The sequence below is a fragment of the Cannabis sativa genome, chromosome X (assembly GCF_029168945.1).
Source record: "Cannabis sativa cultivar Pink pepper isolate KNU-18-1 chromosome X, ASM2916894v1, whole genome shotgun sequence".
Lineage (NCBI taxonomy): Eukaryota > Viridiplantae > Streptophyta > Magnoliopsida > Rosales > Cannabaceae > Cannabis > Cannabis sativa.
Genome location: NC_083610.1, coordinates 49,026,283 through 49,098,371, shown reverse-complemented (window position 1 = coordinate 49,098,371; position 72,089 = coordinate 49,026,283). Strand labels below are relative to the sequence as shown.

The 72,089-nt window shown below is 38.1% G+C and overlaps 1 protein-coding gene across 1 annotated transcript; it reads left to right on the top strand.

The window, feature by feature from the left end:
• Positions 1-55,411: 55,411 nt before the first annotated feature.
• On the top strand, positions 55,412-59,301 carry LOC115697154 (WAT1-related protein At4g08300). Its single transcript, XM_030624063.2, has 6 exons — positions 55,412-55,804; positions 56,049-56,111; positions 57,672-57,788; positions 57,999-58,410; positions 58,550-58,701; positions 58,830-59,301. The coding sequence occupies exons 1-6, from the start codon at positions 55,572-55,574 to the stop codon at positions 59,044-59,046; spliced, it is 1,194 nt and encodes a 397-aa protein (XP_030479923.1). The 5' UTR covers positions 55,412-55,571; the 3' UTR covers positions 59,047-59,301.
• The last annotated feature ends 12,788 nt before the right edge of the window (positions 59,302-72,089 follow it).

Below are 72,089 nucleotides of genomic sequence, written 5' to 3'. Positions count from 1 at the left end.
CCGGAAGACCGGTTGCCCAACCGGAATTCCGGTTACGGGAAAAATACGAACCCCCATCCGGAATTCCGGGTGCTCAACCGGAATTCCGGTTCCTCGCAGGCAGCAACCAAAAATTCACATATCTTGACCAATTCGAACCCAATTGATCCCAAACTTTCCAGACCTGCTCTATAGGTCCCAAATGACCATTCCAAGGCCTCAAACCTACCCAGAAACCTCACAAGCAAATTTCACCATTGAAGACCAAGCTTTGAGTTCAAGAACTCAAACTTGGTTAAACCCACTAGCATGCACCCTAGCCTAGTTAATTCTACTTAACTAAGCATTAAAACACCTCTGCAAACTAACAATAACAACCAGCAATAACACAGAAACTAAACATAGCATTTTCTCACAAAAATCATCAATTTTCACATATAATTTAAAAGCTTGAACAATCTAGCTACTCATGCTTCACACAACTCATTTAACATCAAAAATCATGCTTTGAATCCATAAATTAACAACAAAATCACGAAGAAGAACATTTCACAATCACATGCATTTCATCCATTTTCATCATTTTTCTTGAATAAAACACAAAGGGAAATAAAAGGAATCAAACCTAGACTTGAATTACACTTAGAGGAGGAGAAAATCACAAGCTTTGAAGAGGAAAATCTCTGCCCTAGCAGCCCAACACCAAACCGAAAAGAGGGAGGAAGAGAGAGCTTTGAGTGATTTTTTTCTAATTTCTTTAAAATGACTAAGTGTTGAAATTTGAGAAAAGGGAAATATAAATCACATAAATCATCTATTTCAGCCAAATAAACACTTAATTAATTATTTATTTTCCATTTCATAAAGTCATAAAAGACAAAATACTAATGGGGCAAAAAGACCATTTTGCCCCTCTACCATAAAATCACTAAAATCATACTAAAGGGGTATTTTTGGGACATTCTAAATTCCCGGCCATTCCCGACATTCCCAATGTCTAAAACCCGTCCCCAAAATACTAACATACTAAGTTGTGATTTCTACTGAGCCAAACGCCGAGTTCCAAAATACCAGACACCGGAAATGCGAAATATAAAAACTGCTGATGACATAATTATGCATATCTGAATTCCATAAATAAAAATGATAAATTATTTAAATAACTATAAATAATTTCCTGATTAATCATAAATAACTGCTAATTTCCAAATTAACTAAGCGGGCTTTACAACTATTCCCCCCTTAAAAGGATTTCGTCCCCGAAATCTCACCTGAATAACTCTGGATATTGAGCTCGCATATCTGACTCAAGCTCCCAGGTGGCTTCTTCCACCTTACTGTTTCTCCAGAGAACCTTGACCAACGCTATGGTCTTATTCCGAAGGACTTTATCCTTTCTATCCAGGATCCGCACCGTCGTTCCTCATAAGACATATCTGACTGAAGCTGAAGGCTCTCATAACTGAGTATATGAGAGGGGTCTGAAACGAATTTTCTCAACATTGAGACATGAAATACGTTGTGCAATCGCCGATAAAGCCGGAGGCAATGCTAACCGATATGCCACTTGACCTATCTTCTCGAGAATCTCGAAAGGTCCTGTAAATCTAGGGCATAACTTGCCTCTTTTCCCGAAACGTTTGATCCCCTTCATCGGAGATACTCGCAAAAACACATGGTCCCCTACTCGGAACTCAACATCCCTACGTTTCGGATCTGCGTAACTCTTCTGTCTGCTCTGGGAGGCAAGCATTCTAGCTTTAATTTTCTCTATTGCCTCATTGGTCCGCCGAACCGACTACGGACCTAGGTATTTCCTCTCCCCTGTCTCATCCCAGTGGATAGGGGATCTACATTTCCTACCGTACAACGGTTCGTAGGGTGCCATCCCTATCGTACTGCGGTAGCTGTTGTTGTACGAGAACTCCACTAACGGTAGGTATTTACTCCATGAACCCTCAAAGTCCATAACACAGGCTCTCAGCATATCCTCCAATAACTGAATTGTCCTTTCGGACTGACCATCTGTCTGAGGATGGAATGCCGTACCGAATTTTAGCTTCGTACCCATTGCCCGTTGCAAACTACGCCAAAATTTGGAGGTGAATTTCGGATCCTCGTCCGAAACTATAGACTTCGGTACCCCGTGAAGTCTCACTATCTCCACGACATATAACTACGCCAACCGATCCACCGTAAACGTTGTTCTAACCGGCGAGAAAATGAGCGATTTCGTAAATCGATCCACCACTACCCGGATGGAGTCATACATACCCGTGGTCCTAGGTAACCCGACCACAAAATCCATCGTAATATCCTCCCATTTCCACTGCGGTAGGGTTAGAGGCTGCAACAACCCCGCTGGTCTACGATGTTCAGCCTTGATCCGGCGACACGTGAGGCATCTCGAAACGAATTCTACCAAATTCTTCTTCATACCGCTCCACCAGAAGTACGGTTTCAAATCTTGGTACATCTTGGTGGTGCCGGGATGTAGAGAATATGGAGTAGAATGAGCCTCCTCAAAGATCTCGTTCCTCAAGTCCACACTTTGTTCGGGACACAAACCACGGCTTTATATAAAAGCACTCCACTAGCCGACACCGAAAAGTCCTTGGCTTGACCGGCCAATACCTCATCTCGGATCTTCACTAACTCCGGATCGACGTGCCGAGCAACCTTTATTCTTTCTAACGGATCGGATTGCGGCGTTAAGTTGTGAAGCCGACCTACCACAAACTCAATGCCGGATCTAACCATATCCTCCGCTGGGCGAGGTGAGATGCGAACCATGCTAGATACTTGCCGGGACCCTTTACGCTCGGGGCATCGGCCACTACATTGGCTTTCCGGGATGGTAAAGGATCTCACAATCATAGTCCTTCACTAATTCCAACCAACGCCTTTGTCTCATGTTCAAATCTTTTACGAGTAAAGAAATACTTGAGACTTTTATGGTCGGTATAGATCTCGCACTTCTCACCATACAAGTAATGCCGCCAAATCTTCAGTGCAAAAACCACTGCGGCCAATTCTAAATCATGAGTCGGGTATCGCTGTTCATAATCCTTTAACTGACGGGAGGCATAAGCGATAACCCGATCGGCTTGCATCAATACGCACCCCAAACCCCGTTTGGATGCGTCATGATAGAACCACGAACTTCTCCTCGTCCGAAGGCAAAGCTAGTACCGGAGCAGTAATCAATCTGTTTCAGCTCTTGAAAACTAGCTTCGCATTTATCTGACCAGATAAATCGCTGATTCTTCTTTGTAAGCTCGGTTAGGGGCATTGAAATTTTGGAGAACCCCTCCACGAACCTACGGTAGTACCCAGCTAATCCCAAGAAGCTTCTGATCTCGATCCTTGTCTTCGGTCTCGGCCAATCACGACGGAGTCGATCTTCCCGGGATCCACCTTGATCCCGGCCTTACCCACAATGTGTCCTAAGAAGGACACACGAGACAACCGTAACTCACATTTCTTGAACTTGGCGTAGAGTCTATGTTCTCGAAGTCGTTGCAGTACCATCTGAAGATGTAACTCATGCTCCTCTTCTGACTGAGAGTACACGAGGATGTCGTCGATAAACACAATCACACAGATATCGAGGAAATCCTTGAATACTCTATTCATCAGGTCCATGAATGCTGCAGGAGCGTTGGTTAGTCCGAATGACATAACCAGGAACTCGTAGTGTCCATACCTAGTGCGGAAAGCCGTCTTTGGAATGTCCTCCTCTCGGATTCTCAACTGATGATAACCCGAACGGAGATCAATCTTAGAAAAGACCGTCTTCCCCTGAAGCTGATCGAACAAGTCATCGATCCTAGGTAATGGATATTTATTCTTCACCGTCGCCTTGTTCAACTCTGTAGTCGATGCACATCCTCATAGATCCATCCTTCTTCTTCACGAACAAAACCGGGGCTCCCCAGGGTGACACACTGGGCCGAATGAACCCTATGTCAAGCAACCCTTGGAGCTGAATCTTCAATTCCTTAAGTTCAGCTGGAGCCATCCTATACGGGGCTTTAGAAACCGGATCCACCCCTGGTGCCAAGTCAATCACAAAGTCAATCTCCCGATGAGGTGGTAACCCTGGAAGTTCTTCGGGAAAAACGTCCAAAAATTCCCGAACCACACTGATGTCCTCTGGCCGAATGGTGTCTGGCCGAGTGGTGTCCACCACCACGGCCAGAAACCCTAAGCACCCACCGTGCAATAATTCTCTCGCTGACATAGCCGAGATCACCGGGATCCGAGATCCCTGAACCGAACCCACAAATACGAACGGTTCTTCACTTTCCGGTTGGAAGACCACCATCTTCCTCTTACAGTCAATGCTCGCCGAATATTTAGATAGGAAATCCATTCCTAAAATAATATCAAATTCGACTAAGCTCATCTCTATCAGATCAGCGTTCAACTCTCTACCATCTATCCTGATCGGCATAGACCTAATCCACCTATTGGAGATAACCAATTCTCCGCCCGGTAACAGGGTTCCAAACCCTGACTCATATCTATCAAAGAGTCTACCCAACTTACTAAAGACTCTGGCCGCCACATAAGAACGTGTAGCCCCAGAATCAAACAGCACTGAATAAAGCGAGTCGTTAATAAGAATCTGACCTGTAACAACTGATGGGCTGGCATCTGCATCAGCCTGCGTGATCGCGAATACCCTGGCTGGAGTGGGTATCGCTGGAGCTCTCGGTGCTTCGGCCGAGCGGGGACATTCCCTCTTGAAGTGCCGGGCATGCCACAATGAAAGCATCCCCGCCCCTTGCACTCTCCCCGATGGTGCCTCTTGCAGCTAGGGCACTCTGGATAGGAGAAGCGATTCTCGTTACCGCCAGGATGACTCCTCCGTTCGGTTCCCCGGAACCTCTTGTTCGACTCGAGCCGCCGGAGCGTGGGTGCCCTCTTCCTGCGATCAACGGCCGAACCACTACTCCCCGCTAAATCACGATGCGGGAGGGGTAGGAGCTCCGCCACCAACCGAGATGCGGCCGAATCGACATACATCCTTTGCGCCCTCGGCTCGCGGTGCCTTCTCCACCATCCGAGCGTAGGTGGTGCGTCGTCGGTGGTAATCATCGGGTCATGCACGATCTTGGGATTCAACCCGTCCGGATACTTCTCCTTTCGCCGAAGTCGGTTGGCACAATTCCCGAGGCTAACCTCGCCAGCCGGTCAACCGAGTAGTATACTCGGTGACGCTCATGGTCTCCCGCTGGGTCAGGTGAACGAACTCTTTCCTCTTGGCGCTTCTAACCGCCTCATTGTAGTACTTCGCGTTGAAGAGTTCTTGGAACCTCTCCCAAGTCATGGTGGTGACGTCATGGATCTGAGACACCATGTCCCACCATACCAGGGCGTCCTCTGGAACCGAAATGTGGCGCACACCACTCTATCGTTGCGGTGACACCCATAAAATTCAAGATTACGGTGATCACCTTAAGCCACCGCTCGGCTTTCGACACATCCGGACCTCCCGGGAATACGGAGGTGCTTGCTTCCGAACCTCTCATACAACGGTTCCAATCTATGGGCCGCCACTACCATCTCGGCACAGGCGGCGAGGGCGGGTGCCACCGGAACTGCGGCACGAGGCTGCGGGAGCACCCCGCTGTCTCAACCTACGAATCTCGAGGTCTTGCTCTTCGATCCCGGCTTGCATCTCCGCAAACCGTAACTCCCGCCTTGGGGCTCCCCGATCGGCCGGGGGAGCTGGGCAGCCCGTGGCGGGTTCTCATCACCCCGACCACGAGCCCCGCCTCGGGGACCTCTACCTCGGCCCCCAGCAGGTGGGGAAACCGAGCTCCCTCTCCCCGATTCGACCCCACCGAGTTGCCTCGACTCTGGTAGTCCGCCTGGCGTCCATCTAGTTAGAACCGCCTGCGAAACCAAGAGTTGGCATATCAGGTCGTATTCAAGGCGAGCTTACTAATGCCGCTTAATTTGGAAATTAGAAATGAAACATGCGCCTATTCTACTATCAGGCTACTAACATGCTTCCTAACAGGCTTTTCTTTTTCATAACTGAATAAAATAAACTACTAAAGCAATAAAGGCTTACTGAACCGTGAACCGAGCTAGCTGCTGATGATGATTGTACATGTCGTGACGATCTTCGGAAGACAACACAGCGGCTACGATACCAAGTTGTAACACCCTAACTAATTTAGGCGTATTACGTGATTTTTAAACGTCTTTGTGCAGCTCGTTGCTAATCAACGAGGTTTATGGGAAAACGTGATTAATTAAAATTTTGCTTTTTCATTAAACTTATAAACCATTTTAACAAAAAGTCTCGGGATCCCGATTTATAAAAATATTTACAAACGTTTTTACTATTCAACTTTTACATCAAAATAAGGTCATCTAACGACCGTTACAAAAATCTCAGCCACTGTCGTCCCGAGGATCGTACGCTCCAGGCCTAACCGCCCCGACATGTACAATCCCATAAGCTCGCTCACGGTCCATCAGCAACTGCCTTGCCTTTACCTACACATGAACGTAAACTGTGAGTCGACAGACTCAGTAAGAAAAGCATACTAATATCATACATAAAACTGACTGCCGTGTCCAACACGATACTGAGTCCCGCTACTGCCATGTCCAACATGGTACTGAGCACTACTGCCATGTCCAACATGGTACTGAGTTTTGAACGTTCAGGGGACGGTACTATTGACAAGTATCCTCCTGATCGGTCGAACCGGTCATACTCCGCCTGTGGTCATACTCCGGCTCGTACCGACGGGATAGGTCAATAGCACCGAACCACCAACCGGTGTCGGCTGATCGGTCGAACCGGTCATACTCCGCCGCCGGTCATACTCCACCGTACCGACGTGACAGGGTTGGGTGGTTCGAAGCCTAAATACATATCTAATGTAAACTAACAGGCTTCCTACATGCACGCTAAACATGTAATCTACATATGCATACTGTTATACTAATCTTACCTGGATTCCGATTTCAGGTGTGCCGGTCAACCTGACTGGAACTGAAGCTGAATGGCGGATTACTGGCTCCTAAACCATAAAAATCACAACGCTATAAGTGACACGCTAAATCACTTCCCGGGGACTAAAACTCGAAACTAAAAGTTTTCCTATCGATAAAAAGCATGTCAATACCCCTAAAAACCCAAAAACGAGGAAAACTAGGGTTCTGAAAAATCCCCAACCGGAAGACCGGTTGCCCAACCGGAATTCCGGTTCTGGAAAAATCTGAACCCCCATCCGGAATTCCGGATGCTCAACCGGAATTCCGGTTCCTCGCAGGCAGCAACCAAAAATTCACATATCTTGACCAATTCGAACCCAATTGATCCCAAACTTTCCAGACCTGCTCTATAGGTCCCAAATGACCATTCCAAGGCCTCAAACCTACCCAGAAACCTCACAAGCAAATTTCACCATTGAAGACCAAGCTTTGAGTTCAAGAACTCAAACTTGGTTAAACCCACTAGCATGCACCCTAGCCTAGTTAATTCTACTTAACTAAGCATTAAAACACCTCTGCAAACTAACAATAACAACCAGCAATAACACAGAAACTAAACATAGCATTTTCTCACAAAAATCATCAATTTTCACATATAATTTAAAAGCTTGAACAATCTAGCTACTCATGCTTCACACAACTCATTTAACATCAAAAATCATGCTTTGAATCCATAAATTAACAACAAAATCACAGCAGCAAGAACATTTCACAATCACATGCATTTCATCCATTTTCATCATTTTTCTTGAATAAAACACAAAGGGAAATAAAAGGAATCAAACCTAGACTTGAATTACACTTAGAGGAGGAGAAAATCACAAGCTTTGAAGAGGAAAATCTCTGCCCTAGCAGCCCAACACCAAACCGAAAAGAGGGAGGAAGAGAGAGCTTTGAGTGATTTTTTTCTAATTTCTTTAAAATGACTAAGTGTTGAAATTTGAGAAAAGGGAAATATAAATCACATAAATCATCTATTTCAGCCAAATAAACACTTAATTAATTATTTATTTTCCATTTCATAAAGTCATAAAAGACAAAATACTAATGGGGCAAAAAGACCATTTTGCCCCTCTACCATAAAATCACTAAAATCATACTAAAGGGGTATTTTTGGGACATTCTAAATTCCCGGCCATTCCCGACATTCCCAATGTCTAAAACCCGTCCCCAAAATACTAACATACTAAGTTGTGATTTCTACTGAGCCAAACGCCGAGTTCCAAAATACCGGACACCGGAAATGCGAAATATAAAAACTGCTGATGACATAATTATGCATATCTGAATTCCATAAATAAAAATGATAAATTATTTAAATAGCTATAAATAATTTCCTGATTAATCATAAATAACTGCTAATTTCCAAATTAACTAAGCGGGCTTTACAGGTGGATATGAGTTTTTCGTTGTATTCTTAAAACGATAACTCTAGATTATACCTTTTAGCAAAGAAATTTGAAATGTTTGAAAAATTTCATTAATTTCTAGCAATAGTTAAAACCATTAAGGTAAGTGGTTAAAGATCTTGCGAACTGATAGGGGTGGAGAAATAGTTAGTAGATATGCAGTTCAAAGATTATTAAATTGATTTTTGAATTATATCCAAACTTACCTCCCCAAAAATTTCGAGTTGCATGTTGATGATTAGTTAGTAGTCGTTGCCTAATTCCTTCTATGGTGATACAATTTCAGAATGATGTAATGGTTGTATACTTAATGTAAATCATTACTAGATTCATGGATGACCTAATCAAAATCTTAAGAAAACCTAGAACCATTAACCATGGTTTGTTAGCTATTCTAAGTGATTAGGGGTGGACCATCCCATTGTCAATAGATAAGAAAGTGTTTGTTCAAACAAATACTACTTTTCTAAGATAATGACTAAGTCTGAAAACAAGTAGCGAATAAAGGAGATATTTAATTCTTGATTCCAAAAGTGTTCTATCATCTTATATAACATATGATGATCCCACTGCCTCTGTTGTCTTGTCACAACCGAAGAGATCAATACCATTTAGTTTTCTTAGACATAATTCACGGTGCCTTGTCGTAGTGGGAGAATTTCTAGGAACTCACCTTCTTATGACTTGGGAGACACTAGTGATTAAAATCCATTGTGAGTTTAAACAAGTAATGGATTGTCAAGATAAGAAACTAAGAAGAAAGCCAATAGAACTATGGTTTAATCCATTCACATGGAGTAACCTAAAGTTTTCTATTACAAGGACATAAAAGGAAATTTTAGTTAATAAGTCTATTCAATGGACTTAACAAACTTCCTGTTCCTAGTATTATAGGTTTGAGTTTATCTAAACATATGGCTTGTGGTATACCTGGTAATTACTTACTCTAATGCAAGCAACTTATTTTAGTAAGATGCTGAAGCATTTTCTTTCTAATGGCAATCTATAGAAGCTTCACAACTTCTTAGGTATAGATTTTATTTATCTAAGGAAAAGTCTTAACTATTCCAGAAAAGATAAAGCCATGAAAGAATTTCTTATATCAACAGTGAGAGGTCTTAGATATGCTTTTGTATGCCTTAGACCAGACACCTGCTGTTGAGTGGGAGTAATGAGTAGGTATCAGATTAATCCAGGAGAAGAACATTGGAAGACAATCAAGTAAATCCTAAGATTAAGAAGAGGAACTATATGTTAGTCTATAAGAGTGTGTTTAAAACTCTTAGACTACACCACATCAGATTTCGAAATTTGCCTATGTGCTAGTAAATATTTCTGATAAGATGGTGGTTACTCTGGGGGTGGAATAGTGATTTTGGAGAAGTCTAAAAACCTATCTGAAGTCTCTAGGTCTACCAGAGAGGGACTGAATGTTAAGGTTGCAGGAAAGGTACTTATTCAGTCTAAGGAAAGTTCTATACATTTTTGGCATCATTCCAAATTGCCTTAAACTACTAGTGTTAATTTCCTGATTAACCAAAAGTAGTTGCCAAAGATATAGAATCCAGTATCCCAAGAGAGTAGACATATAGAGAGGAATTTCACATTATCAATGATTTTGTGATTAAAGGAAGAGTAATAGTGGAGAAAAGGTTGTGGTTAATTCAACCTTTCAGATCCTATTACGAGGAGTTTACTACTACTACACTTGATTTGTATATCAAGGTGTTGAGATTATTTGAAACGCACTTTTTATTTTATATTAGTGCAAGTGGGAGTTTGTTGGGTTTTATGCCCTAAATAAAACTCATTTCAATATAATCAGATTTACTTATTAATATAGATCAGAAATAACATTTAATGTTGCATGGTTCACATGATTTATTTCATGATTATATGTACATAATGTATAAATTCATTTGAAACCCTTTTCACATACTTGATCCTGTTTATTGTGCCGTCAACACATTGGAAAGTAAACATGACTATGTGAATAAAGTTTCCTAGATTTATCAGACATAGGGTTTTACTGATATGATAATCTACAACAAGAGTTTACTTGTATTTGGAGAAATACTATGTTCTTTCCAGAACATTGGTTAAAGTAAAGCTCAGGTTGGATGCATGGAGTATGCATCGGAAGGGACCGATATTGAACTTTGACTTAGACTTAATTAAACTTACCGTAAAATCTATTCAAGTCAATATCGCCAAGTTGATCCTAGATCAAATGATCTTAATCCTGTTATGATTAGGCTCAATCTTGAAAGGCTATTCGTGTTCCTTGAATTGTTAGTTAAGCCTACTTTTAGGTCAGGGTGATACGTACTTTTTGGGAACACAGTAGTGCAATTGAGTGGGAGCGCTAGCATAAACATGGAATCTATAGCTTCTATCTGGCGAATAGTAAGCAAAGGATGATCTCCTTCGAGCTTGATCAAACGAAAATAAATGGTGGAGATCTCATTTCACATAAGCTGAAATATCATTTATACGGGGTCAAGTGTTTTAAGGATAAAATACATAGTAGGGTGTTACGGTAATTTAATCCCTTTACTGTGTAGATCATTCATATAGAGGATAATTGATCACATTAGAATTATAACAATGGATAACTAATGATGTGTCTATATGGTGGAACATATAGAGCATTCTATATACTGAGAGTGCAATTCTAAGTTCTATGCGTGGATTCAACGAAGAATTAATAAGTTAGTGAATTTTAGTACTAAATTCTTGATCTACTTATTGGAAGCTCGGTTATATAGACCCATGGTCCCCCCACTAGTTGAGATAATATTGCTTGTAAGACTCTTATAATTGGTTTTCATTAATCAATTATAATTCTCAAATTAGACTATGTCTATTTGTGAAATTTTCACTAAATAAGGGCGAAATTGTAAAGAAAGAGTTTATAGGGGCATATTTGTTAATTATGATACTTTGTATGGTTCAATTAATAAATATGATAAATGACAATATTATTTAATAATTATTTATAGTTATTAAATAGTTAGAATTGGCATTTAAATGGTTGAATTAGGAAATTGGCATTTTTGAGAAAATCAGATACAAAAGGTGTTAAAATTGCAAAATTGCAAAAAGCAAGGCCCAATCCACTAAGTGTAGGGCCAGCCACTTTTGTAGGAATTTAAACTGATTTTTTCATTATTTTAATACCAAATAATTCAAACCTAACCCTAGTGGAATGCTATAAATAGATAGTGAAGGCTTCAGGAAAATTACACTTAAATTTTCTATTTTTCCTTCAGAGAAAAACCTGAGCCTTTCTCTCTCCCTATCTTTAGCTGCCACTTCTTCTTTCTCTTCCTTTGAATTTCGAACTACCTTAGTGTATGAGTAGTGCCCACACACATCAAGTGATACCTCAATCATAGTGAGGAAGATCGTGAAGAAAGACATTCAGCAAAAGGAGTTTAAGCATCAAAGATTCAGAGAAAGAGATCCAGGTTCAGATATTGATAATGCTCTGCTACAGAAAGGAATCAAGGGCTAGATATCTGAACGGAAGGAGTCATTTAATTCCGCTGCACCCAATGTAAGGTTTCTTAAACTTTATATGTGTTTAATTTATCGTTTTAGAAAGTTCTTATTTAGGATGTTAATAAACATACTTGTGAGTAGATCTAAGATCCTGGTAAAATAATTTCCAACATTTCTGCTAAACAAGTGTACAATAAGTTGAAAATAGAATCTCCAAGTTGTTGTGGCTCTTTCTACTACAGAAGTACAATACATAGCTTGTACATAAGCTATCAAAGAAGCCTTGTGGCTCAAATGTATAACAAGGGAACTAGGGATCGATCAACAGACTGTTTGCATCCATTGTGACAGTCAAAGTGCTTTACATCTGAGTAAGAATCAAGTCTTTCATGAGAGAACAAAGCACATTGATGTTAGATTACACTTTATTCCAGATGTTCTATCTAGTGGCAAGGTTCAAATCATCAAAGTTAGAACAGAAGAGAATGCTGCAGACATGCTTACTAAGTCACTACCTGCAGAAAAATTTGAACATTGTCTCAACATCTTAAAAATCTCAAATTCTTAGTCTTAACTTGGTACACATTATCAGTTTAAGGTGGAGAATTGTTAGATTATATGGACTGAAATGTGTATTCAGATTATTATGTGTAACCTTTTGTGTTTCAAGTTGTAAGTGTGACTGCCATAACTGCCATCTCGACAGTTATGACAGTTGGTACCCCTTAGTGATTAGTTAGCTATAAATGCCATTTGGCTCTATTTTTTGATGTAGAGAACCAAGTGTAATTATCAGCTTGTAAACACATTCCTAAATCAATAAAATAGTATTTTTCAGAGCTCAAGTTTGTGTGGTTGTGTCTTTGGTTCTGTGGGATACTTTCGTGTGTGTTTTTTGGAGATCCTTCGATGTGTGTGTGTATGCAGATGATCATAGGTGTTTCTCAACATCATGTAATAAGCTCCTATAAATAGTGGTACAAATTCACTATTTAGGGACACGAGATTTGATTAAGATGAACACTCAAGAGAGAATTATGCAGAGATTAATTGTAAGAGCTTTCGAGAGAGAATACTTTATTCTTGTTTCTCAAGTCAATACAACAAAAAGAGGAGTAGGCTGTTACAATTCTCACAGGGCCAAACCTCTAGAAATTTTGGTGTTTTCTTTACTTGTTGTTTTTGCTTTCTATTATTTATTTTATCTAATAGCTTTATCTTTACTCACTGTCGTTGGCTAGATGCGAGGTCAACAATGTGCACCTTAATTTCATCTGAGAAAATTATCGTAAGCGGACCAGAATAATCATATGGTTTAGGATTTGTTTACTTAAGTAGATTGCCACATAAAGTACATTGTCATAGAATGAATATATCGTAATCCATGGAAGATAATACTCGACATATAATAAGGACCTGGCTATGATTCATATGTTTATTATGTAATGATGAATGCTAGGTTTAAGAGATAAATCTAAATGCTGACCAAGTGGGAGAATTTTAGAATATTTTCTATTTTAAAAATAAAATCAATGAATTAATTTAAGATAAATGAATATTTTATATTCTTTGAATTTGGACACAATTAATTGGTTGATATTCAATATATGAGGAGTGCTACCGTCAACCTCCTGTTACAACCTCTTAGTCAACCTCTACGGTCGAAAGCATATGTCGGAATATTTTTTTTCAAACTTTTTTACGGGGATGTTCGTTATGCTTACAACATCATCCCCGTAAATTTTTGAAATTTTTTGAATAGTATACAGTGTTGAAAATACGTTTGAAGTTTTTCGAACGCGTGTGGTAAACTGGAATATCAGGAACTCTATTTTCGGTATTGTAAACTATTCAAAAAATTTCAAAAATTTACAGGGATGATACTGTAACTATAACGAATACTGCTGTGAAAAAAAAAAAATTGAAAAAAAATATTTCTACATGTGATTTCAGACGTAGAGTTTGATTAAGAGGTAGTAATAGGCGGTTGTAATTAGCACTCTTCTCAATATATATATATAGTTTGATTTCCTAATTTAATTCTCAAAATATTTTAACAATTAATTATGACGAAAACGTTGATAGAAGGTCTCACCTATATAAATATAGGGTCTCGATCTTCGAGCTCACTACTCATTCTGTAAAGTAAATCCATCTAAAGAGAGTAGAGAGAGTTTGAAAGTCCAGTTACTCACACTAATCAGTCTAAAACTTGTGTTAGATTGCAGCTCAAAAAAATCAATGGTTGAAGATATTTCGATCATTTAATTATATCGTGTATATATTTATTTGTTCTATATTTTCATATACAATTATATATGTTTCATATTTTCATTCACGTTTTAAAAAATGACCTATTACAAAAATAAATAAATAAAAAATAATAATATTCTGCGAACTTTTTTTTTTCCAGAGCATCGTATGCATATTGTTCTGGATATATTTGATCATAATTGATTTGTCCCATACATATGGATTTGTATAAATCCAATGGTATACATTAATTTACGTGAAACGGTAGACGGACATATGATTTCATATAGGCCATCATATACATAAAATATATAAACTAAAGCTTTTCTTATTTTAGAAATAAGAATAAGACTTTATGTAAGTGGTGTAATAAAGTAACAGAAGTAATTCAATGAATTATTTATTAGTAGTACTACTAGTAATGTTTTTTATTTATTATTATATTTAATTTTTATTTATGAATTATATTAATTGTAATAAGCCATATACAGTATTTTGAATAATTCAGTTTATATATAGTTTTGATTTATATTATATGCTTTTAACCTACTAGCCTTGTTTTGTTGTGTCTTTCTTGTGTACCGCATTTTAAGGTGGGATTCCACCAACCATATATATTATTTGTTGGAATCCAAATACGAAAGCACCAACTTCATTTTCTTTAGCTTTGTCCCCCCAAACACCAATGCCTTTTTATTATAATTTTTATTCTTTTTTAACTTAGCGATAAGTTCACAAGTATATATGATGAGTACATAATATGACACTCTTCTTTATAAATATCATAAACTCTCAATGTTGTACATGTATTCTATATAAAATGTAATTATTTGTGTAACGATATTTTTTAATTTTTTAAGTTAACTTTAATAGAATATAATATTACTTAACATAATATTTTTTATTAATTTTATAATATTATTACATATATTTAAAAATAAAAATAATGTAAATATTTTATATAAAGAAATTTTAATTTAAAATATTTAAAATATATTGTAAATATTTTTAACTACATTTTTAATTTTGTTTGTTTAACTTTAAATTAAGATAAAGGATAATTCTGCTCGATTTGGTACACAACGGTTCACCACGATATCTCACTTGGATTTTATTAATGTAGCCGCTAGCTAAAAAAAATCTTCAAGGATCAAAATCTCAAACTCCATTTCAAAAATTTTTTTAAAAAAAAAACTACATTACCTAATTAAAAAAAATTAAACAGACACATATTACACCTAACATTACCTAATTAAATATAATTAAAAAAAACTAATTATACATATATTACGGTAGCGTTTGGTAACATTTTTTTAATCAGTTTTCAATTTTTAAAATTGAAAAAGAGAAAATATTTGTCAAAAACATGTTCTGTAAAACTGTTTTCACTTTTAAATTTTTTAATTGAGAATCAAAGTTTTAAAAACAAAAAAAAAATCATTTTCAATATTTTTTAAATAGATTTTTTTTCTTAATCAATGTTTTCGACTCCGACCAGACCCAGATTCGAATTCCCCTCCCACGGCCCTGACACTGAACCTGGCTTCTGACCTAAATTCGAATCCAACCCCAGACCCCGGCCTCTGTCCCGAACTTGAATCCGACCTCGGACCTAGACCTGACTTAAATAAAATCAAAAAATAAAAATGAAAATAAATTTTTTGTTTTAGTTTTTAAAATTAAAAAATAAAAGTGATTACTGAACACATTTTGTTTTGCAAAAACAAAAATTTTACTTTCATTATGTAATTAAAAAATTAAAAAATAAAAATATTAGGACTTACACGTACCATCAATTAGCACTTATATAATTTTATATATATACACTGCAACTTAGTAATCACTAACGCCTGTACTTACGCCCAATACGTCGCCAGAAAAATCGCATCACCTAATCAGGTGAGCCCGTACCTACACTCAGTACTCAACATATATCACTCACGTCCGTACTTACGCCCAGTATGTCGCCAGGAAAATTGCATCACCTAATCAGGTGAGCCCGTATATCAAATGCATAATATTATCACATTACCAATACTCATCAAATCAACATTTTCATTATATAACGGTATTAACTATATCTCAATATTAATCAATTCATTGCAATACTAATTGTATTACATACAACATACTATGTAGTACAATATACATTTCTTACCTTTAATCCAGGTTAATACATGCCGGCCAACCCAAGTGGAAAACTATCCCCGATAATCTCGGCCCTTAAGCTTTCACTCTTCAAGGATTTGCTATCCTTCTACTACCAGAGCTTAGATCGCTAAGTTTTGGGTTGAAAATCAAAGAAAGTAGATATACGAGAGAAGGTTTTGTCAAAGGAGGGAGAATGAGGGTTCATTCGTTCGTTCCTTCGTTCTTTTACTGTTATATTATATATAAAACTTAATATATATATATATAATCAAACTTAAACGAAACTGAAAAGGTTTCATTTATACATATATAATAATAATATAATATAATATTAGTAATGTTGACTTCACTTTTAGCCAACGAAAGTGAGTCTAATTTTATAAGCGACAAGTAGTTAAACAGAATTGAAATATAGTAAAGAAATTTAAAGACACAGAAATTTTATAGAGGTTCAGCCTGGAGCAGTTCGGTAATAGCCTAATCCTTGTTATTTGTATTGACTTAAGAACAAGGAGAAAGATTCTTTTTCTTAGAGCACTTACAACAGTATCTCTGAATATAAATTTTTAGACAAAATCTTTTGACCAAAATGTTTTCGACCCTTTGCCCAGTGAATATGCATCACTATTTATAGGGCTATGAGCTTGGAGAGGAAGTATTTCCCTTCTTGTTACAATTGATATAAGCAGAAAGATTGCATAGTAAATACAGAATACACTGATCATGGGATTCGGACAGCTTGCCATATCTCTATAATCTGATCCCAAAGTTATAGGGATTTCCTTGATGACTCATGATGCGAAAGGTGAATTCGCTAAGTGTTAACGTTCTGTGCAAATTGCCCACTGCTCGGTTTAAAGGACTTCGTCTGAGCGAATGCACGAAGTGTCCTATTCGGCTCGTGCCTTGCGAGCAGATACCTGAAGTCGATTCCACGTGTCACCATCGAGTGATGCCACGTCAAAGTGCAGAAATTGGGATAACATTTGCCCTCCAAGTCTGTACGGGACTTCCGAAGTTGCATGTAGACTTCATCCGAGCTGTCTTTGGGTTTGAATGGGTGACACGTGTCAAGAGCGTCTGTTCGCGATTCGATGTGAGGCTGACTGGGCATCCCTTCAGTTTTTGGCTAAAATGCTCTGACGCAATTAATATTATCAAAATCTGATTTTCTCTCACCATGTCTTACGGTTACACTTGATTACTTTTGATTTCCCATATTCAATGTTGGGGGGAACCGAGGCGTCTGAGGTTTTTTGAAATGATTACCCTTTTTCGTTGTTTGCCTATAAATACCAGTGAGCATTTGTTCACAAACTCATTTTCACCAACCTTCTTTACTAAGTAAGTTCAGAGCGAAAAGAGAGGTTTTAGCTTCAAGTTTGCAGAATTGTTTTCACAAAAACTACTCGTTTAGCTTGGCGTAACTTGAATTCAGACATTTGATCCTTGAGTAAGTTCTCGATTTCTTTTACGTTTACTTTGCACATTTATTTTCTGAATGTAACTTTAACTTTGTTGTAGAAGATATGTAGGAAACCCTCAGTTTTGAAACTCTGCGATTTTCCTTTGTAACGATCCGTGCGACTTCATCGTTCATAATGCTTGATTTTTGAACTGCATAATGATTGTCTTTCATCTTGCTTATTGTAAGCTTCATAAATTTTTTTGCCCTAACTCACGAAAATTTTAAACTTCCGAGTTTTTAATTTTCGTCGAATATTTTTATTCTTTAATTTGTTGAGTACTCCTGGTCGGCATATTTGCCTGTTTAATGTTCGATATCCCGACCAAACACTCATCTTGTGTATTGTCTTTTGTAAATGAACCCAGGTGAGTTTTGGGGAAGCGAACACCAAATCGACCAGGATCTGCTTCAACTCTTGCACGAAAATCATCCTCGTCTTCGTTCTAGTCCACCCTCTTCGAGCGACGGACATTTTAGCTTAAATCTCTCGTCCAGCCATAAGATGATGGCTCGTACAAAAAAGACAATGCATAGAATCGACACATCTGACCCTCAAGCAGCCCGGCATGCCACCTTACCCAGTGCCGAACAACATCCATCGATCTAGGAGGAGCAGGATCATGAAGGGGATGCTGAGGTCCAGGAGATTGAGGAACGAGACCATGTTCGTCCTTGCAGTCCTTCTGAGGAAGAGGAAGAGGAGGAGGTTGCACCCCCAAACTTTGGGGGATATAATGTGGCTGGGGAGCCAATGGATGCGGATGGTGACATCTTGGTTGAGGGCGTGGACTATGCCAGTGAGGAACTTACTGCCGCAGTACCTCACAGAAGGCAAGTTTCTTTGGGTGCCAGGTGGGTAAGCCCTCCATCCAAGGTTAACGAGGCACGCTTAAGGGATCTCGACCAGGATGGTTATTTGGGTGAGTTTGACTGTTATATTCCCGCCTATACCAATCGAGCTACAATGTAAAGACCGCCTATGAATAGTACTTTTTATTATTAATTATTTAAGGTTTATGTATTAATAATTATGGAATGCATATTTTAGAAATATATTTTATATATCATATATGTTTTTATGCTATTTTATATTTAATTACCTAATTTCTGTGATTGTGTTCGGAAGCGGTGGAAAGTGACGTTGGGCATAGAGAGTCGCATTTTATAATTTAGATTAGTATCGGGGTATTATTGTTAAATAGTAGAGGCGTTAGAATTTTCGGGGATTAGTATTTGACCATTTTGCCCTTGAGTTGTTTATTTATTTATTATTATTTGGGGGGCAAGGAGGTCTTTTAGTAAGACTTTTCCTTTGTCTTTAGTGGCTAAGTTTTGGCTGAGAATGGATTTTACTAAGCAATTTTATTAAAAAAAAAGAAAAAAGAAGAAAAAGGAAGCAAATGAGAGGTTGCTTAAGTTTGAAGGAAAAACAAAGGAAAATAGTTTTTTTTTCTCTTTCTCTCTCTTTCGATTCTTTTGGGCTGTAATTGGGGGTGAGAATTTGTGTTGAATCAAGGGAATTCTAGTGGTATTGAAGCTTTGTTCAAGGTAATCTTTTTCTCTATCTTCTACTTGAAGTTGTTGTAGTTAAATTAGGTTTTGATGTGAATTTTGGGAAATTGGTGGCTGTTTGATTTGGGAATTGTTTAGATTAGTTTCTGGTGTTAATTAGAGGTTGTTACCCTGGTTATAAGCTAAGCTAAGTGAGTATTTTAATGTTTGAATTGAATTTAAAGTTGTGAGTTCAAATTGGAGCTTTAATGGTGAATTGGGATTTTGTTTGATTTGTTGAGTTTTGTTGGTTGGGTTTGGTTTGGAATAATGTATGCAGGTATTCTGGAGGTTTTTAGAAGATTTGGGGTTGTTTTGAATTAAGGGGAAAGATTTTTGGGTTCCCAGCTCAGAACCGGAATTCCGGTTCCTGGGGCCTGTTGCAACCTGGCCGACCGGTTGGTCCCAGGAACCGGACTTCCGGTTGGGAACCGGCCTGCCGGTTGGGGCTTTTTCCCGAGCCCTAGTTTTTCCCGTTTTTAAGTAATTTAGAGTATTGGCATCCTATTTATCGATAGGGTTAAGCTTAGTTTCTATTTTAAACCCCGATAAGTGTTTTAGCGAGTCTCTCATCGGTTTTTGAACATTATGGTTTAGGGCCCTGTTAAACGTCGAGCTGCACTTCCACTCAGGCTGACCGGCACACTTGAGCACGGAACGAGGTAAGATAGCGTAAGAATATATATATATATATGAATGTTTATGCTTGTTTAAATGTTAATATAACTACGGTGTTACCAACACGAGTACCCTGGGTACGTCGTGTTCGTGGTACAACACTTAGTAATTCTCGGGAGTACAGTTAGGGCTCTACCAACACAAGTACAGAGTTGGTACTTTAGTGCATTTGGTATAGTAGTCGTACTACCCTTAAGAACGTTCTTAATCATTTGGTGAGCTTCGTTGTTAAGCTCAGGGCAGCTTGATCATAAAGCTGGCAGCGTACTACTTTTATATTTCTTGCATATCTTACTGAGTCTGTTGACTCATCAGTTTGCTACCTTGTGTAGGTAAAGGAAAGTCAAAGCTGGAGGAACAGTGAGGTGGAACTCGGCATGATTGTACATATTGCGGCAGTGCAACCTGGAGGGTTTCGGTTTATAAATATTTTGGAGTCTGTATTTTTAAGATGCGTGTCCGCAAAACTTTTAAAAAAAAAATAATATATATGTAATAGTAAAGTACTTTTAACCTAAATTTTGATACTCGGGATCCCGATCCAGATGGTTATTAATATATAAATTATTAAAGTTAATTTCCGAGTTTATTATTATTAAAATACGGGCGTTACAGTTTGGTATCAGAGCCACTGGGTTGTCCACTGAAGACCGTCAAGATATGTACAATCAAGGCCAGTGTCGAGTTCAACTCACGGTTCCGTAAGCTTTATTTCTTTTTGCAAACTGTTTGTTTAAAGATATGTTGAGTTATATGAGTAATTGAGATGCTTTAATCTTAATTGCGATCTTGAAAGTATTTCGACCACTGTCTGACCTACGTGCCTTGTGGGTTCGCAGGCTAAGTCTTAAATAATGGACGACCAGCGAAACGTTAGAAGGCAGGGTGAATTGGTTGAGACCGGAGGTGGTCGGGGTGGTAGAAATCCCCAAAACCCCCGTGGGCGCGGTAGAGGCCGCGGTCGAGTCCCGAGAGGTGGACAGGAGAATCCACCTCAGGCCCCTGTTGATTGGGAGCAAAGGTTTGCTGAGATGCAAACTAGAATTGAGCAACAAGAAGAAGAGATCCGGCGACTCAGGCAACGGGATGTCCCTGTTGAGCCTCCCCTGCAACCGGCTGTTGCAGCTCTCGCAGCTGCGGTGCCAGCTGAGCAACATGTTGTTGGTAACCGCATGGAGCCTTTATATGAGAGGTTCAGAAAGCAAGCGCCTCCAGTATTTCTGGGAGGCCCTGATGTTTTAAAGGCGGAGCAGTGGTTGACCGTTATTGAGAAAATATTGAATTTTATGGGAGTAGCTGGAAATGATAGGGTGGCGTGTGCCACGTTCCAATTTCAAGAGGATGCTCTGATCTGGTGGGAAATGGTATCCCTCACCAGAGATGTAACTAGAATGACCTGGGAGGAGTTCCGAGAATTGTTTAATGCCAAGTATTACAACGAGGCGGTCCGCAGTGCAAAGCGGAAGGAATTTATTGAGTTGGTACAAGGTGAGAGTATGTCAGTGACCGAGTATACCACCAAGTTTGATCGCTTGGCTAAGCTAGCCTCCGGAATTGTACCAACAGACTTCAGTAAGAAAGAAAAGTATTTGGCTGGGCTGAATGCCAAAATCAGACATGACCTGGTTATTACAACGAGTGATACAACGACTTATGCAGAAATGGTTGATAAGGCTCTTCGAGCAGAAGGGGCAGTTGAATTTTTACAAGAAACCCGAGAGTCTTCTGGTGTTGGTGGGATTACTACTCTCCCTATGTCGGGTCCTGAAAAAGAGAGTGGGGGTTCTACCCTTGAACAGCGGAAAAGAACTTTTCCATCTTCGGGAAGTTCAAGGCAAGGAAAAAGGTTTCGAGGAAACCAGAATAGAGGAGGACGTCAGACTTATTCTTATCCTGAGTGCCCGCGTTGCAAGAAGCATCATCCCGGGGCTTGTAACCGGAGAGCCTGTTTTCAGTGTGGTTCGGTGGGACATCTCAGGAAAGACTGTCCTCAGTTAAAGAAAGAGGAACCGAAGCCCGAGGTCAAACCTGTGTCTGCACCTGCTCGTGTTTTTGCTATAACTCAGGCAGATGCTGCTGCCAGTCCTTCAGTAGTTACAGGTCAGCTTCTAATCAATGGTTTTGCTTATACTGTTTTATTTGATTCGGGTGCTACTCGGTCTTATGTATCATCAAGACTTCTTGATCAGTTTGATAGACCTAGTGATATTCTCGAGACGGGGTTTGGAACCCTGTTGCCTAATGGGGAATTAATTATTTCAAGAAAGTGGATTAGGTCAGTAATAATTAAAATTGAAGATAGAGAATTGAGTGCTGATCTCGTGGAGTTACCATTGGCCGAATTCGATATTATACTTGGTATGGACTTTTTGTCCAAATACTCTGCTAGTATTGATTGTAAACGGAAAATGGTGACTTTTGAACCGGAAAATGAGGAACCTTTTGTTTTTGTTGGTTCAGTCCAAGGTTCTCGTGTCCCTAGAATCTCAGCATTGAAAGCTAGAGATTTATTACGAGATGGATGTGTTGGTTTTCTGGCAGTGGTAGTGGATTCCAGTAAACCTGTGTTACTTGGACCAGAAGAAGTTAAAGTGGTTAAGGAATTCCTGGATGTATTTCCAGAGGAATTGCTGGGATTACCACCTCAGCGGGAGATAGATTTCATCATTGATTTAATTCCTGGAGCAGAACCTGTTTCAAAGGCACCCTATCGAATGGCACCGGCTGAATTAAAAGAACTAAAGATACAACTCCAAGGGATGTTGGATCTAGGGTTTACTCGACCTAGTGTGTCACCTTGGGGAGCCCCTGTGCTATTTGTGAAGAAGAAAGATGGAACTCTTCGGATGTGTATTGATTATCGGGAGCTGAATAAGTTAACCATTAAGAATAAATATCCTTTGCCCAGAATTGACGATTTGTTTGACCAACTTCAGGGCAAGACAGTATTCTCAAAGATTGACTTGAGGTCTGGGTATCATCAATTGAGAATTCGAGAAGAGGATATCCCGAAGACAGCTTTCCGGACCAGGTATGGTCACTATGAATTCCTGGTGATGTCTTTTGGGTTAACAAATGCACCGGCAGCTTTTATGGATCTCATGAATAGGGTATTCAAGGATTTCCTCGATAATTTTGTAATTGTATTTATCGATGATATTCTTGTGTACTCTCGGTCAGAAGCAGAGCATGAGCAACATCTTCGAATGGTTCTGCAGCGGCTTAGAGATCATAAACTCTATGCAAAGTTCAAAAAGTGTGAGTTCTGGCTGTCACAAGTGTCTTTTCTGGGGCATATTGTTGGAAAAGATGGAATTATGGTTGATCCAGGAAAGATTGAAGCGGTGAAGAATTGGCCTAGACCTAAAACAGTCACGGAAATTCGAAGTTTTCTCGGTTTAGCGGGTTATTATCGGCGTTTTGTGGAAGGATTTTCCAAAATTGCGATGCCGCTATCCGAGCTAACTAAGAAAAATCAGCGATTTATATGGTCAGATAAGTGTGAAAAGAGTTTTCAAGAGTTGAAGCAACGATTGATTACAGCTCCTGTTCTAGCCTTGCCATCTAATCAAGAAAAGTTTGTGGTGTATTGTGACGCTTCAAGGCAGGGTTTAGGCTGTGTGTTAATGCAAGCAGATAAAGTCATAGCTTATGCTTCTCGGCAACTGAAAGATTATGAGCAGCGTTACCCAACTCATGACCTAGAACTTGCAGCAGTGGTGTTCGCCTTGAAAATTTGGCGACATTACTTGTATGGTGAAAGGTGTGAGATCTATACTGACCACAAGAGTCTCAAGTATTTCTTCACTCAGAAGGATTTGAATATGAGACAGAGAAGGTGGTTAGAATTGGTAAAAGACTATGACTGTGAAATCCTGTATCATCCTGGAAAGGCAAATGTTGTGGCTGATGCTTTAAGCAGAAAAGGACCTGATCAGATATCTAACATGGTTATGATTTCCTCTCAGCTAGCTTCGGAAATGACAAAAGCAAACATTGAGTTGGTAACTGAGGAATTATTTAATCTGACACTTCAGTCAGATTTGTTGGAAAGAGTCAGAATGGCTCAGTTAGAAGATTCAGAATTGACTAAGATTCGAGAAGATGTCTTAGCAGGCAAAGCTAAAGACTTCTCCATTTCTGACAATGGAATGCTGCTGTTTAAAGCACGGGTGTGTGTCCCTGATTTCAGTGAGCTTAAAAAGGAAATTTTAGAAGAAGCTCATACTACCCCTTACTCGTTACATCCAGGAACCACCAAAATGTATCAAGATTTAAAGCCCTATTTCTGGTGGTATGGGATGAAGAGGGATGTAATGGACTATGTCACTAAATGCCTAACCTGTCAGCAAATCAAAGCTGAGCATCAACGACCGGCGGGGTTACTTCAGCCATTAACACTTCCAGAATGGAAGTGGGAAGACATTGCAATGGACTTTGTGGTTGGCTTGCCTAGGACCACAGGAATGTACGACTCAGTTTGGGTTGTGGTAGATCGTTTTACAAAGTCAGCACATTTCTTACCTGTTAAGGTAACCTATTCAGTGGATCAGTATGCTGATTTGTATGTGAAAGAAATTGTTCGTCTTCATGGAGTACCGAAGTCAATCGTTTCGGATAGGGATCCTAAATTCACCTCAAAGTTTTGGGTAAGTTTGCAAAAGGCTATGGGAACTAATTTGAAATTCAGCACAGCCTTTCATCCTCAAACAGATAGGAAATCTGAACGAACCATCCAAATACTCGAAGACCTGCTGCGAGCTTGTGTCATGGATTTTGGAGGGTCATGGAGTAAGTATTTGCCTCTGATTGAATTCTCCTATAATAATAGCTATCAAAGTACCATAGGAATGGCTCCCTATGAGCTGCTCTATGGAAGAAAGTGTCGTTCCCCAATTCATTGGGACGAAACAGGAGAACGGAAATACTTGGGCCCTGAATTAGTTCAGAAGACAAATGAAGCAATAGACAGGATCAAGGCTCGAATGCTTGCTTCTCAAAGCAGGCAGAAAAGTTATGCAGATCCCAAGCGACGGGATGTTACATTCCAACCTGGTGATCATGTCTTTCTACGAGTATCCCCGATGAAGGGGATCAGACGCTTTGGGAAAAAAGGTAAATTGAGCCCTAGGTTTATTGGACCTTTTCAAATTCTGGAGAAGGTTGGACAAGTTGCTTATCGGTTAGCCCTACCTCCTTCCTTATCAGCAGTGCATAGCGTGTTTCATGTTTCCATGCTGAGGAAGTATGTGTCTGATCCAATGCATGTTCTGAGTTACGAAGCATTGGAATTGCAATCTGATTTATCATATGACGAACAACCGGTGCAAATTCTGGATAAAAAGGAAAAGGTTCTCCGAACCAAAACCATATCATTGGTCAAGGTACTTTGGAGAAACAGTAAAGTGGAAGAAGCCACTTGGGAATTGGAATCTGATATGAGGGCCCAGTATCCTGAGTTATTCAGGTAGATTTCGGGGGCGAAATCCTTTTAACGGGGGGATAATTGTAAAGACCGCCTATGAATAGTACTTTGTATTATTAATTATTTAAGGTTTATGTATTAATAATTATGGAATGCATATTTTAGAAATATATTTTATATATCATATATGTTTTTATGCTATTTTATATTTAATTACCTAATTTCTGTGATTGTGTTCGGAAGCGGTGGAAAGTGACGTTGGGCCTAGAGAGTCGCATTTTATAATTTAGATTATTATCGGGGTATTATTGTTAAATAGTAGAGGCGTTAGAATTTTCGGGGATTAGTATTTGACCATTTTGCCCTTGAGTTGTTTATTTATTTATTATTATTTGGGGGGCAAGGAGGTCTTTTAGTAAGACTTTTCCTTTGTCTTTAGTGGCTAAGTTTTGGCTGAGAATGGATTTTACTAAGCAATTTTATTAAAAAAAAAGAAAAAAGAAGAAAAAGGAAGCAAATGAGAGGTTGCTTAAGTTTGAAGGAAAAACAAAGGAAAATAGTTTTTTTTTCTCTTTCTCTCTCTTTCGATTCTTTTGGGCTGTAATTGGGGGTGAGAATTTGTGTTGAATCAAGGGAATTCTAGTGGTATTGAAGCTTTGTTCAAGGTAATCTTTTTCTCTATCTTCTACTTGAAGTTGTTGTAGTTAAATTAGGTTTTGATGTGAATTTTGGGAAATTGGTGGCTGTTTGATTTGGGAATTGTTTAGATTAGTTTCTGGTGTTAATTAGAGGTTGTTACCCTGGTTATAAGCTAAGCTAAGTGAGTATTTTAATGTTTGAATTGAATTTAAAGTTGTGAGTTCAAATTGGAGCTTTAATGGTGAATTGGGATTTTGTTTGATTTGTTGAGTTTTGTTGGTTGGGTTTGGTTTGGAATAATGTATGCAGGTATTCTGGAGGTTTTTAGAAGATTTGGGGTTGTTTTGAATTAAGGGGAAAGATTTTTGGGTTCCCAGCTCAGAACCGGAATTCCGGTTCCTGGGGCCCTGTTGCAACCGGTCGACCGGTTGGTCCCAGGAACCGGACTTCCGGTTGGGAACCGGCCTGCCGGTTGGGGCTTTTTCCCGAGCCCTAGTTTTTCCCGTTTTTAAGTAATTTAGAGTATTGGCATCCTATTTATCGATAGGGTTAAGCTTAGTTTCTATTTTAAACCCCGATAAGTGTTTTAGCGAGTCTCTCATCGGTTTTTGAACATTATGGTTTAGGGCCCTGTTAAACGTCGAGCTGCACTTCCACTCAGGCTGACCGGCACACTTGAGCACGGAACGAGGTAAGATAGCGTAAGAATATATATATATATATATGAATGTTTATGCTTGTTTAAATGTTAATATAACTACGGTGTTACCAACACGAGTACCCTGGGTACGTCGTGTTCGTGGTACAACACTTAGTAATTCTCGGGAGTACAGTTAGGGCTCTACCAACACAAGTACAGAGTTGGTACTTTAGTGCATTTGGTATAGTAGTCGTACTACCCTTAAGAACGTTCTTAATCATTTGGTGAGCTTCGTTGTTAAGCTCAGGGCAGCTTGATCATAAAGCTGGCAGCGTACTACTTTTATATTTCTTGCATATCTTACTGAGTCTGTTGACTCATCAGTTTGCTACCTTGTGTAGGTAAAGGAAAGGCAAAGCTGGAGGAACAGTGAGGTGGAACTCGGCATGATTGTACATATTGCGGCAGTGCAACCTGGAGGGTTTCGGTTTATAAATATTTTGGAGTCTGTATTTTTAAGATGCGTGTCCGCAAAACTTTAAAAAAAAAATAATATATATGTAATAGTAAAGTACTTTTAACCTAAATTTTGATACTCGGGATCCCGATCCAGATGGTTATTAATATATAAATTATTAAAGTTAATTTTCGAGTTTATTATTATTAAAATACGGGCGTTACATACAAACCCTGAGAAGGGGATGTGTGCCTGGTCAGGTGCTCACGCTAAACAAGGGGCATTGCTGCTTTTGCACCGTACTTTAGGAAGGTGGCCGACTTCTTCCGCCTCTGTCTGACCCAATTCACTCCCAAGGTCATCAAGTATCTGTATGCCCTGTTCATTCTCTATGCCATCCAGAAGTGGGATATGCCTTCTCCCCATGAGGTTAGCTGGTTTTTTGATTTGAAGTCCACCCCTAAGCAAGGCAGGTCGGGGTACTTCTATTTTTCTTAGCTAGACTTCAAGTGGTTGACAGGCACCGCGGTCAAGGTCGTTAGCAAAATTGGGCATTTTGTTGACGAGTACTTCATGGTGGATGGTATGGGCACCACTTACACTCGATTCCAGTAGATCCCCACATATCACCGCCCCCCTTCACACTTGCCCTCTGGGATAGAGCTCAGAAGCTTGCTCTGCTTCCGGGTGCTGCCCGGAATATCACTTTGTTGACCTCCGAGGACAACTTTGTGGAGTACGGGCTTTACCCGAAGGATTTCATTCCCCAGCATGTGAAGGAGAAGAAGAGGAAATCCAATGCTGGACGGGATGAGGGAGCTCATCAGGAGGATGAGCTTATTCAACTTAAGCGTGAAGTTAAGTTGAAGGGAGGTGCAAGGGCCAAATAGTATGCTCATGAGCCTTTGGATCCTGAAGATGAGGCTGAGAAAGAGCAGGTGACTCCGCTCAAAAGGAGGAAGAAAATTCCAGCCCAACCCAGGCCTGTTGAACATGCCATTCGAATCAGGGAGCCCAGTTTACCTACTCGGCCACCCTCTCCCGTACTAGGAAAAGGGAAGGTCGTCCTGGCAGAGATAAGAGACTTTTCAAGTGATTGTGGACTTTCAAGTCTTGCTCAGACAAAAGCTTCTCATGAAGCGTAGGATACTCCGTCTTGTTTTTAAACTTCTTGATTATCATGCTTTTATGCTTCTGATGCCTTTTTTCTTCTAACCACGTTGCTTTTATCCTGTGCAGACATGTCTCAGAAGATGCTCGATGCTCTGAAGAAGAGAGTTGGGGGAAGTTCAAGCTATCTCCTCCGGCCAAGAAATCCAGGGGCGGTGAGGCGACCCCATCCAGGGAAAAGGCACCTGCCGAGGAGGTTATTGATCTTTCTAAGGAGCTAACTGTCATGGACCCTTTTGCTTAGAAAGCTGCTAAGTCCAAGGATTCTTTAGGAGGAATCTCGGACAGGCCTAGACAGTCGAAGGGCCGATCCGAGCTGGCCAAGAGAGGATCTGAGCAGATCCGGGCTCCTACTCCACCTTCTCCATTGCATCTAGAAGCCAAGAGAGGCAAGTAGATGCTCACTCACTACATGAACCGGTTGGTTCCTGAGGTGAGTGAGCAGCTGGTCGGCGCTGACAACGAATCTTCCCTAGAGCTTCTAATGAGAGGAGTCTTGAAGGAATTTACAAAGGTGAATCTTTCTTGACAGTTTCCTTTGATCCTTCTTTACTTGGCTAGACTCTAATGTTTTTTCTCTGTGTAGGTTGGTCTGAAGATGGCTTACACCTATTCCCGAGCTAATTCTGCTGCCTCCAAGAATGCTACCATGTCCAACACCATGAGGGCGGAAGTGGACTTAGCCAGGAAGGATCTTGATGATGCCAGGGTGGAACTCGGAGCTGTCCGAATGGAGTTGGGTGAAGTCAACAAGAAGCTTTTTACTGCTGAGAGGAACGTAACCGAGTTGATTAAGGACCTCGAGGCTTCTGACCAACTTGAAGCTACCATCGCCACCTTGTCAGCAGAAGTGAATAGTCTTCAAGAGGAAAGGGGAGTTCTTCGGACTGTCTTCCGTTGGCTGGAAGCAGAGAAGAAGTCTAAGGAGGAGGAGCTTACAGCTGAGGTCGAGAAGTATATATCGGAGGTTGAACAGTAGAGAGTAGATGTGACGAGGCTGGAAGAGAAATTACATGCCCTAGATACAGCGGGTCTCGAGATTTTTTATGACTTCTGGAAAGCTAATCCCGAGGCAAATTTGGATTACATGGGTGATTCCAAATACATGTTTCTTAAGTACTGCACTTCTCAGGTGCTTATGGTGAACCCGAGGTGACCACTTCTACTTCTGGCCAAAATGTTGGCGTGCCCCCCGCTCAGACAAAAGATCCTCCAGCTCCTACTGGCCCAGAAGACCCGAACAAAGAGCCTGGGACTCCAGCTGTCTCAGTACTTCTCTTTTTATCTTTCTTTTTATATATCTATCCGACCATGAGGCCTTTTTTAAGACATCATGACCGGCAAGCGGTCTTTACAGACAACAGGCTGACCAGGTAGCTTTTAATCCCGGTATTACATGCTTTTGTTATCTTTAATGAATTTCATTCTCTTTTTATAATCATCGTGCAACTGTGTTTGTTTTATCTTTACCAAATGCTTTGTACAGGTATAGGTGCCCCCCAAGTGACCGAGCAGACTTATGACTCGTGGTCACTTGTTTTTTGCAGGTATACTTTTTTGTCTGTTCGAGGTTTTGGGTTCGACTAAACCTTTTGTACGCAGTGGATGGTAAATTAACAACATGTTGGTAATTTCAACCCAATTTGAATTTTGAAATAAACATCTTTATTCATTTATTGATCGAAAATGTGTTTGTTACCGTAGTAACTTACATCAGAGATATTTGATCTAATCTGATCTTTTAGCTTAACATGAAATAAAACAAATTGCAGAAATTAGAAATAGTACTTTAAATGGTGGTCATCCGACCTGAGTACTTTTCAATTTTTGTCCGAACCTTTGGGCGTAGTTCGCCCAGCAAGCCATTCACTTAAAAGTAAATGTTCTTTCAGTACTTAATATGGTCATCCGACCTGGTACTTTATTGGTAGTATTCTCTTAAATATTCCCCATTCCAATACCGTGGTACTAGAACAAGTTGCATTTTTTCATCATACTTACCCAACTCGAATGCTCCTGATTTGAGAAGTTCGACCATCTGATATGGTCCTTCCCAATTAGGTCTGAGTACACCTGTTGTGCTATCTTTCCTGTTTAGAAATACTCTTCTTAGGACATGTCTCCCACAAAGAATTTCTGAGCCTTCACTTGTTTATTGAAATACCGAGCTACTTTTTGTTGATGGGCTATCAACTTTATGTTTGTTGTGGTTCGCTTCTCTTCGATTTCATCAAGTGATTCGGCAAGAGTACGTGGTTTGCTTCTTGGTTGTATGTCAATCTTCTATGGGATGGTGGCTAAGCTCTATGGGCAGCATAGCTTCACATCCATATGCCATGGCAAATGGAGTCTGTCTGGTTGCCATTTTTACAGTTGTTTGGTATGACCATAGAACTTTGGGAAGCTCCTCTGGCCAGTTTTCTTTAGCATCCTCAAGTCTTTTCTTTAGTGTATCCTTCAGGGTCTTGTTGACTGCTTCAACTTGACCATTCGCCTGAGGATCTGCCACTGCGGAGAAACTTTTGATGATACCATGGTTTGCACAAAAATCAGTGAAGGACTGACTGTCAAACTATTTGCCATGGTCCGAAACTATTTTATATGACAATCCAAACTGACAGATTATGTTCTTCACAACAAAGTCTTGAACTTTTTAAGATGTAATGGTTGCCAGTGGTTCGGCTTCTGTCCACTTAGTGAAGTAATCAACAACAACCACTGTGTACTACACTCCTCCCTTGCCTTTGGGTAACAGTCCGATCAGGTCAATTCCCTAAATGGTAAAAGGCCACGAACTTTGCATCTGAGTTAACTCATTGGGCGGAGCTCGAGGTATCTTAGAAAATCTTTTGCATTTGTCGCATTTTTTGACATAGGCCTTCGAGTCTTCAATCATTGTAGGCCAGAAATACCCTTACCTCAAAATTTTCTTAGATAAGCTCTGCCCTGCAGCATGATTTCCACAAAATCCATCGTGCACCTCAGATAAAAGTCGTGCAGCTTCTTCTTGAGTAACACATCTGAGCAATGGCATAGATAATCCTCTTCTGTACATAATTCCTTCCACTATGATATACCGTGCAGCCTTCCTTCTCATCTTTCGTGCTTCATTCTGATTATTCGGGAGTTCTCCAGTGTTGAGGTAGGCCGCTATTGGTGTCATCCGGTTTGTGGAAGTATCAATCATTTCTATCTCTTCCGTGCCAGTAATGCTAGGCTCTTCGAGGAACTGAATAGGAACCAAGTTTGCTCTATCATTTGCATTGCTGCTTGCCAATCGAGCTAACGTGTCTGCAGTTGTGTTTCCTTCCCTTGGAATTTTTCTAAGACCGTAGCTTTTGAATTGTACGAGCAGGTCATGTATTTTGCTCAGATATGCTATCATCTTTTCTCCCCGAGCCTTGTATTCTCCAGATATGTGATTTACCACCAGCTGTGAATCACTGCAGATTTCGATGTGTTCAACTTTCATCTCTCGGGCTAGTTTTTGGCCAGCGATCCAAGCTTCATATTTGGCTTCGTTATTAGATGCCTTGAATCCAACTTGACTGCAGCATGTAAGTGTTGCCCCCCAGGTGTGACAAGGGTGATTCCTGAACCAGATAGTTGATCTGTAGCCGACCCGTCCACATGTAGTTTCCAAGTCAGCTTGTTTTCACTATTACTTTTCTGAGGTGTATGTACCGGCTTGGGGTTGCCTTCTGATAGGCTTTCTTCTTTGCATGTGTATTCTACCACAAAGTCTGCTAGAGCCTGGCTTTTGATTGTTGTTCAGGGTTGGAAGGTAATTTCGTACTGATCCAGCTCCACTGCCCACTTGAGTAACCGTCCAGATGCGTCCAGCTTTTTCTATATTTGGCGTAATGGTTGTTCAGTGTACACCAGAACAGGATGAGCTTGAAAATAGGGCCTTATCTTTCTTGTTGCTAGAATCAGGTAGTAAGCGAGTTTCTTTATCAACGGATACAGGCCTTAGGCCTCAATGAGTCTCTTACCGATGTAATAGACTGGGTGTTGTATGTTGTTTTCTTCTCTGATCAGCACGGCACTCACAGCATGTTCCGTGAAAGCCAAGTATATCCTGAGTTCTTCTCCGTCTAGAGGTTTTGAGAGTATGGGAGGCTTTGGGAGTTGCATTTTTAGCTCCTAAAAAGCTTTTTCACATTCCTCTGTCCACTCGAATTGCTTATTTCCTCGGAAGATGTTCAAGAATGGAACACACTTGTCTGTTGATTTTGAAAAAAATCTGTTGAGTGCGGCGATCCGACTAGTCAAACTTTGCACTTTCTTGGTTCTTATTGGCGACTTCATATCCAGGAGGGCTTGAATCTTCTCTGGATTGGCTTCGATTCCTCGGGCATTGACAATAAAGCCCAGAAAATTCCCCGAGCTGACTCCAAAGGAGCACTTTAAGGGATTTAGTTTCATGTGGTATTTCCTGAGGACTTTGAAGCATTCGTCCAGGTCATCTATGTCATCCACATACACTTCCATGTTTCGTCCGATCTGGTCCTTAAACATTTTGTTTACCAATCTTTGGTATGTGGCTCCAGCGTTTTTTAGACCAAACGACATTACTTTGTAGCAATATAGACCCATACCTGTTCGGAAACTTGTATGTTCTTGGTCTGGTGGATGCATTTTGATTTGATTGTACCTCGAATAAGCGTCCATGAAGCTTAATATTTCATGCCCAGCTGTTGCATCCACAAGCTGATCTATTCTTGGAAGTGGAAAATAGTCTTTGGGGCACGCTTTGTTGACGTCTGTGAAATCAATACATACTCACCATTTTTTGTTCGGCTTTGGTACCAGTACGTGATTTGCAACCCAAGCTGGGTAGAAAGCTTCAATTGTGAAATTATTGTTGCGTAGCTTCTCTACCTCATCCTTCAGGGTTAATGCTCACTCTTTGTCCAATAGCCTTCGTTTTTGTTGAACTGGTTAGAAGTTGGGATCAATATTTAGGACGTGCGAAATTATAGAAGAATCAATTCCTACCATATCCTCATGTGACCAAGCAAAAACGTCCAGGTTTGCTCTTAGAAGTTTTAACAATGCTGATTTTACTTTGAGCAACAAACCTTTTCTGATTTTTAGCTTCCTGGCCATGATATCTGGATCAATCTCGATCTCTTCTAATTCTTCCACAGGTCCAACATTGCTGCTTGGGTCCCCAAGTCGAGGATCCACATCTTCATCCCCGCCTTGGGAAGTTCCCTACTTAGAAATGTTTTTTCCCTTGTCCGTGCTCTAGCTTGAGGATACTTCCTTCTTAGCCTTGGCCACTGCAAGGTTATAACATTCCCGAGCAATCTGTTGGCCTCCTCTCAGACACCCTACCCCATTCTTTGTTGGAAACTTCAGGCATGAATGGAATATCAACGTAACAGCCTTTAAGTCATACAAGGCTGGTCGGCCTAGCATGACGTTAAAGAACATCCAATACCATAAATTGTGCAATTATAGTTATGCTCGTCGGAGCTTGTCCAATAGTGAGGGGTAGGCGAATTTGCCCTAGAGGTGGGACTCCTTGGCCGGAGCCCCATCTTTTCATAGGCGGTCTTGATTAAGATGTTGGAAGAGGCTCCATTATCTATCATGGTTCTGGCCACCATCTTATTGGCTATTTGGACCTCTACAACCAACGGGTCATTGTGCGAAAACCTGATTTTGACAGCATCTTCTTCGTTGAATGTTATGGTGGGCTCTCCTGCCTGTGGGATTTTAGGCTTCCTTTGTTCTACGGCCAGGATCACTTCTTCTTGCTCGTACTGTGCTGTTCGGGCATACCTCTCCCGAGCTTTGCCAGAATCTCCAGCTATGTGCGGGCCTCCAATGATGACTTTCAGATGTCCATCTACTGGTGGAGGTAGCAAGTCTTGGTTATTATCACCCCTCTGATTCTGATTGACCTTGACATACTTCTGTACATGCGGGTTATTTTTCCTTATCAGTAATTCAATTTCCCGCTTCTGATTGTTGCATTAATTAGTGTCTTGGTCGTAGTCTCCATGAAATCAACAAAACTTGGTCATGTCTCTCTTGCTGACATCTTTTTTCATGGGTGCGGGCTTCTTCTACGGGCCTAGTGACTGAGTGGCCATGTAAACACTTTCTATATCCTCAGTCAAGATGGTAAATCCAGTATATTTGGCTTTATTCTCCCGGGGAGCTTGTTCGGTTTTGCCGATGAACTTTTCCTATTTCCCATTCCCTTGCCTATTATTGTTGCTGGAACGTTTACCATTTGAACTTGAATTACTTGGGTAATGGGGGAGCTGGACGAATGTCCCAGTGAAAGGAGCTTTTAACTTGCTAGGTTTTGGCTCACCCTCTACTCGCTGAATAACCTCTTCAAGTTTGATAAAGCCTTCAGCACGGTTGAGAAAATCGCTCATTGAGTCTACCGAACCGTTCTTCCTCATGTCCTTCCAATGCTCACCAAGGACTTCAATGCCGCCCAGTATCGCGGACAACTTTCTGTCTTCAGTTACTCATGAAACCTTAATCACCTCCGTCATGAATCTGTTGATGTAGGCTCAGAGTGGCTCGCCTAGTCTTGTCTTGACTTCGACCAGGTCTCCTAGGTGCAACGGAAGTTGGCGAGAGGATGAAAATTGTGCATGGAATTCCTAGGAGAAAGCTTTCTGTGAGTTGAACTTTCTAAGTGCCAGCTTGAAGTACCATTGCTGGGCGGCTTTCGAGAGGGTGGCAGGAAAAATTCTGCAACATACGTCTCCTCGTACTCCCTACAAGTCCATTTGCATCTCAAAATATTTGAGGTGGGAAAGAGGATCTTCCTTTCTAGTGTACATCTTCCAGGTTGGCATTTTAAACTTGTAGGGAAACGCCAGAAGACTGATCCCGGGGGAGAAAAGGGTTCTACGTGCTCGGTCCAACTTGAGACCATTGTTTCTCTGACCGGCCATGCCTTGGAACATATTATTTAGTTCGTCCAGCTGTGCCTGCACATCTGGACTAACCTGTTTGGAATTTTGGTCGATCTGAGTCACGTCAGTATCTTTCTAAGCAAGAATTTGAGTGCAGGTTCCGGGCTGCATGATCGGCGTGTCAAGCTGATCATCTACTCCTCTGCTCCTATTCAGATCGTTTCTAAGATCATGAGTCATCCCTAACCTATCGAATACGGAAGCGCCTGGTTGTCTCAGCGACTGGTTGGTTTGGCTAATGTGCTGGTGACTAGCACCATTAACTTGGTTGGAATTGTGGGGTATGACTTCTCTCGATGAATTACTAGACAAGGTCTACCCACCTACTACTTGGACCACAGGCAGGACCTGTGACTGGAGATTTGGCGACTAACCATTTATAGTCTAAGAGATATTTAATGCTGGATCTTCGTCTATTTCACCCAAGGGGATGACATTCGAGGGTTGTTGCTTGACAGATTGATAGGCTTTTCATATCAGCATAGTGGCTTGCCGACTACGATTATCAATGACTGCATGATGAGCCCTTAATGGTTCCATCTCCTTGTCCTTCCATTCGGCAAACATGCGCCTCTGCTCTTCAAACATGAGATTTACCGCAGCGCGGAGTTCCTCCTGATCATGATGTCGGGTGTTGGTATGATCCTGCGTGAGTCCAAGAGTAGCACGGAGGTTCTGGATCTCAGTGTCATCTCCAATGGTTGTTTGAACATTGGTAGCGGGTGGAACGACTGTGCTATGAACGCCCTGGTCAGCTACTGAACTGGTATTCCCAGTCTCTTGCACACTAGGCACAATCTCATCCACAAGAGTTGTCACACCGTGATACGCAGTTGACAGTTGTCTGGGATTTACGGCATGCGGAACCCTTGTGTTTCCTAGATTCTGCAGTGCAGGATCCACCGCCGTACTTGTGATTAAATTTAGAATGAAGAGGGATCCTTGATTCTGCTCTCAATGAAAGCACCAAAATGTTGACCTCGCTTTTAGCCAACGACAGTGAGTCTAATTTTATAAGCGACAAGTAGTTAAACACAATTGAAATATAGTAAAGCAATTTAAAGACACAGGAATTTTATAAAGGTTTAGCCCCGAGCAGTTCGGTAATAGCCTAATCCTCGTTATTTGTATTGACTTAAGAACAAGGAGAAAGGTTCCTTTTTCTTAGAGCTCTTACAATAGTATCTCTGAATATGAATTCTAAGAAAAAATCTTTTGACCAAAATGTTTTCGACTCTTTGCCCAATAAATATGCATCACTATTTATAGGGCTATGAGCTTGGAGAGGAAGTATTTTCCTTCTCGTTACAATTGATATAAGCAGAAAGATTGTATAGTAAATACAGAATATGTTGATCATGGGATTCGGATAGCTTGCCATATCTCTGTAATCTGATCCTAACATTATAGGGATTTCCTTGATGACTCACGATGTGAAAGCCAAATTCGCTAAGTGTTTGCGTTCTGTGCGAATTGCCCACTGCTCGGTTTAAAGGACTTCGTCCGAGCGAATGCACGAAGTGTCTTGTTCGTCTCGTGCCTTGCAAGTAGATACCTGAAGTCGATTCCACGTGTCACCATCGAGTGATGCCACGTCAGAGTACAGAAATTGGGATAACAAATAATAATAATATTAATAATATTAATAAAAACTTTATTATTAGTAGTTATCTTATTATTTCTTAGCCACTTAGAAATTTATATTTTAAGGGTATTTGGCCAACTTCGAGTATCTCAAAATACTTTGGTATTTCTAAAATTAACTTATCCTAATAATTTTATCAATATTTCTAACTAAAACCGTTGTGACATTTTTACCTCTAATCGGGTCTCCAGGGTCGCCGAATCTGAAAATATTTTTATTTCACAAATAACTCATATTATATCCACATATTTAAAATAAATCTCCGTAATTGATAAATTACGCTTATATACTCACTTATAGCAAAATTTAAATTTTATGCTGAGAAAAAGGGAAATTTGAAATTCCATGCTTACAATACCCTAAAAAAATTTTCCTAAATCCATAATTATTAAAATTGGTCATATATGACCACATTACTAATTTCCCACAAATACCCCTCCCATTTGAAAAACTAAAATCAAAAGGCTCAAAAGTTCTCTCTCTCCCTCTCGCACGGTACACCCACACCCACCACCATCGGCTTCACCTCCGACGACGACGGACGACCACCCACTGCCACCGATAGCACCGCAAGACAACGCACGACGACAGACGACCACCCACCGCCACTAGCACCGTTATCGGACCACTCCGATCGAGACCCGCGCAGTACCGCAACAAAACTATTTTTTTTTTTTTGGTTTTTTAAGGTCGGGTCCGATGGGCCCATCGGACCCCATCGAATGGGGAATCGGGCCCATCGGACGGGGCATCAGGCCCGACCTTAAAACCCAAAAAAAAATTGGTATCAGACCCATCGGACGGGCATCGGGCCCATCAGACCCGACTTCAAAACCCCAAAAAAATGCCCCATCGGACGGCATCGGGCCCCATTGGACCCGACCCCTTAAAAGCCCAGAAAAATTGAAAAAAAAAATCAATGTAGAAAGGGTTTGAGTTTTTGAGAGGGGTATTTTTGGAGTTTTGGAAAAGTGGTCATATATTTTCAATGTAGAATAGTATTAGTTTAGGGAAAAAATATTAGGTATATGTAAGTATAGAAAATCAAATTTCCCGAGAAAAATTAGTAGGATCATAATGCCACTTATTACCTGATTAACCCGTAATATAAATATAAACCATAATTATTTACCATTAGGCTTATCGGGATATTACAACCATCCCCTCCTTTTAGAAATTTTGTCCTCAAAATTTATTTAAACAATTTAGGATATTACCCCCGTATTTATGATTCTAACTCTCAAATTGTTTGTAACACCCTAACTAGCATAGGCGTATTACGTGATTTTTAAACATACTGTGCAGCTCGTTGCTAATCAACGAGGTTTATGGAAAACGTGATTAATTAAAATTTTTGCTTTTTAATTAAACTTGTAAAATATTTATACAAAATACTCGGGATCCCGATAACAAAACCATTTACAAAAGTTTACTGTCTATACAAAATACTTGTCGCCTAGCGACTAATTACAAAAAAAAGCCTCGCTGTCCCGATGATCGTACGCTCCAGGCCTAACCGCCCCGACATGTACAATCTTCATAGGCTCGTCCTCACGGTCCATCAGCTCTAGCCTTGCCCTTACCTACACATAAACATAGCACTGTTAGTCGACAGACTCAGTAAGAAAAGCATAATAATACTATACATAAATCCCGGTCATGATCAGACGCCCATACCCCTGACCATAACCCTAACTGCCGTGTCCAACACGATACTGAGTCCCCCTAACTGCCGTGTCCAACACGGTACTGAGTTCTGAACGTTCATAGGGATGGTACTATTGACAAGTAACAGCCTAATTTGTCGAACTGGTCATACTCCAGCTGCTGGTCATACTCCAGCCTGTACCGACGTGTTACAGTATCAGCCTAATCGGTCGAACTGGTCATACTCCAGCCTGTACCGACGTGATACGTCAAATAGTACGGAACCACCAACCTAAGTATCAGCCTATACTCAGTCATACTGGTCATACTCCAGCTGCTAGTCATACTCTAGCCTATACCGATGTGATACAGTGTCAGCCTATACTCGGTCATACTGGTCATACTCCAGCTTATACCGATGTGACACAGTCGGATGGTTCGAAGCCAACATACATATCTAATGTAATCTAACAGGCTTCCTACATGCACGCTAAACATGTAATCTACATATGCATACTGTTATACTAATCTTACCTCAATTCTGAATTCAGGTGTGCCGGTCAACCTGACTGGAACTATCTGCGCGGCGGATTACAGGCTCTTAAACCATAAAAATCACAACACTATAAGTGATACGCTAAATCACTTCCCGGGGACTTAAACTAGGAACTAAAAGTTTCCCAATCGATAAAAAGCATGGCAATACCCCAAAAAACATAAAAACAAGGAAATCTAGGGTTCCTGAAAATTCCCCAACCGGTAGACCGGTTCTGCAACCGGAATTCCGGTTCTGGGAATTCCTGAACCCTCATGCGGAATTCCGGTTGCACAACCGGAATTCCGGTTCCTCGCAGGAACTTTTCAAAAATTCACAACTCAATCAAATCCAACCCAAATCACACAAGACCTTCCAGACCTGTTCTATATGACCCAAATAACAATTCTAAAGCAACAAACTCACCCAGATTGCACAGAAACAAAAAGTGCCATGAAAGCTCCAAGCTTTGAGTTTCAAACTCAAACTTGGCTAAAGCTCACTTACAACCCTCAAAACTAGATAAAAACCACATAATCATGCATACTAAAGCTGCAGAAAACCAAAACAAACTCATACAATACACACAGCCACAAATTTCGAAAATTCTCTTTGAAAACCAACTTTGAACTAAAAACTTTCAATCTTGAAATCAAAGCAATTATCATACATTACACTAGCTCTAATCTACTTAAAACAACAAGATTAAACCTCTGTAAATCACAATAAATCACAGCAGCAAGAACAACTAAAACAAGCATGCAACAACACTTCTTTTTCATCAAAAATTCAATAAAACTTAGAATAAAGTTAGAGGAACATGCCAACAACAAGAGATCACAATACTTGACTAAAGAGAGCTTGAAATCCAAGAAAAATGGCAAGAATCCTTGCTGCACAAGGAGGCCGAAAGAGAGAGGAAAAGAGAAAGAGAGAGAGAGAGAGTTTCCTTTGAAAAAATTGTAATTTTTTCTAAGTTTTGAAAAATGAAAGAAATGCCACTTAATCCCTTTACTTCAGCCAACAAAAGCATTAATTAAACATATATTTTCCAATTTATTTAAGCCACAAAAATACAAACTAACAATGGGGCAAAATGACCATTTTGCCCCTTCACACTAAAATCACATAAATAACACTAAAGGGGTATTTTGGGAAATTCTAAATTCTCGGCCATTCCCGACATTCCCAATGTCTAATAAACCGTCCCAATCTACTAACATGCTAAGTTGTGATTTTACTGAGCCAAACACCGAGTTCCATGTTACCGGGCACCGGAAATGCAAAATTATGAAAACTACTAAATGACATAAAATGCATCTCAGAATTCAATAATAACAGTATAAATAATTATTTAAATAGCTATAAATAATTTTCATAATTAAACATGATTAACAGCTAATTTCCAAATTAAACTAAGCGGTCTTTACATTGTTGTTCCTATCTTGCTATATATTTTTTTTCTACAACACTTTCTTTTGTCTCATTTCATAGTACTTCCTTTTTCTAGCCCAACAAGATGTTTTTCCCATATAATAAATTTGTCTGAAGTCTAACATCGTCACAACTTAGAATACGGGTCGAGTCTGATATATATTTTCTCAGCATGGAGACATGAAACCGGACAGCGTAGGAGTTAAGGCTAACTAATAGGCTACCTGGCCTACTTACTCCAATGAACATATATCCAATATTTCTCTCATACCACACTTATTAAGGTACCTAACCATTGGTACATTTAATTATCATTTTTAAATAAACACCTCGTCAGGAAAGAGATTATTCTAAGATAATCTAACTTTTATTAAATATGCTCACAACATGTTTCTAATATTCCATTAATCTTCTCGGGTTACCCACCTTTCAAGAATAAAACATCATACTATTTTCGCTTTAACCTCCATGGTTCTCAATAACCTTCTTTAATTCTTAACATCATAGCCAAAGATATCAACCTTGGAATTTCACAAGATTAGACTATTCCTTTATATGAATTTTGTATTCTCATTTATAGTATAAATTGTCTACACTGATAGACAACATATTAACTCTATATATCCAACCGTTACTATTCAGTCAAAATCATAAGATCGCATAGTACATAATTCGTAATTATGTCTTTCTATTCCTTCTATGAGATCTATTAAGCTGGTCTACTAACTTAATTTAGTAACAAGTTAACTATTCATTTCTGATAGATATTCAATTAGAGCATTTCTTATTTCCACCCACTAATATATACTTGTCTCAATACCTTGTAAATTTCAACTTATTAACACATCACTTCCTCTTGATAATCTCTGGAAGGACTACCGATTCTGCATCCTATTATGAATCTTTCTAGCGTACTTTATCCTCACTCATACGCTTCCCGAGATGACTCCCCGAAAGATTTTCCATCTTGAGATTACCCCAAGTTAAGTATGCTTAACTCTAAAGTAAGCTCATGGTGGGTTATCAGAAAGTAGATGTTTTTTTGTCATTCCCAATTGTATTTCTTGTTTTCATTCTTTCATTAATAAAATTCAATTTCCATGACTCCCCTCATTAACCTCTTGCAATTCCTCATCGGTTTTGTTCACTTAAACTTGAGGAATTCCCATCTTATTGTAAACTTGAATCTTGTTCAGTTCTACTCATTTTAACTTGCATCAATTTCTCTTCAACTGACACAACTTTTAAATTTCCCAACCACATATAGTTAACTAATGTTATAAAGTGAATTGATGTAACATATATGGTAGAGGCAACATTTCCCATACCAGATACCCATAACTAAACTAGAAATACCCATTTTCAAATTCTCAACTAATAACAATTAATCAAAGATCATTCCTTGATCCTAAAGTTTCTTTTATGTGTTTGATTGAAATCTTGATAATCTTTTCAAACACATCCAAAAATATACATATCTTAAGTTTTTTTTTTTTTGACAATCCCTTGGTACGAACTACCAAACCAATTTATAGTGAGTCTCTCATTGATGATGGTGTTTCATCAACATCTGAGACTATCGTATTCTTTTTCCATCATTACCACAGTTTCACTCCCTAGTTCATACGCTACCATTACTTTCTTGCAATCATCACTATCTTCATACTTGGTTAACCACTCTAAAAGTTATTTTACACTCAATTATATAACTTGTTGTTTAATAAACAACCTACTTTGTGATCAAACATTCACCAATCACTTAAATACATGTCCATTAAATTGCATCTCAATTCAGAAGCTTTTCCCCATTCTGGGTGAGTATGCCTTTCCATAATTGCTTAATAAAGTAATCCTTTCCTAGAATTTCAATGCTCTCCTTATAAACCACATCGAATATCCAGTCAATTATAAAGTACTCTCCATCATTATCTTGTCACCTTAAGTAATTTAGGTAATCTTCTTTACCTTAGTGATACCACTATTCTCCTTGACGTTCTTTTATACGTTACCTCGGTAACATCCCCGCTTCAAGCCTCCATTGGGCCCTTATTCCCATGGAATGATGGCTCTCATACACGAGTGCATCACTCTAGCTGCTTTCCGGACTGACGATTGGCCCCCACGGACCAATCCAAGTGTTTCCAACGTGCTTTGCTCTGACTCACACGCTTCATGGGGAAATTTTCTAAATTAAATCACCTCAAGTCAAGGAAACTCAACCAAACCTCTAATTGTATTCTCGGATTAATATGAAAAACACGTGAGATATCCTCACGTTGACCCACTGGTAATTACCATCCAGCTTGCCAATAAGAGGATAAAAAGGGTGATGGTGGACAACGGAAGTTTGGTGAACATCCTTTATAAGGACACACTGAAGAAAATGGGACTTGAAAATGCCAAATTAAAACCTTGCATGGTAAATCTATGCAGATTTACAGGCGATAGTGTCGCCGGTGAAGGAATAATCAAGCTTCTATTAACCGTGGGTGAAGCACCTTTATCCACCACTATCATGCAAGACTTTCTTGTTGTCAACTTGACATCAGCCTACAACATATTACTGGGTCGACCAGCCTTAATTGGAATAGGGAAAATTAGTTCGATTAAGCACTTATCCCTAAAGTTTTAAACACCGACTAGTGTGGGAGTGCTGCGAGGTGACCAAATGCTGGCTCACAAATGATACCACATAGAGCTGCAGAATAGAAAGGTCGGTCACCAGCTAATGGTAGTCATGACTGAGGAAGGCGAGAAGCAGGATAAGGATCTTGATCCTCAGATTCAAGATGAAAGGAATTTATTGAAACTCTTTGAGGAATTGGAAGAAGTTGTTCTAGACCCAGGAAATCCTTCAAAGTGTGTGTTCATTAGGAAGAACCTGGATGAACAATTGAAATAGTAACTAATAAGTTTTTTGAGGGCGAACCAGGATCAGTTTTCTTGGAGCCACGGAGATATGATAGGGATCGACCCTAAGATAATTTGCCACCACTTGAATGTCGACCCAAATTACCCAGCCAAGAGACAGAAGAGACGACCCTTGGATTCTGAGAGACAAAGGACACTCAAGCAGGAAGCGGATAAGTTGTTAGTTAACAACTTTATAGGCGAGGCCTTTTATCCCTCGTGGATATCTAATCCTATTCTCGTCCCAAAACCAAATGGAACTTGGAGAACTTGTATCAAATTTTCAAATTTGAATAAGGCATGTCCAAAGGATTGCTTTCCACTACCAAGGATTGACCAATTAGTGGATGCAACTGCTGGACACGAGCTTATGTCATTCATGGATGCATACTCTGGATATAACCAGATAAAAATGCATGTCCCTGACCAAGAACATACAAGCTTCGTAACCAACATGGGACTTTATTGCTATAAAGTCATGTCGTTTGGTTTGAAAAATGCTGGGGCAACATATCAGCGACTTGTGAATGAACTATTTGTAAGACAAATTGGAAGAAACATGGAAGTCTACATCAATGATATGTTGGTGAAGTCGATAAAGAGTGGAGATTATACATCAAACCTCGTGGAGTGCTTTGAGATATTAAGAAAGTACAATATGAAGCTAAATTAACCCGAAAAAGTGTTCCTTAATTTGGAGTTTTCTCAGGAAAATTTTTGGGATTCATAGTCAACGCGAGGGGCATTGAAGCAAACCTTGAGAAGATCAAGGCTTTGATAGATATTCCATCACCAACCAAAGCAAAGGAAGTTCAGGCCTTACCAGGAAGAATGACTGGACTTAACAGATTCATTTCAAAGTCAACTGATAAGTGCCTACCATTCTTCAATGTATTGTGAGGCAACAAAAAGTTTGAATGAATAGAAGAATGCGAGGAGGCCTTTAAGAGCATAAAAAGACATTTGTGAACACCTCAAGTTTTGGCGAAACTAATAACTGGAGAGACATTACTCCTCCACTTGGTTGTCTCGAAAAATGCAATTAGTATTGCAATAGTGCGAGAAGAGGGAAAGCACCAGCAACCTGTTTACTACGTTAGTAAGAGGTTACTGGGGGCAGAATTGATGTATCCCCCTCTTAAAAAACTTGCCTTATGCCTAATCCACGCATCTCGCAATTTACGGCTTTACTTCTAGGCACATCCGATTAAGGTGTTAACTGATCAAGCCTTGAGACAAGTTTTATCAAAACCAGATGCTTCTAGAAGATTGATAAAATCATCAATTGAGCTGGGGCAATTTGACATAACTTATCACCCACAGACATCCATCAAGGGCCAAGCTTTGGCAGATTTCCTGATAGAAGGAATAACTCTAAAAGAAAATCTACTTGTTCAGTGAGACGCGGATACTTGGAAGTTATATGTGGATGGTGCATCAAATGAGCATGGCTCGGGTGTAGGGGTGATACTAATTTCACTTGAAGGCTTTAAGTTTCACTATGCCTTGAGATTTCAATTTGACACGTATAATAACAAGGCTGAGAATGAAGCCTTGATCGCTGGTTTGAAGATAGTTGAAGTGTTGAAAGTTAAAAATCTCATATGCCATAGTGATTCACAATTGATTGTAAATAAATTTCTCAGGGAATACCAGGCTAAGGGCTTAAAAATGGCAAAGTACCTAGAGAAAGTTCGCAAGAACTTGGAAAAGTTTGATTATTTCAAAATCAAGCAAATACTAAGAGAACAAAACTCTAATGTCGATGCCTTAGCAAAACTAGCCTCGCAGAATGAATTGGATGAATTGAAATTTGGTTCAGGTGGAGATGTCAAACGAACCAAGTATATATGAAAAGGAAGATGTCGAGATGATAGATAGCTCGCCCACATGGATGACACCCATAATCAACTATCTTCTCAACGGACAACTTCCAACTAACAAAAATGAGGCACGAAAACTCCTATATTCAGTGCCTCACTACACGATAGTAGAAAGCAAATCGTATAGAAGGGGCTATTCAATGCCTCTCCTATGGTATGTTCTTCCCGCAGAAGAAAACAAAATCATCAAAGAAATCCATGACGGCTTTTGTGGGGACCATGCAGGTTGGCAGAGCTTGTCAAAGAAGATTATTCGACAAGGATATTATTGACCAACCATAAACAAAGACACCCATGAATTTGTCAATAAGTGTCATAAATGTTAGAGATTCTCGCATATACCTCGCGTACCACCAACGGAACTGAGAATGATGACCTCGCCTTACCCATTTGTAAGATTGATTTGATTAGGGCACTTCCCACAGGGCGAGGAGGAGTAAAGTACGCAGTGGTGGCTGTCAATTTTTTTACAAAATTGACAAAGGTTGAACCTCTGGTTTCCATAATCTGCAAAAAAGTTCTTGACTTTGTAGTCAAAAACATAATTTGTAGGTTTGGAATACCCATTAAGATAGTATCAGATAACAGAACTCAGTTCATTGGTGAATTATTTACTGAGTTCTGGGAGAGGAATAAGATTATCAAAAGCTTCTCGTCAGTATCCAGGCCTCAGGCGAATGGACAAGTAGAAGCTGTTAATAAGACCTTGAAGGATACTATTAAAAAGAAATTAGACGTTGCCAAAGGTAGATGGGTCGATGAACTACCTCAAGTATTTTGGTCTCATAGAACAACTGAGAAGATAGCAATGGGACATACTCCATTCTCGCTAGCATTTGGCTCAGAGGCAATGCTGCCAGTAAAAGTAAATATCACGACTCATAGACGAGAGTTTTATAATCAAGAAGAAAACTACGAACTCTTAAAATTTTCCTTGGATCTACTTGATGAAAAACGTACTGAGTCACAAATTACTAATACAGCATACCAACACCGAGTGACAAGATACTTCAACAAGAAGGTGAGAAAGAGGCTCTTCAACATTGGAGACTTGGTGCTAAGGTGAGTATTTGCAAATATGAGAGACGCATCTGTAGGAGTATTCAACCCAAACTGGGAGGGTCCTTATGTGATTGAGACGATAATAGAAACTTGGGTTTACAAATTAGCTCGGCTTAATGGCTTGATGATAAAGAACTACTGGAACGTGGAACATTTGCGACCCTACTACCAGTAAACTGAAGTTGTAACTCATATTTCTGATGTAATATTTGAACATCAATTATTAATAAAGTTAAATCATTTTTCAAGTAATTACAAAGTGTCATCTTTAAAATTACTTGAGGGGAATATGTGTATGATTAACCGAAATCTATCTAGAAATACATGATATATTACAAACCCATTACTTTAGAATTTTTTTAAATTTTTAAAGTTTTTGATTAAAGAACCTTTCCCACGAGAAAGGAAAATCAAAAGTAGCAATTGTAAATGAGATATAACTCATAAAAACTACGTTAAGCTACATGTGAAGCTGAATACTAACGACTCGCATTTTGTAGGAAAGTATTAAACGAGACACCAAGATGCCTTGAAAAAATACTTAAACCTAATATATGAATAGAAGGCCTAACTATTCATATAAGCAATCAAAAATATACAAAGTGATGAATCATTAAAAGTATATTCAAGTTTGCTTAAAACAGATTATAACTGGTTTTGCGAAGCAGAATTGATAACTGCTCGCAAATCAAAAGCATCGCAGATAATAACTGCTCGCACACATAGTAGATTACTAACTACTTAAATAATATCAAAGAAAATTATGAGCAATGGAAAGGCTTAAAGTACTTTAAATCTGATCAAAATATAATTGTTTAAGTTGTGAATGAAAACGCAAACAAACAAATATATTAAGTTCAAAAGTACAAAGCATTCAATAAAAGATAAAATAAAAGCAAAGTTGGCCATCCAACCTTGCAAATTTGTCTTTACAAAAGTGCCACAAGGGGCAAACCATTGTCTCGTCCTTAAGGCCATTTGACTAGATAAAAAAATAAATAAATAAATAAATAAAAACCAAGCCTACATGGTAGGAGACTTGGACAGTTCTTCTTCTTCTTCTGCCTTGGCTTCCTCGTCTTCCTTCTTAGCCTTCTCGCAGTATGCAAGGACTTCCCCCTCAGACTTTCTCAGGAAACTCGTATCCATCCCTAAATTCGCCATTCAGGCTTCGTAGATGGAACGTATTCCAACAGCATTGCATCGCTCAATGGTTTCAGCTTCTTTTCCATCGAGTGTTACTTTGGCTGCATTAAGTTCCTCTTGGAGTTTCTGGTATTTCTCTTAGAGTTTCTAGCATGCCTCGGCCTTATCTTTTGCCTCCTTCTTAGCAGCTTCAAGCTCGGCCTTGTGGGTCCTCTTCACCTCCACGGCTTCTTTGATTAGGCAAGTGTTCTCCGACTTGGCATCATTCCATTCCTTGGTCACAGCCTCGCGCTGACATATCAAGTTCTGAATCTCGCTCTCCATGTACTTCCTTTTTTCCATGCCCCGTTATTGGGCAACGAAGGAGATAAAAGTTTGCTGAAAACCAACAAACAAAAATGTGTAAGTATTTTTGAAGGATGTTGAAAAAGGAAGTAAGAAGATAAGGATATAAGAATTTATCGAGAGGCCATGGGCGACACTCCTTTCAAGCATCTCTTCTAAGTCCCCATTGTTGATTAAGTCCCATTCGTTGGGGAGGAAAGCCTTAAAATGACGCCAACAAGCTGCACCAAATTCCCCAGTGTACTCTGAGCCAGTACTCCTAGCCTCGACAGGTAGAGTTTCGAGGGCTGGCTTGAAGAGGTAGAAGCTTGATTCGTTTTGGAAATGGGCTCGTCGGTATGTGCGGGGGCGGAGGATGGGTCAAAGCATGAGTCTCAGTTTCAGGGATCTCGAGATTAACAGTCTAGGAGGCTTGCTTCTTATTGGTAGTTGTCTTCCTGGGCCTTTTAAGAGGCTCCATGTTGACATTTGGTGGAGACTCCGAGACGGTCAACCTCTTCTTTCCCTTTTACCAGATGATTGAAAGAGATCCTCAACATTCATTATTGCGAGATAATACAGTGTGTTAGCATTCATTCAAAAACAAGTAAAAGGGGAAATTGGGGCATAATCTCCTGCCTAAGGGATTTACCATAATCATGAGAAGATGAAGAGGAAGGACTATAATATCCACTAAAATCCCTTCATCTCGTGATCCTGAATATATCAAAGGAATTAATTGGTTCTAAATCCCAGATCGCATCTAAATGACTTTCCTATCCAGCATGGTCCCGTACTGCTCGACTATCCCATAGTATGAGTCAGTACAGCTAATTTAGACGTGGAACTGTGGTTACCAACTTTCAAACCTATGGCAATGCGATCTATGGGGAGGGGATTCCAGGTGTAGAAATTATAACGACTATCTCGGAACGATACTAAAGTGTTACGCTCGGCCCTAAGTACTATGGGTGACAACCCACATTGATTACCTTAGGATGCTCCTTCTTCGGCTTCTCGAGGAACGGCGTTCCAAAGATAGTGTGCCTGAGCCACGCGATCTTGAGCTTCCTCATCGGCTGGGATAGGAACCTGCTACTAAGAAGAATACCTGGGATATTTATAATCACAAGTAAACTCTTTATCAGTAAGGAGATCCACAGACCTCAGGTTGACCTCACTTAAAAGGAACTCAGTTGACCGAAGACCGAATGGAAGACCCAGTAGGAGCCTGCGTCGCTCAGAGATCTCGAGGTAGCAACTGCTCTTTTCGAGACAGATGTCGAAAAAAAAAAGCAAAATTAAAGTCAAAAAAACCAGAGTAAAAGACATGGAATAATTTAACCAAGTCTTAAGCAAGTAATCACTTACGTATTATGCGGAAGGTTGTTGTGCCGATTGGGGAGAGACCAGTCGTCCAGGAGAATTCTTCTTTAAACTTGCGAGGATTCTGTATGAAATAGGAACCAACTAGAATAGGGCAATTCTGAGATGGTTTAGGAAGTCCTTTTAGTAGTCTCGCAGGGGGATAATGGCTCTAGCCCTAATGTGTTTGAGGCTTTAAGTGCCTATCCCTATCGAGCCACTCGTACTAGCCTCGCCACTAGTCCCCTCAGATGCTTCACGAATAAGTCGTTTTGGTGGATAATAGCTGAACTCGCCAATAGCAACCGATCTAACCCGACATTCTCACTTATATTTAATACCACAAGTTCTTAGGATATTACCTACGTAATCTCCGATGTCTCAAACCTTCGACTCTATTAGTTCAGCCTCGAAGGTAACGTTAGGATCCTGGGGAGTCTTTGATTTTTGAGGCTTGGAGGTCATGATTTCAAAGTCCAGGTCACCTGGTTCAAAAGCAATCGTGACTCCGGGTAAAAATAAAGGCCTAGCTAGAGGAATTGACGATAAATTGGAGGGTTCAGGCCAAACAGCATCTCGCAAGAAACGACATTTGCCTTCTGTAATTTCTTGCAAGAAGCATATGTGGCGACAGGCAATGCCATCTTGGTAGGTTTTTACTAAGTGTTCCCTAATTTTTGCATCATTTATCTCTAATTTGGATTTGGGTTCTGAAATTCTGGGTTTATGTGGGATGGAAAGTTCAATGGGACACCCTGTTTCTAAATATTCTGGACGATAAACTTCTGAACCAGATTAGTACACTGCTGCAAAGAGAAAGCAATCCCAATTCCTGGATGAAACTTATCAAACCAGAAGTTGGTAAATTTGAGAAACCCAAAAACCTACGTTCTGCCTAAACCCTAAAATTTATCCAGATACAATTCAACCCTAAAATTGCTAAAACTAGAAAAGGAGATAAAGGTGTTAACTAAGAAACTATTCATCAAACCCAGAATTGTGAAATTAAAAGCATGTAAGAAAACAGAGAAAGAGGAATCACGTACTGTTTGAAATTGGTTTTTGGAGCAATGAATGGTCTTGCGATCGACGGAACAACGAACGGTGTGATGATCCCTCTGAATGCTTGAGGTCAAAAAGTAAATCGAATGAAACTCGCAAAAAGAGTGCTAAAGACAAAGATGGCATGCAAGGTTTCAAAACAATCTAAGTATGGTTTTTTGCAGAGAAACTCGAAAAAATTTCAGAGTTTTTGAAATGGCAAAGGTAATGAAAAGGTAGTTCCTTTTTTTGTTTTATACTCTTGGGTTGATCTCCGTCAGATTAAGGAGACAATTGATCCAACAGGTAAAATTTAAAAAAGAAAGTGGAAAAGATGGTTATTAAATGCTGATGTGCTTCGAAACCACAAAACTGCCAAAATTAGAGGACATGCATTTTTTCAAAATGGATTATAACAAAAATACCCTCTGTAATCATTTAAAAAGCACTTTTCATTCAAAAGAACCTTTTAAGGGGCAATTGTTATACCTGAAATTCGGCTAGCACTTCAGAGGATGACACGCGTCAACCTTGGAGAATACAAATCAACAAATATTATAGCAATTATATTAAAGGATATTAAAATGGAATAACTCATTAAATGCGAAGTTGAAAGAGTATATCTGTAACTCGTTGAGTGTAAAGTCTTAAGCGAGGTAAGGATGTACAAACTATTAAATCATGCATTGACGAGAAATCTTTTCGCGTCAGAAGACACAATCATAAGGATGACATCAGTAATACAAAGCGAGGCACCAACCTCGCTACGTATAAAAAGGTGATGACGAGACATGTTGGTTGTTAGAACACTTAGTGTGTAATATACATTGTACTAACTAAGTATCGCAACTGGAAGAACCTAAGTGGCGAATAGCGAGGCATCCATCTCTCTATAGGAAGGCATACTCATGGTACCTTCACTAATCAGCTCCAGACATCTTTCAATGAGATTCACTGCTCCGTCGAGTTAGCTCTCTCAGATAGAAGCTGACATTCAAATGATATTGACTATTGAAGTTCACCTTGTCACCAAGAACTGCGATTATCAGAGGGAGCATTATGTCATCAATCGCAGAAATGGAGATTTACATTATCAATCTTGAAAAGACAAGGGAAAAGTTCCAGCTCGCTGTGAGGATTATTTTTGCTATTCAAGTTCCCAGCAAGATGCCCCAGCGAGATACACTTTGCAGTGTTTCTAAATCCACGTCAGCATGGACCCAGTAAAAGTGAATAAATCACAACTGTATGATTTTTAATTTATAACCGTATTTATTTACGCGGTGCGTAATTAAAGCCCACAATTTTGGGGAAATATTATTGAGGGATTCGTATCTGATTGTAATTAACTACGACCCTGTGTTACTATAAATAGGGGCAAAATGTACTGAAAAAAGTGAAAAAAAACTCCTTAAGAGAATAACCTAGTTTGTAATCTGAATAATTTGAATAAGATTGACTCGTAGACTGTGCAGAATTTTAACTGCAAAACCACGTAAAAAGCTTCGTGATTTATTTTCTTCTTTTATTGTCTATAATTTCTGTGCAAATTAATCACAAAAAAATTAAGAACGAAAAAAAAATGATTTTATTAGTTTAAATAGACCTGATTCGAAATTATACATTGTATGATATGGTAAAGTAATGGAGAAAATATATACATTATCAATAAAAAATTATTAACAACTGAATTGAAAATTTAGAAAATTATTTTCAAGATAAACCCTAAATCTTTAAACTTCAAATATTCTCAATTTATTTAACAATTTTATTCATATAATACACCATTAAAAAGAGAATTCAATGGAAAATAAAATTCTTAAAATGTTAAAATTGAAAAACACAAAATAATAATGAAATCAATATAATTTGAGAAAATTAACATATATCAATCAATCGTTAAATAAATTATAAGTCCTAAATCATATATAATTGGCAATCTAATACCACATGTTAGAAAAATTAATAATTTCATGATACTAATTTGTATATAATTTAGAACACAATGATAATATATAATAATTAGGTATGCGTACATGATTGATCCATATCAATTACCGCAATTCGAAAGTGCAATACTATCAACTAAATCTTTCTCCCTAGGTCTCTAAATCAGAAGCAATTTTATTTATCTGATTATCAAAAGTATACAATTATGATGAGACAATATGTATTTATAGAGTTATGGAGGAGACTTAGCTACATAATCTTAATTGGACTAGGCTTTCTCATCAATGGCTTCAGTTAACTAGAAAAGCCCACACTTTTGCTTCAACTAGACTTTATACACACAAATACTAAGCCGATTAACTATTGATCACTAATAATATGGGCTAACACAATAAAGAACTATCCAATCAACCCATGTTTTAATAAAACTAATAAAAATTAATGTAAGCCCAAATAAAAAGTCTAACAGTTCTAAGTTTCAATCATGCTCAGAAGCACTATAGCAATAAGTCCTCTCTCTTTTCTCATACTTCTCACCTGCAAAATATATTGTAATATTGAAGAGAGCCTAGCTATAAATTACAAGATCATAGCCTGTAATCTGCTTGGTATTATCTCAAGAGTGAATACAACTAAAAAGGAGTAGGTCATTACCTAAACAAAAGGAGTCGCATCTGTATAAATCTTGGTCTTTTTACATTTATTATCGTTCCACACGTGGCAGTCATAGGCGAGATCCAATCTTAGTCAGACTCTGTGTCGATTGGCTAAATCCACAGTCAACACCTGCTTTTTTGAATAATAAAATAAACTATTTGAACTGTAGAATGAAAAAGAAAAAAAAAATTATGACCTTAGTATTATGCGTATACGCACATAATATTGCCATTTTATTTTCAAATTACTGGCTAATTGACAAGGTAACCAGAATCATACAACAAATATGTCGCCTCTAAAACCATGCAAATTCGCCCCTAATAATTATTAGGGGTGACTAGTTCATGTCAAAAAATACAATTAGGGGCGACAAAGTCGCCTTTAGTTAGGAGCGCCCTTAAAAGTAATCCATGAATTTCTAATGTTTAAAAATCGCCCCTAAAAAGGCCTGTCAGAAATCAATTTTTGACTTTTGTCACCTCTAAAAGTATCAATATTAAAAAATATATAAATTATTATATCATAAATATTTAAATATATTTTATAAAGAAAACCAAAAAATAATTCTATTTTTTAGTGGTGTAATTTTGTATAATACTAATACAAAAATTAATCTAAAACAAAATTAATACTATTCTTTTATCTTTAGAAGAAGACCGAATAGATTAAACTTAAATTTACATAAATTACATTGTGCTTCTAAGTTTTTACAAAAAGAATGAGAGAGAATAATAACAAACAACCAAAATTCTCTCTTGAAAAAACTCAGAACTTAATTATCTGAAGGAATTGTCAATATAAGGTGGAGAAGCGCCTTCCGTTGGAGGAGCTGCCATTGGAGAGAGGAAGAAAAAGAAAAAAGGAAATCACAAAAAAAAAATGAGAAATATATATATAATTTGCAAGAAAAACATGAAAATATATAATACTTAAATTATATGAGAGATAAAAATTTACCAGAAAAACCGAACTTTGTGAAGTACTTAATAACCAAGCACGAACAGAGAAAATGCAATAAATTGAAATAAAAAACCAAAACAAATAAACTCCAAAAGAGAGAGGGATAGAGAGAAGATGGAGGAACACCAACTCCTGAAGCACTTCTGAACTTTATCGTGATTAATTTTTGAACTAAAGAGATGGAAGGAGGGACCCGGAGGAGGACAGTCGAATGTCAGTCCGAACGAGGAGGCCAGATTAGACTGGGAAGACTAGTCGAGACAGAGAGAACGATGGGGATGGGATTTTTTTTCAGAAAGATTTTTTAGGTTTTGGAGAGATAACAGAAGTGGGGGTCAAGGAAAAAGAAATCGATTTTAATAAAGCAAACTTTTAGGGGCGACAAATGTCGTTCCTAAAAATTGCATCTAAAGCTATAAGGGAAAAAAATCTTGCCCAAAGCTACGGATATAATTCAAATTTATTAGGGACGATATTGTCACCTCTAATACTATTAGGGGTGACAATAGTCACCCTAAAAGTATACAAAGTAAAAAAAAAATTAAAACAAGCGACTTGTCGCCTCTAATACCCCTATTATTAAAGAATTTTTTATCGTCTCTAAATTAGTTGCTCCTAAAACTTAAATTTCTTATAGTGAATGAAAAATGTATATAGACATCGATAGTATTCATTCTAAATCCTAATAATATTAATAGCCATGCTTTATTTTGAAAAATATTGTTATTTTCACAAACTTAAACTAAATGCCTTTATTTACATGTATAATATATAACGCACTACGTACCGTAATTATTTGGACTGATCAAGAGGGAAACCTTGAAATTTTTTACTAGCTATAGCCGTGTCATTCGCACTAGCTAAAGGTTAATTTATAAACTAATAATTATTAATTAATCATAAAACATATATATGTGTGTGTGTTTTCACAACTATACATAGCCAATTAATGAGTGATGATCGATGAGATGAGTTTTTTTTTTTTTTTTTTTTTTTATAAGAAGATCGATGAGATGAGTTCATCACATTAATTGCCTTTTATTTGTTGAAGTGGTGTCCACTCTTCATAGCACCCACTCATCTTTACCAAAAAAAAATAAAAAATAAAAATCATATAAGCTTTGCCTATGTCATTGAAAGAGCACTAAACCTAATCCCCATTTGATGGTCAATGAATTAAATCCCCACTTCTAAAAAAATAAAATAATAAATAGATAACAAAAATATAAACACACACACACAAAAACATAGTAACATTATTTTCAAAGAGATCCAATTAATTATGAACTCCTTTCTTCTCCTTGGTTTTATTTAATTTTTGTTTTACTTATTATTTGATTCTGATAGCACACAAGGATTCTATTGCTTTGGAATGCCACGGAATTTGTATTCGCTTAACGGATAAGGGAATCCTAGCTAGGGCTAGGGGAGAGAGAGTAGAGGACGTACTAAAGTGGGGCCATTTTTATAAAATAAAAACAAATACATTACCTCTTTTTCTTTTATTTATTGATATATTGCTTCCTTTTTGTGCCTATAAGAAGAGGCATTTCTCATTTTGGTGTTCATTGGCAGGCAGGTTAAGAAGTATCACCTACATATATAGAGAGAGAGCTTGAGAAGCTAGCTAGCTAGTTAGATATATAAATATATAGAATTGATAGAGCTAACTAATTTTTTAATTAAGTTAAATTAATTATTTATTATCAAATATGGGAGATAATAATAGTATTATTAGGTCATCGGTACATGGGGGGAAGATTACAGAGGCTCTGAGAAAGATGAAGCCGTATTTGGCTATGGTTTCTCTGCAGTTTGGGTATGCAGGGATGTATATTATTAGCATGGTCTCCTTCAAACACGGCATGAGTCACTTCGTCTTGTCTGTCTATCGTCACGTTGTTGCCTTTGTTCTCATAGCTCCATTTGCCTTTGTTCTTGAAAGGTACTTCGTACTTACCTACCTACGTATAGTACGTACGTACACTATACTATATATACTAGCTACTTAAAAACTAATACTATTATATATATATATATATATAAATATATATATATCTTTACTGATGATTTTCTAGCTACCGATTTGTTCATGCTACTGCTAATTTCTTTTTATATTCTAATTCTAATGTGTATATATATATATATATATGTGTGTACGTTTCTTCTTTCTTCTTTCTTTTTCACAGGAAAATAAGGCCAAAGATGACTCTCCCGATCTTCCTACGCATAATGCTGCTTGGTTTCTTAGAGTAAGGCCCTATATATGACACGCTGCGCTTGATTAATTATTGAATAATTGTTTCTCAAACTACACATACATAAACATATATATATATATATATATTTATTTATGTATGTTTATGTTTTGTATGTGCATGCATGGTTACAAATAATTTAACATGTGTATCATAACTCAAATTATATGTATGTATATAGTTTATAGAACGCATTTCTATATATATATTAATTATATGACGCATATATAATTTAACATCATTTGTGTATATGATATATAATATAGCTAATAATATACAGTTACATATTATTTAATAATAATTGGAAAAAACATGAGCCACCTGAAGGTGGGCCTAGAGGTATATTCCTATGCTTCTTTATCAGAACTTTTTCATGCACACACGCACACACATGCTGACATGCATGTACAGTTAAAAATAACCCTCAATTATTTTCTTGATCTTGACTACTCTTTTTTTCTTTCTTTTCTTTTTCTTTTTTCTTTTTTCTTTTTTTTTTTTTTTTTTGTCGTGTTTACCTTTTATATTACTCTAAGCAACTCAACTAATTTTTAAGTTCCTAGTACATATAAATCTAATAATTACAAGTTGATCATGAATATTCTAAGAGAAATGATAAAGGGGACTTTATGTGTCAACCACAACAAGTGGTATATTATTATTGATGCAAATGAGTTTGATACAATTTAATTTAATAAATAATATAATAAATTGTTAATCAATTATAAAGCCCTATCACCAAGTTGTTAGGCATAATATTTTAATAATATATATATACTACATATATTAAGTTTTATTATTGGGAGAAATATTCAGATATATCCTGTAATCTTTGTAGAGAGAGAGTAGTGTAGTGGCAATCGTTGCTAATGGAAATGATGTCGATAGTCACTCTTTTTATATATTTATATATATATATATGCTCTTCTCAATTAATTCATATATATATATTATAGTATATATGAGTGTATGTGTATGTATATATATATTAATATATGGTACAGTTAATATTAATTACTTTTATCAAGTTATTTATAAAATATATTCCCTATTAGTGGGACGGGCAAGTGCCCAGATCATTGGTTAAGAATATTCTTTAATATTTATTAAATTAAACTATCCAATATTTAATTGTACCAATAATAATATAACACTTAAGGTAATACTAATCACCAGGGCCGGCCCTAGGCATAGGCGGGCTAGGCCCGCGCCTAGGGCCCACACTTTCCGGGGGCCCGAAATAAAAAAAATAAAAAAAATTATTTAGGCTTTTATTTAAGTAAAATTTAAGTGTATTATAAGTAACAAATATTCATAGCTTAGTTGGTTGAGGTGGATGACATAATGTCTAAGGTCATGGTTCTAATCCCATAACACTCTTCTTTTGATTATTTTTTTATATATTTTTGAGGGCCCCAAAATTTAATTCGTCTTGGGCCCATATATTTTCAGGGCCGGCCCTGCTAATCACCACTACTTTCTAGCATTTCTCATCTAAAAGATACATGATATTATTAGCTAATTAATTATATGAATACAAATGTAATCCTGCAGACCAGTACTTGATCAGAACTTGTACAACTTGGGAATGAAGTACACCTCTGCAACATTCGGATCCGCTATTGTGAACATTTTACCTGCTATTACCTTCATAATGGCTCTCGCCTTTAGGTAATTAACTTACATAATAATAAAAACCTGAAATAGCTGGCAACTAATTTCTTCATTTTTTTATTTTTCTTCTTTATAATAATAATAATAATAAATAAGTAAATACATAAATACACTGTCCGAAAAATATAGTTGCTTTAAAGTGAATGTATATTTTTAGTGATGTGATCAATATAAAAAATAATGTAATTATTTATTGATGATGGTCAGGTTAGAAACGGTGAATGTGAAAAAGTGGCATAGCCTTGCAAAGGTGATAGGGACAGTAATTACAGTGTCAGGAGCAATGGTGATGACTCTTTACAAAGGCCCCATCCTTGACATTATACATAGCAGCAGCAGCAGCAGCCATGGGCATTCGGGTCAGCAGACCACGACCGAGTCCTCCGATCACCACTGGGTCACCGGAACCCTCATGCTGGTCGGGAGTTGCGGTGGCTGGGCTAGCTTCTTCATTGTACAATCTTTTACGTTGAAGAAGTATCCGGCGGAACTGTCTCTGACAGCGTGGATTTGCTTGATGGGTGTGTTGGAAGGTGGGGTGGTCACTCTTGTGTTCGAACGTGACATGCATGTTTGGGTTCTCGGATGGGATTCCAGGCTTCTTGCTGCTGTCTACTCTGTTAGTACCCTGCCCCTTAATTATTATTTACGTATACCATTTTCATTAATTATGATCAATTCAAGATATAGTGTACCCTACCTACCTGTCGCCCATTTCCGTAAGTCTAATTAATTATTATTGGTGGTTTAATATATAGGGTGTGGTTTGCTCTGGAATTGCATATTATGTGCAAGGAATGGTGATAAGAGAACGAGGCCCAGTTTTTGTGACATCTTTCAGTCCTCTATGCATGATCATAACATTCGCTCTTGGTGCCATTGTTTTGGCTGAACAAGTCCACCTTGGAAGGTACCTATGATTATTATCATATATTAATTAATTAGAATAGAAAATTACTAGAATATATATATTTATATATAATTTTTTTTTCTAACTGTGTTTGTAGTCTAATTTTGTTTTTCAATAATATTGTGCAGTATAATTGGGGCATTATTCATAGTCATGGGACTCTACACTGTGGTTTGGGGTAAAAGCAAAGATCCAATAGAATCATCAGCACCGTCCAAAAATATTGATCAATTGCCAATCACAGACACCATTGTCAAACCAGTTACTGTCACTCCTAACAATAACAATGGAGGAGGACCACTAGAGATGTCCAAGATTTCTACGTCTTCTCAGCTCGCTTCATAAATATATAATTAATGAATATTATATATAAAGATAATTAACAATTTGGGGCTATCTATATATAATTATATATCATCTCTAGTTATAAAGAGCAAATGAAATTATTACGTATATCTCCTCGACGAGATCGTAATGTCTGAAGAAATATGCAACTTAATTTGCTTCGTTTTTTCCTCTACATTAGCTTTTTATTTTTATTGATAAATGTAACTTGAGAGTAATTACGAGTTACAGTTATATAATATATTTGGCTAGCTAGCTCCTATTGTGTTTTTTTTTTTTTTGTCTACACTCTTAATCCATATTTTCTATTTAAATATTTATGATTTCATTATGTATGTAGTTATTAGTTATATTAATTACAATTTACATTTTTATGAATTTATATATATATATAAAATATTATAGATATTGAAGCTTAATTATACAATTATATGTATGTTAAAAAAGAAAATATACTATTATGGATGAAAAAGTGATAATAATATGCAAAGAGATGAGAGAATAAAATAGAATCAAATAACTGATCACTTTTTCTCTCTCTGTATATATATATACGTACTGTGTGCGGATTCTCTTGTGTCACATCTAAAGTGGAGCTAGAATTTTTTATTTCACGATATCTATGAATAGAAAGATTAATTGATACCTTATTTATAAACAAGAATGACAAATATATACCTGTAAGAATAATTGATAACTCCTTAATTTTTATTCATTTATTTATTTATTTATTTTGTAAGGTTAATATATAACTCCATAATTAGATACTGAAAGTTGAGTTTAAGCTTCAGCTAACTCCTCATCATTATGTACTTTGTTTAAAGAAAGATATACCATCATCATATGCCTATGAAACGAATAAAGGACAAGAATAGTTCTTGGGCGCTGTCTATATTTTTCTAGAGACACATTTATTAATTACTTTTATAAATATATATAATAGGGCAACGATGCATAGGCATTAGTTTATCACTTAATAATTTATACATGATCCAATGGTTAAGAGAATTTATTGTAGCTTTGAGGAGTGAATAGTTGATAAAATGACTCAGAACCTACTAATAGGGGCTATCTTTTACCCTTATCAGATTAAATTAAAGTCTTATTTTTTAAATCTCACCCTTATCTTCATTTCCTTTCACTATTTTTTTTTTTTTATAAATATTGTTTTTTTTTTATTGATTGATAAATATTGTTTTACTATTTACGTAAGATGTCTTTTTTGCTTTTAATTTCTCCCTCAAGCCAAGTTTTGCATTTAATTTTTTTTCCTAAAAAATAATTTTCAAAATGAATTTTGGTTGGATTCATTTACCACTACTACAAATTATAATATTCATGTCAGTCAACGCTATAATTTATAGCGTTGGTCGACGTGAACAGTACCCAAATTATTGGACGTGTCTGTTTAAAAATGACACTAATAATATCTAATTAATGTCATTTGGTTAAATGACGGTAAAAGGGCAACTGACGACATAAAGCCAAAAAAAATTGGATACTTGCTTTTATTTTGGGTCTGTTATTAATAGTCGATTATTGTGTTTGTGAGGGCTTAAAATTGACGCGAAATTAAATTGTGAGAAATATAAACGGATGCTAATTTAATAAATCCCCTAAAATCCAAAAATCAATTCGCCACTGTTCACACATCCCTAACCCTAAAACTCTTCGAAAGCTCTGGCGAAACCATCCTCTCGACCCCTTCGAATTCGCCCAGTAATCTCCAAAACCAACCTCAACTCTCTCGATCGTCCTCTCTGAAACCAGCCTCTCAACCCTTTCGATCGTCCTCTTCGAAACCGGCCACTCGAGCCCCTTTCCCTTTCGATCGTCCTCTTCCCCACGATGGTGGTTTGAAGCTCTCTACTCCGATGTAGCTCTCAACAGAAGCTTCTCTCCTTTTCCTATACCATTTTTTGGGTAATGGTCCATCTCCATTTCAGCTCTAAAACTTTTATTTTTAAAGCTTGATATCGTTTATGAATGGCAGCTCTCTGTTTTGGTTACTAGGTCTTAGGATTGAACCACAAAACACTAATGATTTGTCCTTATCCACAATATATGTTGACCTCAGATTTGGCCAACCGACAATGGAGTCGAATTTAACATTGATGCTTGCCACGTGTTACACAATTAGCATAAAAAAATAAATAGACATAAGATTTTATAGAGGTGACTCTTAATTAGCAAGTAACGACCTACTCCCTTTTTAATTATATTGATACCAGAGATAATACCACTTAGATCACTATAGTAATGGGATCTAGAATGGCTCTTTAAAGATTATAATGTGAGAACCAGAGTTGGCAAATCTCGAGTGAGAGTAGAGCAATGTGCGTGTGAGAGAGAGACGAGATGAGTTACCAGACTTAGAGCTTAATGCATATGGTTTGATACTTAGGGTTTTAGGGTTTGACTAATGCTCTTTATATAGGAGAGCCTACATCCTTAATATCCCTTAAAAATAGGTAAATAAAAATACAAATGACTAAACTGCCCCTCGAAAATAGGAAAGTTGCTGATATTTTCCCTTTATTTACGTGGGTTGTTAAGGCCAAATTCGTGGTTTGACTTGTTGTCCACGGATGAAAGCTACCCACTAAAACCTGCCAAGCCAAAGGCTGGTTAACCATGCATCTCTAATGTGCATGCTGGTCGGCCATATGATGTTCAAAAGTTGACTGGTCTATGCTTGTTATAGGGCCGGCCAAGGGTGGCCAGCCAACCCCCTTGAGGTGTTTGGTTCGTCATCTCATCGTCCCTCTTAAGTACTTAGACCCCTCGTCGGTTGAAGTGCTGAGTAGATGGCTTGGCCTTCTTGTTGACGAGTTGTACTCCCATATGGCATTGATGTTGGCCACATGGACATGCTGTTGGAAATTATTTTACCAGGATCTTAGATCTACTCACAAGTATGTTTATTAACACCCTAAATATGAACTTTCTAAAACGATGAAATAAACACATATAAAGTTAAAGAAACCTTACATTGGGTGCAGCGAAATAATATGACTCCTTCCGTTCAGATATCTAGCCCTTGATTCCTTTCTGTAGCAGAGCATTATCAATATCTGAACCTGGATCTCTTTCTCTGAATCTTTGATGTTGAAACTCCTTCTTGCTGAAAGTCTTTCTTCACGATCTTCCTCACTATGATTGAGGTATCACTTGCTGTGTGTGGGCACTACTCATACACTAAGAATTTCGAAATCTCAATGAGGAAGAGAGAGAGAGTGGGTTCGGCCAAAGATAGGGAGAGAGAAGGCTCAGGTTTTTCTGATTCAGAAAGTGTCAGAAAAAAGTGTAATTTTCCTGAAGCCTTCACTATCTATTTATAGCATTCCACTAGGGTTAGGTTTGAATTATTTGGCATTAAAATAATGAAAATATCAGAGGTAAATTCCTATAAAAGTGGCCGGCCCTATACTAGTGGATTTGGGCCTCACTTTTTGCAATTTTGCAGTTTTAACTTTTCTGCATCTGATTTTCTCAAAAACGCCAATTTTTTAATTCAACCATTTAAATGCCAATTCTAACTATTTAATAACTATAAATAATTATTAAATAATATTGTCATTTATCATATTTATTAATTGAACCATACAAAGTATCATAATTAACAAATATGCCCCTAAAACTCTTTCTTTACAATTTCGCCCTTACTTAGTGAAAAATTCACAAATAGACATAGTCTAATTTGAGAATTATAATTGATTAATCAAAACCAATTATATGAGTCTTACAAGCAATATTATCTCAACTAGTGCGGGGACCATGGGTCTATATAACCGAGCTTCCAATAAGTAGATCAAGAATTTAGCACTAAAATTCACTAACTTATTAATTCTTCGTTGAATCCACGCATAGAACTTAGAATTGCACTCTCAGTTATATAGAATGCTTTATATGTTCCACCATATAGGCACATCATTAGTTATCCATTGTTATAATCCTAATTTGATCAATGATCCTCTATATGAATGATCTACACTGTAAAGGGATTAAATTACCGTTACACCCTACAATGTATTTATTTCTTAAAACACTTGACCCCGTATAAATGATATTTCAGCTTATGTGAAATGAGTACTCCACCATTTATGTTCGTTTGGTCAAGCTCGAAGGAGATCATCCTTTGCTTACTATTCGCCAGATAGAAGCTATAGATTCCATGTTTATGCTAGCGCTCCCACTCAATTGCACTACCGTGTTCCCAAAATGTACGTATCACCCTGACCTAAAAGTAGGCTTAACTAACAAATCAAAGAACACGAATAGCCTCTCGAGATTGAGCCTAATCATATCAGGATTAAGATCATTTGATCTAGGATCAACTAGGCGATATTGACTTGAATAGATATTACGGTAAGTTTAATAAATCTAAGTCAAAGTTCAATATCGGTCCCTTCCGATGCATACTCCATGCATCCAACCTGAGCTTTACTTTAACCAATGCTCTGGAAAGAACATAGCACTTCTCCAAATGCAAGTAAACTCTGTTGTAGATTATCATATCAGTAAAACCCTATGTACGATAAATCTAGGAAACTTTATTCACATAGTCATGTTTACTTTCCAATGTGTTGACGGCACAATAAACAGGATCAAGTATGTGAAAAGGGTTTCAGATGAATTTATACATTATGTACATATAATCATGAAATAAATCATGTGAACCATGCAACATTAAATGTTATTTCTGATCTATATTAATAAGTAAATTTGATTATATTGAAATGAGTTTTATTTAGGGCATAAAACCCAACAAACTCCCACTTGCACTAATATAAAACAAAAAGTGCGTTTCAAATAATCTCAACACCTTGATATACAAATCAAGTGTAGTAGTAGTAAACTCCTCGTAATAGGATCTGAAAGGTTGAATTAAACACAACCTTTTCTCCACCATTACTCTTCCTTTAATCACAAAATCATTGATAATGTGAAATTCCTCTCTATATGTCTACTCTCTTGGGATACTGGATTCTATACCTTTGGCAACTACTTTTGGTTAATCAGGAAATTAACACTAGTAGTTTAAGGCAATTTGGAATGGTGCCAAAAATGTATAGAACTTTCCTTAGACTGAATAAGTACCTTTCCTGGAGCTTTAACATTCAGTCTCTCTCTGGTAGACCTAGAGACTTCAGATAGGTTTTTACACTTCTCCAAAATCACTATTCCACCCCCAGAGTAATCACCATCTTATCAGAAAGATTTACTAGCACAAAGGCAAATTTTGAAATCTGATATGGTGTAGTCTAAGAGTTTTAAACACACCCTTATAGACTAACATATAGTTCCTCTTCTTAATCTTAGGATTTACTTGATTGTGTTCCAATGTTCTTCTCCTGGATTAATCTGATACCTACTCATTACTCCCACTCAACAGCAGGTGTCTGGTCTAAGGCATACAAAAGCATATCTAAGACCTCTCACTGTTGATATAAGAAATTCTTTCATGGCTTTATCTTTTCTGGAATAGTTAAGACTTTTCCTTAGATAAATAAAATCTATACCTAAGAAGTTGTGAAGCTTCTATAGATTGCCATTAGAAAGAAAATGCTTCAGCATCTTACTAAAGTAAGCTACTTGCATTAGAGTAAGTAATTACCAGGTATACCACAAGCCATAGGTTTAGATAAACTCAAACCTATAATACTAGGAACAGGAAGTTTTGTTAAGTCTATTGAATGGAGTTATAAACGAAAATTTCCTTTTATGTCCTTGTAATAGAAAACTTTAGGTTATTCCATGTGAATGGATTAAACCATAGTTCTTTTGGCTTTCTTCTTAGTTTCTTATCTTGACAATCCATTACTTGTTTAAACTCACAATGGATTTTAATCACTAGTGTCTCCCAAGTCATAAGAAGGTGAGTTCCTAGAAACTCTCCCACTACGACAAGGTACCGTGAATTATGTCTAAGAAAATGGTATTAACCTTTTTGGTTGTGACAAGACAACAGAGGTAGTGGGATCATCATATGTCAAATAAGATGATAGAACACTTTTGGAATCAAGAATTAAATATCTCCTTTATTTGCTACTTTATTTTCAGACTTAGTCATTATCTTAGAAAAGTAGTATTTGTTTGAACAAATACTTTCTTATCTATTGACTATGGGATGGTCCACCCCTAATCACTTAGAATAGCTTACAAACCATGGTTAATAGTTCTAGCTTTTCTTAAGATTTTGATTAGGTCATCCATGAATCTAGTAATGATTTACATTAAGTATACAACCATTAAATCATTCTGAAATTGTATTACCATAGAAGGAATTAGGCAACGACTAGTAACTAATCATGCAACTCGAAATTTCTGGGGAGGTAAGTTTGGATATAATTCAAAAATCAATTTAATGATCTTTGAACTGCATATCTACTAACTATTTCTCCACCCCTATCAGTTCGCAAGATCTTTAACCACTTACCTTAATGGTTTTAACCATTGCTAGAAACTAATGAAATTTTTCAAACATTTCAAATTTCTTGCTAAAAGGTATAATCTAGAGTTATCGTTTGAAGAATACAACGAAAAACTCATATCCACCCCTGAATGTACATCCATCTGCGAATGAGATAAACTACTTTCAGTGGATATAGGCATATTAACTCTGCGAATGAGATAAACTACTTTCAGTGGATATAGGCATATTAACTCTTTGCAGAGATTGATCTTGTCAAATCCACTATGAACAAGATACAAATGCCATAGATTAAAAAAATGTGGTAGTGTCTTTTGATGACATAGGTTTAGTTACATCAAAGAATTCTTAGAATAGTGCATGTGGATCCTGGTCACAGAATACCTAACTCATATTCCATACAGTTTGATTCCATTAATAGAAGATGGATATTAAACACTTGGAAAGTGTAACTGTATTGCTTCCTGGAACTAGAAATATAAGAAAATTTCTGGTTGGATTCTAAAATTAAAGTCAAAGACTTAAATTCAACCAAATATAATGAGTAATTCTTTCTTGGACCACCACTACTAATTTAATTCTAAGTCTGATTTGCCCATACAAGCAGGAGATTTCTAAGATTGAGGATTTATATCAATTGAGAATAGAATTTCGGGATTATAATCATATGCATCATTTAATTTCTTAAGAGAAAATATAGAATGACATGAAATGATTTATAGACCATTCATCCAATGATATGTTTTGAAGCTAATTCGAAATGAATAAGCTAAGAGGAATTAGGATAATTTCGTTTATAAATAAGAATCCAACGATGCTTCGATTAGCGAAAGACAAAGTAATCTTATTTATGTAATCTTCTTGTTTCATATTGTAAAAATACTAGTCTAAGGTGTCATCACTTGATGAACAGCTAGATGTTGCATGTACAATATTTATCTTTCGAGATCTTACACTATTATGTATGTCTAATGGTGAAAATCCATTAGGAATTTATCTCATTAGAAAAACAAACATGTTAGACCAACAATGAAGATTCGAAATTAAACTACAACTTAATAACAGAAAATAACATGGTTCAATATAAATTCATACACAATTCAGAAATTATAAACATATAGCAAGTAGGAATGACTAGTGAAAATACTAAAACATACAATCCTAAATAATTTCCAAGGTTTTCAACAAACTGATACGATTGTCCGGTAGGCGAGAGTCAAAGTATCATTTATTGAATAGAGTTGTCAGCTCATCTAAAATAGAAACCATTCTAGCAACCTTTTATTCGATCAAAATAAGAATCCAACGTTGTCCCGGTAGGCGAGAGTCAAGGTTATTCTCATTTTATGAGCTTCCACCATTGTTTCATGTTTTATGAGTTTATCTCAACGTAGTCACCGTAGGGGAGACTCTAAATAGAGACGAAAACTCACAAAACACTTATCAAATGAAATCTTACGGTGTTAAATGCGTTCAACAAATAACCATCCATAGGGGGACGAAGTCTAGCGTCTCGAGGTTATATTGAAAACATTTAACTTTTGTAAGACCAACAATGGAGATCGAATATCTTAATAATAATCAAGCTCATTATTTAAAGTGAGTTGTATTTTCTTTGATTCTCTTTATTTAATTTATTTATTTTAAATATATATTTATTTAAAATTTCCAATTTAGAATGAAAAATTCTAAATATAAATTTTAATTTAATATTTATAAATTTTACTTAGATGGATATAACATGAATTTCTTCCATCTTAGTAATAATTTCCAATAAATATTTAGAAAAATATTCAATTTAAGTTGTTACAAAATTAATTTAAATTAATTTACAACTCAAATTTAATTTTCTATAAATATATATTGCATTTCGAAAAATTAAAGTATTCAATTTAAGTTGTGTCAAGCTTTTCTTTGCTTTGAATATTTATGATCTAATGTTTGATTGTAATCTTTTTAGTATTTTGATCCGCATGATAGTTTTAGGATATATAATGTGTGATTTCCTGAAGAAAAAGATTCAATTTTGACCTTCATTGTGATTCTTGACTCTTTGAGTCACGAAGAACACAAAGAACATGTTTGAGTTTTTAAAAACACACACTTTGATATGTTACACACCTTAGTTGGCCATAGGGGTCTTGTTCAATACCTAGCTAGCGATGAAGGTCTTCTCTTGGGAGCTAGTCAGCCATAGGGGGTACCCTAAAGTATGGCCGGCCAATGTCTAGGCTTAAGGTCCCTGGCTAGCCCTTAGTTGGGTAATGGAACCCTAGCCGAATCTCTTTTTGCTTGGGAACCCTGGCCAGCCAAGGCCTAGGTTCCAAGCGGGTGGCCAAGTTTTTATTCTCTTTTGTCAAGGCCTTATAGGCATATACAACTATAATCTCATACTGACTCCCTTAGAAACTTTGTATAAGACTTAATGGTGAGTCTATTATAGTCGAATGTACAACTTAAGACTTGCCATTTGTTTAAGTTAGTATACTTGAGACGATACTTCCCTGATACCTAGCCTTGTACGATGTAATTGGTCTTGCAAGTACCCTTAGGTACGATTAGCTAGAGTGTTGTCTGAACTTTATCACTTTGTCAAGTTGCTCATCTCCCCTTGTCTCTTCTATGTAGGTGATTTCAAGTATTGGTCTGGGGAGGTGACAATCGTGTTGTTATAGGTTTAGTCATTCTTCCCTTTATGGACTAGCATCCAATCCATTCCCTAGCAAATTTCTGAGTGATCTTGAGGCTGATACTGATACATTATAGCCAGAACCAATCAGTCTTACCATAGAGCGCCACATTTTGACCTTTACACTACCAGGCTAGAAATAATGGGTATGGTAAGTATAGTAGAGAAGACCATGTAGCCTCTAGATGATAGAAATCTAGAGGTTGGCCAGGCAGAGGTGCCTATGGCTAACCATGGTGTTAAGAGCCCAAACATCGAGTCTGAGGTTAAGGAGGTTGTACTTGCTAGGATGAGGCAGTACATGACATGTTCTGCTTTTTTCCAATAGCCTTCTGGGCTTGTATGATGATGACAGGTAGCCCTTGAATATGCTTGGCCAGCCTTTGGTGATAAGTGTAGACCATGTTCTAATACAGGCTACTGAGCCTCAAGTTCTTGATTTTGGGGTGTAGGGAGACTGTTGTGCCTCTCCTCCATCTATTATTAGTGCTGAGACTCTTGATAAAATAAGAGAGAGTGGACTGGTGAGAGGCTTCTAGTGTGAGGTGTCGTCGAGGGACCAAGGAGCGCACCGGTTGGCCCTCAATTAGATGGCGTGGTCAGAGCGTCACATTTAGCATGGGCAGTACTGCCTTTGCACCCCTACTTTAGATAAATCGCAACATACTTCGGAATGTGCCCAACACAAATCACACCGAAAGGTATCAAGTACCTTTCAGCGATCTTTGTTCTTTATGTCGAGCTAGGCTGGTTTTAGCCTACTCCTTATGAGATTGGATACTATTTTGACTTAAAATCTGCTCTGAAGTAGAATCGAACGGGGTACTTCTACTTTATCCAGATTGGATATTAGTGGTTGGGTGACACCAACAGTACGCCTTTGTCGAAGGTGGGGGGATATGTCCAGAAGTATTTCATTGCTGGGATATCTAGCAGGTTCGACACTGCCATTTTCAGAGAGTGCCTACTTATAGACGCTCCATTCCTACCCTCCAAATGAGGGATAGGGCTAAACATATTCTATCCCTCCTAGTAGAGAGGAGGGATATACTGAGGTTGGCCTTTGTGGCCAACTTTCGGAGATACAGCCTGTATCCCCACCGACTCTAGAGTTAAGGGGGATGAGGGCCCATCAAGTGGTCTAGATGGAGCCATATCTGCTAAGGAGGCTAGCCCAGGAGGCGGGCATACACCTGATATGGACGACAATGTTCCTTTATCTCAAATAGCCAAGAATTTAGAGAAGAGAGAAAAGGCCCTCTGCCACTGCTTGGCTCACGGGGGCACCATTGGGGACGCCGCTCTACTGATTAGGCCTAGAGACTAGAGTTATGTTAGTCCCACACGCCCCTCACCTACATCTAGAGGCAAGGGCAAGGCAACAGTTCATGATTTAGATGACTCATCTTTTGAGGATGATGGTAGTTGAGAGTTGATTGCACCATCTTTTTTCTAGTATTGAATATTTGTCACTTGTGTTCTGACTTTGTTGCTTTCTTTTTGCAGATATGGCTTCAAGACTCAGAGGTCTAGTTGGAGAGCCTTCAGACGAGACTTCAGGTGCCCTAGGGCCAAAGTGGCCTGAACCACCCATTCCAGTGACGCTGCAGGACCTTCTCTTCCTCCTCCTCCTCCTCCTGGGCCTACACCGGCTAGGAAACCCATGATCGTTGAACCTCCATTGAGGAGGACTCAACCTTCGGGCAAGGGTGCCTAGAGACCCAGCCAAGGGGCAAATTTGGCCAAGGGGCAGAGAGCCATGGAAGTGGCTCGTAGATGCATGGATAGAGTCTTACCAACAGTCGATGACGCACTTAAGGAGCTCAGAGATGGTGAGTTGAAGAGGCTATCATCTAGCAGTCTTTAGGAGTTGGCCTCGATAAGTTACACATCTAACTTTGCTCACTTTTCAGTGTTGATGAAAGTTGGTCGGCCATAAGGAGGTGTTGTGCAAGGCTGGTTGGCCAGTGTAGTGTTCTTGAGAGGATGGCCAGCCCTGGTAGTACCATAGAGGGGCTGGCTGGCCAGTGTTGTCTTTAAGCACTAATCTTAACTTTGTTTTATTTTTTAAGCCTTTATGAAGCTCATCTTTTCGCACCGCAACTCCAAGGGGTCCTCGGGCGCTCTCCGAGAGTAGCTAAAGGCCCAAGAGGATGAGCTTCTAGCGAGGGGTGAGGCTCTTACAAACTCAGAGGCTCTTCTCAAACAGAAGCAGGACATGATTTCTGGTTTGGAACGCCTGCTCAGCACCAGGAACCAAGAGAATACCATGCTTGCTGCTGACGTCTCTAGGCTAGTGGCAAAACTCTGGAGGAGTAATGATGAACTAAAGCTTACCCTTGATGGCCCGCAAGGAACGAGTATGTTGGCTTGTCTTTGGAGATTAACTATGAAATCAAGCTGCGCAACCCCATAGTTGATCTTTCTTACATGGGAGCTCCTGTCCTTGAGCGTACACTAGCCCAAAGGAAAGAGTTATATGAAAGCAGGATGGAGACAGAACAGATCACTATCTAGGTAGAAGGATCGTCATCGGGCCAGTTTGTGGAGGCCATGACCGGCTAACCAACTAAGGAGGTGGCCGGATAAGGCATTAACAAGGTGGTCGACCAGCCTACAGAGGCTATGGTAGGCCCTCTTTGGCAATCTGGTGTTGGAATTATTTTACTAGGATCTAGATTTACTAACAAGTATGTTTCATTAACATTCTAATATGAATTTCTAAAATAATGAAATAAACACATATAAAGTTTAGGAAACCTTACATTGGGTGCAGCGGAATATAATGACTCCTTTCGTTCAGATCTCTAGCCCTTGATTCCTTTCTGTGGCAGAGCATTATCAAGATCTGAACCTGGATCTCTTTCTCTCCTTCTTGAGCCCGATTCTCCTTCTTGTTGATTGGGTTCTTTACAGTCTTCCACACTATGATTGAGATACCACTTGATGTGTGTGGGCCCTCACTCTATCACTCAAGGTTTGAAATTATGAAGAAGAAAAAGAAGAGAAGTGGTTTCGACCTAGAAAGAAAGAAGGCTCAGGAAAATTTTCTAAAAGTGAAATTTCATCAATATTTAAGTGTGAGCCATCACTATCTATTTATAGGCAACCACTGCGTTTAGGTTAGATTTATTTGGCATTAAAATAATGAAAAAAAAAATAAATGGTAAAACCTACACTAAGTGGCCGGCCATGGGTATTGGATTGGGCCCCATTTTGCAATTTTGCAATTTTGTTATTTTTCCATCTCATTTTCTCAAAAATACCAATTTTCCAATTTAACCACTTAAATGCCAATTCCAATTCTTTAATAACTAAAATTAATTATTAAATAATATTGTCATTTAATATATTTATTAATTAGACTTAACAAAGTCTCCTAATTAACAAACAAGACCTAGAATCTCTTTTCTTCACATTTAAGCCCTTGCTTAGTGAAAATTCATAAACTAGACATAGTCTAATTTTAGAATTATAATTGATTAATTAAAATCAATTATCTGAGTCTTACAAGAGGTATGGTCTCAACTAGTATGGGGACCATGGGCCTATATAATCAAGCTTCCAATAAGTAGACCCAAAACTTACCAGGTAAATTCACTGACTTATTAATTCCTTGTTGCATACACGCATAGAACTTGGAATTGCACTCTCAGTCATATAGAACGCTCTATATGTTCCACGATATAAATACGCTATTAATTATCCATTGTTATAATCTTAATAATCAATGATCCTCTATAGATGATCTACATTGCATAGGGATAAAATTACTGTTACACCCTTTCAATGTATTTTATCCTTAAAACACTTGGCCACCTATAAATGATATTTTAGTGAATTAATATAATCACTAAAATGAGATCTCAACCATTTATCTCTATTCAGCCAAGTTCGAAGGAAATCATCGTTTCAGTTCTA

What these genes read in the sequence shown, in the direction of transcription:
- LOC115697154 (XM_030624063.2), top strand. Translation starts at nt 55,572, where the DNA reads ATGGGAGATAATAATAGTATTATTAGGTCATCGGTACATGGGGGGAAG. An exon ending in ATAATGGCTCTCGCCTTTAG is followed by an intron (nt 57,789 to 57,998) that starts GTAATTAACTTA and finishes GATGATGGTCAG; the next exon opens with GTTAGAAACGGTGAATGTGA. An exon ending in TTCTTGCTGCTGTCTACTCT is followed by an intron (nt 58,411 to 58,549) that starts GTTAGTACCCTG and finishes TTTAATATATAG; the next exon opens with GGTGTGGTTTGCTCTGGAAT.